Below are 71,910 nucleotides of genomic sequence, written 5' to 3'. Positions count from 1 at the left end.
GAGGGTGTTTGCTATGACCAGTGCGTTCTCTTGGCAAAACTCTGTTAGCCTTTGTCCTACTTCATTCCATACTCCAAGGCCAAACTTGCCTGTTACTCCAGGTGTTTCTTGACTTCCTACTTTTGCATTCCAGTCCCCTATAATGAAAAGGACATCTTTTTTGGGTGTTAGTTCTGAAAGGTCTTGTAGGTCTTCATAGAACTGTTCAGCTTCAGCTTCTTCAGCGTTAGTGGTCGGGGCATAGACTTGGATTACTGTGATATTGAATGGTTTGCCTTGGAAATGAACAGAGATCATTCTGTCGTTTTTGAGATTGTATTCAAGTACTGCATTTCAGACTCTTTTGTTAACTATGATGGCTAACCCATTCCTGAGTTAAATTCACCCATTTCTGTCCATTTTAATTCACTGATTCCTAAAATGTTGATGTTCACTCTTGCATCTCCTGTTTGACCACTTTCAATTTGCCTTGATTTATGGACCTAACATTCCAGGTTCCTATGAAATATTGCTATTTACAGCATTGGACATTGCTTCCATCACCAGTCACATCCACAGTTGGGTGTTGTTTTTACTTTGGCTCCATCCCTTCATTCTTTCTGATAACTCTAAATCAGCACCAACTGCCTGTGGGGCTTCTGGCCCTCCACCAAGATGGGGGGCATCCCAAAGGAGGAATCTTCAAACAGTGCCTCCTGTTCCTCTTTGTGACCTTGGCATGGTCTTTCCTGTCCTGGACCACAGCTTCCCCACTGGCAAAATGTGAGCGTTGAACCTGATGCTTAGAGGGATGGAAAGTGTTAGTCACTTTGAGCCCTTAACCTTGCTGGAATGTTCAGGGACTGAGGAAAGATGGGGAGGGGAGGATGAGCAGAGTGGGGTCATAGGTGAACCACAGCTCACAGATGGTCACGGGGAGACAGGCATCGTCCTAAGTGGCCCATGCAGATCTACTCAGTCGGTCCCCACACCAGCAACCTGAGATGGACACTATCCCCATTTCCTGAGATGGAAACTGAGGCACAGGGAGGTGTGTTGTGGCCAGAACACTGTCCTAGGAGATAGTGACAGATGTGGACCCTTGATTTCTTGGATGACCTTGTGTTAGTGGTTCAGTCATGTCTAATACTTTGCGACCCCATGGACTGTAGCCCACCAGGCTCCTCTGTCCATGAAGTTTTCTAGTCAAGAATACTGGAGTGGGTTGCCACTCCCTTCTCTAGGGGATCTTCCTGACCCAAGGATGAAACCCAGGATCTCCGGCCTTGCAGGCAGCTTCTTTACCGTCCGAGCCACCAGGGAAGCCTGGATGACCTTAGGGGTGGTCAAGGAAGGAAGTGGGGAAAATGGAAACAGAAATGATTGAGGCTTTCTGTGGCCAGGAGCTGCTGGTGTCCTAACATGCAGTCTTACATCCTCAGGATATTCCCCTGAGCCTTGTCACAGTCAAGGAACTGCTGCCCAGAGAGGTTTAGACACTTGCTTAATATCACACAGTAAGTTTGTGGCAAAAACAGGATTCAAGCCCAGGTCCTTCTGATTTTTTTTACCCCTCATAGGCTGCTTTGGGGGTTAGTTCATTCCCACCTGCTGAAGGAAGGCTGAGCTGATGGTGGGGTACATCTAGTGGCCAGCCACAAAGTGCTGTTGGCCAACAGCCAGAGAAGGATACCCGGGAAGAGGGGGCAGGGCAACCTTAGGCCCCCTGTGACTTGTGGTCAGAGGGTTCAGCTCAAGATTGGTCAGTGACAGTGAGAGTTTGATGTGTGAAGCAGGGAACCCAAAGTCAGTGCTTTGTGACAACCTAGAGCGATGGAGTGGAGAGGGATGTGGGAGGGGGATAAAAAGGGAGGGGACTCATGTTGATGTATGGCAAAAACCATCACAATATTGGTAAAGTAATTATCCTCCACTTAAAGAAAAAATAGACAGGGTAGTGAGAAGGCAGGGGCGGCTTGGAGACTCAGGGGGTCGAGCAACTCAGGGAAAGGGTGGACACAGAGTTTGCCTGCAGGATCAGCTCAGGGATGTGGGGCATGCTGGGAGGTGAGGCAGCAGGACCAGGGAGAAAGCTGGTGGGACTGGCAGGCAAACAGTCCTAGAAACTGGGGTTTCTAGGTCTTCCCAAGCAGTCTCCGGCTTCCCTTTGGCCTTGCCCACTTGACAATGCTACTCCCAGAGGCTAGAGGTAACCTTTAAACTCTCTCAGCTCTCAGCCCTCCAGGGCCCCCCTTACACTCAGAAGAAAAGCTGGAGCTCCAGGCATAGTCCACATGCCACTCATCATGTGCCCAACTGCCCCCCTAGACCACCCTGTGACCCTGTCCTCCTGCTTCCTCCCTCGCTCACCAAGCTCCAGACACACTGAGCTCCTGCTGTTGCTCATACAAGCTAAGCCCATTCTGGCTTCAGGGCCTTTGCCCTTGGCTGTCCCCTCTGCCAGGAACAGGGCTTCCCAAGTGGCTCAGTGGGTAAAGAATCCACCTGCAAGTGGATCCAGTGCAAAGGAGATGCAGGAGATGCTGGTTCAATCCCTGGGTCGGGAAGATCCCCTGGAGGAGGGCATGGCAACCCACTCCAGTATTCTTGCCTGGATGACTGAAGCGACTGAACCTGTATGCATTGCCAGGAACATGCTTCCCTCTGCTGTAACCAGGGCTTGTCCCTTCACTTCGTTCAGGTCTCTGCTCAGATGTCCCCTAAAATGTCACCCACCCCAGGATATCATTCTCTGCCCCACCCTGTTTTATTTTTCTGCAGAGCACTTATCAGCCCTGACATTATTTAGAAACGTATTTGTTTATCACTTGTCCCCTCCCCACCTTACACACTACAGCAGGAGCTCCACAAGGGGAGGGACGCAGACTGTTCTGTTCCCTGCTGTGTCCTCAGACAGGACAGCACCTGGCATGTAGTAAGCAAGTAACTGCCCAAGTTCAAATCCTGGCCTCTTCACTCTCTTGCGGTGTGACTGGATCCTTGTCCTCTGTAAGCTCACTGTGCCCCATGTGTAAAAGCGACCTAATAATCATGCCAGCTCACTTGGGGGTTGTGAAGTTACCAGAGTGGATGCAGCAAGGAGCCAACTATGGGGCCTGGCACTTAAGATACACTCCAGAGATGAGAGTTACTGCTACTGCTGTTGTTATAACAGTAGCAAGGAAGGGGTCTGCATGCAGTGATAGTGTCTATTCATTCATTGGTCCATGCCCTCCATAAACCCATATTGACACATCTGCTTTCAGATGCTGAGAACACAGTCAGGCCTGGAAAGGGTCACAGTAAAGTAGAGGGAAGACTCGGGGGATAAAGAATAAGGGACCATGTGTGGAGACAGAGATGGGCTCATTGGGGGAGACATAATGTTATGAAGGATCAATTTCACAGAGAAGGGTGTTTTGATGGCTGGGTCTTGAGGAGTGAGTAAGAGTTCGCCAGGCTGACAGGGAGGGAAGGCAGAGGGAAAGGCACTGCAAAAATGGGGAGGGGGTTTTTTCTTGCATGGTGTGTTCTTGGCTAATGTCTGTTACTCTGCATGGCTGGTGAAGGGTCAAGGGGTTTGGATCATGATCCAGGAACAGCACGGAGCCTGGGAAGAATTTCCAGCAGGAGGAACCCAGTCAATTTTATGCTGTGGAGGATCATTCCAGGGCAGAGTGGAGGGCAGGCTGGAGAGAAGGTGCTTGAGGGCAGAGAGACTGTCAGTGCACAGAGCTGGGGCATGAGGGGGTGGCAGTCAGCCAGAGGACCAGGGAGGAGCCCAGTGGTGAGGATGAGGCCCAGGTCAACTCAGAAGAAGCAGCCAGGCCAAGGGGCTTCACGTGGAAGTGTCTGAGTTGCAGAATTCAGCTCCTTCAACTCCCAGATAACATCAGATCCTCCGTTGTGGCCAGAGCTGGGATGACAGTGACTGTGAAGTCAGAGAGCCAAGATGCCCCTACAGTCAGCAGAATATCCCCCCTCACAGGCCACGGGAATGTCAGGAAGCAGTGTTCTATTGAGTGCAACCACTGCAGAGAAACCTGACAAGACTAGAGAAGTTTGCTCTTCCAGAAAGCCACAGGGAGACACATTTGTTTCCATGACACATTCATACTTTTCAAGAGACAATGTGGTTGTTTTCCTAATTTTGCTCTGGAAAGCAATGAGTGGAAGATTTCACCTGCTGTGACAGCCTCTCCCTCCCTCAGGCACTAAGCATTGGAAGAAGCTTCCAGGCCCAGCTCATGGGTGCCTGAAATTCCATCACTGGAGCGTCATTTCTTTGGCTTGCACTTTTGTCCTTTGTAAAAATGCAAATGCCTGCACTGCAAGAGGTATTCAACATAAATAACTTCTGTTCATTTACTCCACAAATATTTACCGAGTCCCTTCTCTAAACCAGGCAGGGGCTAGAGGCTGCAAATAGAGAAATTAATTAAGACTCAGTCCATACTTTCAAGGAACTCACAAGCTGTGTGTGTGTGTATCTATATTTGGGCAGGGCAGACATGGCAATCTAACTATAACAGTCTTGCAAATGATGTGATGGTGGTGGGTAAAAGATTCCGGGGAATCCACAGTACGCATGACCCAATTATGTGCTGCTCAAGGTTATGTGCTGTGTGCTGAGTGACTTCAGTCGTGTCCAACTCTTTGCGACTCTATGGACTGTAGCCCACCAGGCTCCTCTGTTCATGGGATTCTCCAGGCAAGAATACGGGAGTGGGTTGCAGTGCCCTCCTCCAGAGGATCATTCTGATTCAGGGATGAAACCTGCATCTCTTAAGTCTCCTGCATTGGCAGGTGGGTTCTTTACCACTAGTGCCACCTGGGAAGCCCACTCAGGGTTACACTAGGAATCTAACATGTCATGGAAGAAGAGAATTCCAGCTGGAGGGGTGTACAACCAAGGCAAATGGAAGGAGTCATGAACCAGGGTGGTGGGGTACTGGGGATTCCAAGCTTCTTAGCAGCCTGGAACACAAGATAGAACATGGAAGATGGGACTGGCGCAGCAGAGAGGGCTCCTCACTGATTGGATGAAATTACTCATCTCAGGTGGCAGGGCATCTGTCACAGTTCTTTGCTGCCGCCCCAGCTTCCATCTCACCTCCTCCCACCACGGCCACCACATTGTCTTCTGGGAAACTGCCACACTCAGCTCCAGAGGTGGGAACTGATTGGCTTAAGCCGTCGGCCCTTCATCCTGCCAGTACGTGATTGGCTCAAGGCGGGTCACAAGACCCAGCTCAGGCCAATGAGATGTAAAGTGTTTGCCAAGGAGTTGAGGGGATGGGTCTGGGGGAAGGATCTTCTTGTCTTCTCTGAGAGAATGCCCATAAGGCACTCATACTTTCATTTTGGCTCCAGGGAGTGAGGGTGAGAGGGACCAGGGTTGAAGGAAACAGCGAAGGAGAAAATGTCAGCGAAATGGAACTGGGCCGGACCAACATTTGAGGGTCTCAGTTTCCTGAGTCAGCAAATTTCCACAGTTGTTTAACTGGTTTTGGGGGGTTTCCCTCATAGATCAGTTCGTAAAGAATCTGCCTGCAATGCAGAAGACCTGGGTTCGATCCCTGGGTTGGGAAGATCCCCTGGAGAAGGGAAAGGCGACTCACTCCAGTATTCTGGCCTGGAGAATTCCATGAACTATACAGTCCATGGGGTCGCAAAGAGTCGGACACTCTTTGAAAGTCAGACTGAGCGACTTTTAAATCAAACCAAATTAGATCTTTCCAGATGTTTGCTGTTGTAAACAACACAATGATTCACATATAGACGCATATGCATATCACCTTTGCTCTTCTCGAGAAGGAAATGACAACCCACTCCAGTATTCTTGCCTGGAGAATCCCATGGACAGAGGAGCCTGGCGGGCTACAGTCTATGGGATCGCAAAGAGCTGGACATGACTGAGCGACTAACACTTTCACTTAACTGGTTTATTGCTACTTTCAAATGAAAATTTCCTAACCGGGGCAGGGCATTTCTGGAGGACAGAGTTGAGTAGGAGCAGCCAGGAGGTGCCTTGACCTGGGGTGGGATGCAGTGGTCAACTCCCTTCCCTTTTGGTTTCATCTCCATGCAAAGTTCTTATGAGTTGAGATCTTTCTTCAGAAAACACCCTCTGATCCTTACATTTGCCCTGGCTCCTGCATGGTAAGTCCTGGTGAGATGACTGGGTTCTATTCCAACCTAGCCCCCTACCTGACTGTGGATCCCAGGGCAGTTGCATCCCTTCTCTGGGCTTCTGTTTAACTCATCTACCAGCTCCCAGACTGAGCTCCCCAAGAGCAGATGTGGTGGGCAAGCCAGCCCTGTAGTCCCTGAGCCCAAGACAAGCCTAGCCTAGAACAGGTGTCTGTGGGGCTAATGACCAATCAGTGTGGGAGATGCACTTCCTGTTCTAACCTCCCAGGTCAGGGCAATGTGTGATGCTGATGTGAACACTTCCTATGTCAATTCCAAAAGCTTGGTGGAGACCTTAGCCCCATGCTAGGGCAGGAGAAAGAGATTGAGCATCCAGACGGTATGTTGGAGGTGTCAGCTTATGTGGAGCTTCTAGTACAACCACAGTTAGACTAGAGTCTAACGGGAGTCTTTTGCATTGCAGGCAGATTCTTGACCAACTGAGCTATCAAAATCACCCCAAAGCTCAGCCATTTACTTTCCAGCTGCATATGACATGGGTAGTTAAGCTCTGGGACTTTCTCCTCAACCTGCATATTGGTGTGTGCGTGTGTGTGTGTGTGTGTGTGTGTGTGTGTGTGTGTGTGTATGTGTATGTGTTGAGGCCAGGACAGAGGACAGTGGTCAAATGGACCCCTGCCAGAGGACAGACTCAAAGGATGGGGTGAACCAATGGGGGATACCCCAGAGCTGCTGCTCAGCTTTGGTGGTGTGGACCACACCTTAGAGTCCTTGGAGGGAGAGAGGACCCATGTCTATATTCATGGCAAAAGCAGAGAAGGCGTGTTGGGGGAGACCCCCTGGAGGTGGGTCAGGTTCCCGAGGACTGAACTTTCAATCTCATGCCTGTCTCCAGCCTTCCTAGGACTGGGGCTTCTCTCTTCAGGTCAGATAGAAAGAAGAGAAATACAGAGAGTGAGAGCCTGGGATGGGGCACACTGACCTTGAGAGGGTTATAAGGTTAGGGAAGAGTCATCACAAGACATCACTCACTCACTCGTTAATTCATTCATTAGTGTTTTTAATCCTGGGATTTGTAGTTACTAGTCAGGGAAATGGATAACATGTAATTACACAAAAGTAAAGATTACATCGAATTAGCTTATTTTATATTATATTATAATTAGGGTAACAAAGAGGGGTGTGATGAGGAGTCAATTGTAGATGATTAAAAGAAGTGCAACAGAGGTGGCTGAAGAGGTAGGGTTGGAGGAAGAGTTAACTGACACTCATCCTTGCCTGTATCCTAATCCTCACAATAACCCAGCAGGTCAGCAATCTAAACATGTCAATTAAGAGGCAGAGATTGTCAGGTTGGATCAAAATGGATACAACTACATGCCATCTACACAAGAAAAGCACTTTAAATACAAAGACATATAGGTTAAAAGTAAAAGGTTGGAAAAAGATGTACTGTGTAAGCATCAATCAAAAGAAACCTAAAGTGGCTATATATTAGCATCAGTGTATGTTTCAGAGAAAATGCTATGACTAGGGATAGAGAGATAATTCTATGATGACAAAGAAGCCAATTCATTAGGAAGACATCCAATCCCAAATGTTTATGAAACTAACAGAACTTCAAAATACATGAAACAAAAACTGATGGAACTACAAGGGAGATACATAAATTCAAATTATAGTAAGAGATTTCAATATTTCTCTTTCAAAATTAATAGAAAAGTACACAGAAAATCAGTAAGAATTTAGGTTTGAACAACACAATCAACCTGACCTAACAACAGAATACATATCCTTTCAAATGCATGTGGATCATTTACCTAGATCATAGTCGAGACCATAAAAATGTCTCAACGAGTTTAAAAGGATTCAAGCAATATAAGCATGCTCTCTGACTACAATATAGAATTGAATTAGAAATTAATAACTGTGAAAAGTCTCTAGAAAATCGCTATTTGGAAATGAAATAAAACATTTCTAAATAGCTTATAGGTCAAATAAGAAATCAAAAGAGGAATTAGAAAGTATTTTGAGCTGAATGGAAATTAAACACAACACAATGAAATTTGGGCATGTGTGCTCAGTTGCTTCAGTTATGTCCAACTCTTTGCGTCCTTATGGACTATAGCCCTGTCTGACTCTTTGCAACTTTATGGACTATATATATAGTCTGCCAGGCTCCTCTGTCCACGGAATTCTCCAGGCGAGAATACTGGAGTGGGTAGCCATTCCCTTCTCCAGGGGGTCTTCCTGACCCAGGGATCGAACAAGACTCCCCCTCATTGCAGGCAGATTCTTTACCATCTGAGCTACTAAGGAAGCCCCAATTAGGATCTTTATCATAACTAATGATAGAAAAGAGGAAAGGTCTCAAATCAATGGTCTCAGATTCAATCTTATAAATTAGGAAAAAAAAGATCAAATGAAATCCAGAGTAAACAAAAGAAAGAAAATGATTAAGATCAGAGTGGAAATCAATGAAATAAATAACTGAAAAATAAAAGCAAAAACCAACAAAACAAGAACCAGTTCTTTGGAGCAATCAGAAAAACTGATAAACCTCTAGCCAGACTGTATAAGGAATTAAAAAGACACAAAGTACAAAGATCAGAAATGAGAGAGGTGACAACAGTGCAGATTCTACAGATATTGAAAGGATAATAAAAGAATATTACGAACAACTTTATGACAATAATTTTACAGCTTAGAAGAAATGGATGAAGTGCTTAAAAGATATGAACCACCAAAGCTCACTCAAGAGGAAATATGTAACATAAATAGCTATACATCTATTAAATACGTTTGGTAGTCAAAAATATTTCCCAAAAGATAAATCCAGTTTCAGATGACTTCACTGGTTAATTCTATTGATCATTTAAGGAAGAATGATACAAATTCTATGCAAAGTTTTCCCCCAAAATGAAGGTAAGTGATTATTTCTCAATTCGTTCCTTCTGGTCAACAATTCTTTTGTAACATGATAAAGACGTAACAAAAAAACCTACAACCTGTATTTATTATGAAATTAAATGTAAAATTTCTAAGTAAAATTTTAATAAATAAAATCCAGCAATAATATGAAGAAGATAATATATTATGGCTAAATGAGCCTTATGCCAGCAGTGAAGAGTTGGTTTAACATTTGAAAGTCAATGTAATTCATCATATTAAGATGATAATTTATAATGAAAATTTAAAAAAAGAAAAATTATACTATTATCTTAAATGATACAGAGAAAGTATTTGACAAAATCCAAAATTAATTCCTGATGAAGAGTCTCTGTAAGCTAGGAATAGGAGTGAACTTCCTCAACCTAATAATAAGTATCTACCAAAACCCTATAGAACTGTCTTTTCAGAGAAAGATACCACTCTACTCCTAAAATCAGGAAGAAGGCAGATGTCTGCTCTTACCACTTCTATTCAACACTGAACTAGAAGTTCTGCTCAGTGGAATTACACACACAAAGTTAAGTCACTCAGTACGGAGAGAAACAAACTGCATTTATTCACATGTAATGTGATGTAAAGTAATGCTCAAAATTCTCCAAGCCAGGCTTCAGCAATACGTGAACCGTGAAATTCCTGATGTTCAAGCTGGTTTTAGAAAAGGCAGAGGAACCAGAGATCAAATTGCCAACATCCACTGGATCATGGAAAAAGGAAGAGAGTTCCAGAAAAGCATCTATTTCTGCTTTATTGACTATGCCAAAGCCTTTGACTGTGTGGATCACAATAAACTGTGGAAAATTCTGAAAGAGATGGGAATACCAGACCACCTGACCTGTCTCTTGAGAAATTTGTTATGCAGGCCAGGAAGCAACAGTTAGAACTGGACATGGAACAACAGACTGGTTCCAAATAGGAAAAGGAGTACGTCAAGGCTATATATTGTCACCCTGCTTATTTAACTTCTATGCAGAGTATATCATGAGAAACACTGGGTTGGAAGAAGCACAAGCTGGAATCAAGATTGCCAGGAGAAATATCAATAACCTCAGATATGCAGATGACACCACCCTTATGGCAGAAAGTGAAGAGGAACTCAAAAGCCTCTTGATGAAAGTAAAAGTGGACAGTGAAAAAGTTGGCTTAAAGCTCAACATTCAGAAAACTGAGATCATGGCATCTGGTCCCATCACTTCATGGGAAATAGATGGGGAAACAGTGGAAACAGTGTCAGACTTTATTTTTGGGGGCTCCAAAATCACTGCAGGTGGTGACTGCAGCCATGAAATTAAAAGACGCTTACTCCTTGGAAGGAAAGTTATGACCACCCTAGATAGCACATTCAAAAGCAGAGACATTACTTTGCCAACAAAGATCCGTCTAGTCAAGGCTATGGTTTTTCCTGTGGTCATGTATGGATGTGAGAGTTGGACTGTGAAGAAGGCTGAGCGCCGAAGAATTGATGTTTTTGAACTGTGGTATTGGAGAAGACTCTTGAGAGTCCCTTGGACTGCAAGGAGATCCAACCAGTCCATTCTGAAGGAGATCAGCCCTAGGATTTCTTTGGAAGGAATGATGCTGAAGCTGAAACTCCAGTACTTTGGCCACCTCATGCAAAGAGTTGACTCATTGGAAAAGACTCTGATGCTGGGAGGGATTGGGGGCAGGAGGAGAAGGGGACGACAGAGGATGAGATGGCTGGATGGCATCACTGAGTCGAGTGAGCTGAGTCAAGTCTAAGTGAGCTCTGGGAGTTGGAGATGGACAGGGAGGCCTGACGTGCTGTGATTCATGGGGTCACAAAGAGTCAGACATGACTGAGCGACTGAACTGAACTGAATTGAACTGAACTGAATGTGATCACTTATGTAGAAAACCTGATGGAATTTATAATTCAAAAAGGATATTAGAGTGAATAAATGAGCTCAGGATGGTTATAGGGTATAAGATCAATATGAAAGTACCAAGTATATTTCTATATACTAGCAACAAATAATCAGAAATAAAAATTAAAAAAACAATACTATTTACAATAGCATGAAAATATGAGATTCTTAGGAATGGATCTGATAAAATATTTGAAAGTCCTATACATGAAAAACTACAAAACACCAACACTTTCCCTCCAATTGTTCTATAGAGTCAATGCAATTCCAATCAGAAACCGAGCACCCTTTTTTTTTTTTTCAAATATTGACAGCCTTATTCTAATATCTATGTAAATAACCTAGAATACTGAAAACAATTCTTAAAGAGAACAGCAAAGTTGGAGAACTAACAATGCCTGATTTCATGGCCTATTATAAAGCTGTAATAATTAAGACACTGTGATACTGACATCAAGAATGATATATAGAACAATGGAACAGAAGAGAGTCCAGGAACAGACCCATACATACACAGACATTGATTTTTGGCAACTTCATTGAAAAACAATAGTTTTTTAAACAAATGATTCTAGGACAATTGGATATCCATATGCAAAAAAAAGTTGATCCATATTAAATGTAAAACCTGAAACTATAAAGTTTCAGAAGAAAGCATAGGAAAAAAAATATCATGTTGCTTAGGCAAAGATTTCTTCGATATAACATCAAAAACACAACTTTAAAAGGACCAAACTGATAAATCAGACTTCATCAAAACAAACAAAACAGCCTCCTCTTTGAAAGACACCTTTAAAGAGAACAAAAAGATAAGCCACAGATTGAAACAAAATATTTGCAATTCATATGTATGCTAAAAGATATATATCCATAATATATAAAGATGCTCAAACGTCAGGGTAAGAAAACAGTTTTAAGAAGGTCAAAAAAAATTGTTTTAAATACCTCATCCAAGCAGATGGCAAATAAGCACATGAAGTAGGTTCAACAGCAGTAGTCATTAGGAAAATGCATATTAAAACCACAGTGAGATGTTAAAATTCACCTGTTAGAGTGGTTAAGGATGAGAAAGACTGATCATATCTTGCCCTAAGAATTTTACATGATATCCTCTAGCAACTTATCAAGGCAGATTCTATTATTATTTTCTTTTTGACAAGTGAGAAAGTCCTAATGCTTACATTTTGAGACCTGGGAAAGTCTTGGGGAATCAACAGATCCAATGCCTACCCCGACGCACTTCCACTGCCACTTCTGTTTTATAGGTAAGGTAAGGGGCCCCCAGTAACAGTGGCTGCGCTGTGCTGTGCTCAGTCGTGTCCAACTTTTTGGACCCTTTGGACTGTAGCCCACCAGCCTCCTCTGTCCATGGGATTTTTCCGGTAAAAAATGCTGGAGTGAGTTGCCATTTCCTCCTCCAGTGGATCTTCCTAACCCAGGGATCAAACCTGCATCTTCTGTGTCTCCTACATTGCAGGCAGATTCTTTACCACTGAGCCATCAGGGAATCCCCATAGTGGCTGCCCAAACTCAAAATTGGTGACTTTATTGAGTTCTTATTGTTTCTTCCTATGTGGAAGTTTATGGATTTGAAAGAGCTGGAGCTCATTATGAAATGCTCCACCTGTTTATCCACTGGATGTGAAATGAAAGTTGTACATAATATATACATTTGTGTGTGGCCGTGTATGAATGTGGGAATATGTTGTATTGTATGGGTAATCATGTCAGTGTGTTCCTATATGTATGTTCTGGTGTACGCATATTTGTACTTATGTATCTACCACCCTTCTAAATTTCTAAGAAGCCACTCTGAGTCTTTTTCCAAAAGACTTTTTAGGATCTATAGTGGCAACTGTTAATTTCTCAACTTTTCAGCAGACCAATTTAATCCTGTTTCCCCATGTGGAGGGTAGATGAAGTTGCTTTTGTTCTTTTTCTCACTGATACAGCCACTCAAAAAGAAAATCATCGTCCTTGGAAAAAAGAGATTATTGTTATTCTCATGGACAAAGCTGTGGGCTTGGATGGTTTGAAGTAAATATCATCTCAGTGAAATGTAATTCTAGAGCAATATTCTCCTCCAAAGCCACAAAGCTAAAAATAGTCAGACACACAAGTGATGTCAACTCAAAATAGAGACCTGAAGTTCTCTTCTCCACCACTTTTTTACTTGACTAACACCTAGTCACATTGGGTTAAAGCTTATTCTCTCCAAGAAGACTTCTCTGATCCTCATATCCCCTTCCCGGTTTCAAAAACTTTTGGTGAGAACTCATCAGGCTTCCCTGGTGGTTCAGACAGTAAAGAATCTGCCTGCAATGTGGGAGACCGAAGTTCGATCCCTGGGTCAGGATGACCCCTCGGAGAAGGGAATGACTACACACTCCAGTATTCTTGCCAGGAGAATTCCATGGATAGAGGAGCCTGGTGGGCTAAAGTCCATGGGGTCATAGAGTTGGACACGACTGAACAACTAACACTTTCACACTTTTCACTCACTTTCATCTATTGAAATGTTAATCCTGTTACAGTACCATGGACAGAGGCCACCCCAGTGAAGAAGGGCTGAGGGGTGTCTGCATTGTACAGGACCAGGAAGGGTAGCTTGATATCTTCTGGCCAATGGTGTGAAGACGTGTGGGAAATGGGAAGCCAGGTCATGGCAGGTCATCTGGTCCAACTCATTGCATCTACTCAGCATGTTATCTGAACCACATGCACATTTACAAACGTCCAGAGAATGTCATCAAACCATGATGGGGAAAGCTATGGGGAAAGTCTAGAAAAACCTGAGTCTAGTCTCTGACTCCTTACCATGCCATGCTGCTTGCTCATACCATGCCCTTGGGCCAATCATTTTCCCCAGCTTGGCATTCTCAGTGTTTAATCTTGAAAGTGAGGGGCTGCACTTTACTATTTCTAAGGGCCCTTCTAGTAATGACTCCCATAATAAGGACTTTCCAACTTCATTGTGACAATACATGTGGGTTTCCTCCACGATTTTACAGATAGTCCTGCCTTCTAGCTTTGTAAGCCTCTTGTGGTTGTTGTTCAGTCACTAAGTCATGTCTGACACTTCTTGCAACCCCATGGACTGTAGCCCACTAGGCTTTCTCTGTCCATGGGATTTCCCAGGCAAGAATACTGTCGCAGGTTGGCAGTTTCATCTCCAGGGGATCTTCCCAACACAGAGATTGAACCCACACCCCCTGCATTGGCAGGTGTATTCTTTACCACTGAGCCACCAGGGAAGCCCTTGCAAGCCATAGTTCCTGGTTATATAGCATATACAGCCCTCAGCACTACAGGCAACCTCCCCTCTCATCCTTGATGTTCACATCCCTCTGTCCTGGACCATTCTGGCACCCAGTCCCACTGGGCAAGGCAAGTCAGGAACAGTCATGGATAAAGACTCAAATATGGTCCACTTAGACTGACGGCTGGAAATTTGATGTCAGACCAAACTGAATTTGGGTCTGGACTGCACTACTCACCCTCTGTGGAATTTGAGAAACATCATTTCATTTTCCGAGCCTCACATGATAGGATATTTGTCTGACTGAGTGAGTAGTCATTCACAGTCAGGCTGAGCCAGTAAATTCATCTTTCCCATTACTCTAACATTTGTACCCATTGTTTTGCAATTGTTCATGGGATAATGATTCACTCATAATTCTCCATTTAAGTCTCTTCTTGATTGATCTACTAGATGAAATTTGCCTTCAGCTTCTTATTACAATACTCATTACAGCCACCATTAGAACATGGATTCATAGCTGTTCTTCCAACTAATATAATTGCTGTTAGACCGATATGAATAATTTCTCCTATCATTACCATAATCAGAAGTTGTTCACTGCATTCCTTCACTTGTATGGTCTGGATCTCTGTGCTTGACCAGATTTCACTCAGCTTAGGCCAATCCATCTGCTCCTCTCCAAAAAGCACAGCCTTTTCTCTTCCAGTTGTCACAGTCAATTCTGTGTCTACTCCTTAGAGAATCCATCTCTGTAGATTTGCAGCAACTACCGCTGCTGCTATTGATGCTACTGCTAGAAATGACCTAGGCTAGGAGTGGTGCTAAGGAAGGTCCCAGCATCATCCCTGTGAGAGAGTTACCATTCTCACTGCCCATTTTATGGATGTGGAAACTGAGGTTTAGAAAGGTTGGGCCAATTTCCCTCAAACATTTGACTAATGAGGGATGGATCTAGCGTTTGATTTCAGGAGTTTCTGATCCTCGAGCCCAAACTTTTGGAATCTCTCACTACAAAAATGAGGCTTCCAAGGTGGTGCTAGTGGTAACGAACTCGCCTGCCAAAGCAGGAGATGCAAGACACATGGGTTCTATCCCTGGGTCAGGGAGATCCCCTGGAGGAGGGCATGGCAACTCACTGCAGTACTGTTGCCTGGAGAATCCCATGGATGGAGGAGCCTGATGGGCTACAGTCCTGGGGTCGCCAAGTTGGACATGACTGAAGTGATTTAGCATGCACGCACTGCAAAAGGAGCCTGTCCTGTTCCTGTCTCGTCCTACTTCCTCTGTATTCCTTTCCCACTATGCTCTTTGCTCATGAACTTCCTTTAGATAGAGAGCCTGAAATCTGTGATTCCTTCTAACCTTCTGTGACAGAGAAAATATCCCTTTACATAGGGAACGTTCCAGGGACTGTAAACCCTATAGCCCAGCCTGAGACCCTTCCTCTGAATCTAGACCTTCTTAATCTGGGAACTAATGTATTTCCTTCCCCTTTGCTCCTGCCAACAGCTCGGATGCATCACTTTGCTGCAGATGTATGAGGTATGGCATTCTGGCAGGATTTATTTCACACAACTGTGCTAAAGAGTTTCTGGATTTCAGACGATCCTCAAGCATTTGGGGAAGGAGAATATTATGCCCAGTTGAAAGACAGAAAACTGAGGCCAGAGTGACATATTTTTAAAAGTGAAAGAAACCTTGGAAATCGTCAACCTCCTCGTGCAGGTGAGGAAATAGATTAAGAAGGAAAGTGACTTGGCAAGGTGGCCAGCTCCAGATCTTAGGGCCCTGGATGGTCAGTCTCCATCAGTAAAACAGCCTGTGAACAGGTCCAGGGTTTTGTTTGTCCATTTGTTTGCCTTTTCAGCATAATTCTCACTTAGCCTGATCTTCAGAGAAACCATGAGTGGGACAGGAGTTGTGTGGATTCAGACGCAGAGTCCTGGGTCTGTCATCAATTCACTGTGTGTGGCACCTCAGTTTTCTCATCTGGAGAATGTTCTTCCCTGGACCAGGGTGCTGAGTTTGAGTCCCCAGGGTATTCTGGATGAGCTTACGACATCTCACCACATCCTGCCGTCAAAGGACATCAGAGCCAGATGTGGCCTTTGCAACTTAGCTGATCTCAGCTTGGCAGCTGCCATTTTAGTTCCCCATCAATGATTTAATTCCTCCTGCTGGAGACCCTGACCCATGCGTGTGGTCTCAATAAATTGATGTGCCAGAATTACCCTTTCTTAAGGCTGTTCTCGGCAGCTATGAATGGGCAGTTATCTGGGTGCTTTTGAATGAGCCCCGGAGTCCAGCTGAGACAAGTCTACCATGGCATTGTATTGTAAGAGCGTTTCACTCTGTTCTTTAACCTTGATTTAATTGAGGTTGGAACTTCATGCTGAGTCTGAGGACTTCCCCCAGCAGGAGGATGTCCAGGTCACATGGACCTGACTGTGTTACAGAGGGTGGCATGGGAGGGAATGGGACAGCACAGTGAGGGTCTCAGGGAGTGGTGGGCCATGCAGTGGACAGACCTTTGGCTGTGGTGGGAGAAGGCTGACTTCGCCATGGCCGTGCACATTGGCATAGATTGCTGGGGGAGACACCCAGCTTAGATGCCTAGAGATATTATGATTTGTTCATTCACTCATTTATTTACTTCTGCTCTCACTCACTCAAGAAATGTATATTGACCATCTCTTTGTCAGATGATAGGGGCACGCCCTCCGTTTTGTACAGGAGAAAGGCTTTGTCATGCTGCATATCTTGTCTTTATATACAGCAGGGCACTTAATGTCCTTGGGGAGGGGAAGGGAAGGAGGACATCTGCCTTAGAGTGGGTGCCCCAAACCAGACCTAGGACAGGCATTTGGGCTCTGGTGGTTGATTTGGGAGTGATTTCAGGGCACACAAGTGAGAGTGTAAAGAATGAAGCAGGGAAGAGAGTGAAACCAGCAACAAGGAGCATCATTGAGTGGGCGCACCTCTGTGAGCCACCAGGGCTCAGTCCCTCTGGGGCCCTCTGAGGAACCACACGGAGACACCTGAGAACCATCCTCGTGGTGGCTGATGGCTCTGGGGTCATTATCCACTGAGCCTCATCCTCACAGTGTGCACGGTGCTCCCAGGACGTGTTAAGTCCCCTTCACTTGGACTTTGTGATGTTGGAGAAAGCCCACAGGCAGAGAGGAAGTGAAGAGGGGCAGTCATTTGAGGCAGGAGGCTGTTAGTGTTCTGGGAGCCGCCCATGGATGCAGGATGACTCGGGATGGGCCAGGGGACATGAACTGAGGGGACAACAGCATCTGCTGCAACGTTTTAGGAGAGGAGACCCACCCAGTCTTACAGGGTTCTCATAGGTCCTAGGAAGTATTGGATACTGACAGATGGAGGAATCTTTGGAAGGTGAATAGAGAAGCTCAGATGTTAGACACTGTCATGATTTCTCCTCTTCAATCTCTTCATCTGCAAATAAGGAGGCCTAGAACCCAGACTCATCTGGGCTCCTGCCAAGCCGTCTTTGCGAGTCACTCTGAGAGGGGTGACTTGAATCAATGGCTGGGGTTTTCAGTGCCATTTTGGCAAGTTCTCAGAAAAATCTTTATCTTTGCACAGCAACCAGATGGTTCTCAACATAGATCTGAAAGAGGAGGAGGTGAGGAGAGAGGCCAGGATGAGAGGAACCAGAGGAAGCTCAGAGGGTGGGGGTGGGGAGGGGGAGCTTCAGAGGAGACTGTGTGACAGACAGACGCTGCGGGAAAGAGGCTGGAGCAGCAGGGATCTCTGAGCTCTGGGGATCAGGCACGGAACCCTGCTTCCAGATCTCTTCAAAAGCAAATGCATTCAGAGAACACATAATCACAGCCCCAGAAAGTGCAGGGGTCACTCTGAAATGAGAAGGAAGTCCCATTCCCCAGCAGCCTCCCTGTTTCACCCAAGAAGAGAGCTGCTTGGAGTGTAGGTGTGCTTCCCCATCCTTAAAAAGGCCTCTGGGCTCCTGCTGACTCAGCGGCCCCCCACACACCCAACACCACACGAGAACTCAACAGACAAGGAAGCACCCAGCAATGCCTTCTGTAAGCCTACTGTGCATGCTGGCCCTGTGCCAGGGGAAGTAACTGATGGTAGGGCTCAGGGAAACAGAGCCTGAGCTAGCGTGGGTGTGCAGGTGGCAGCCTGGTTCAGGTCCAGAAGGTGTTCAAGCAGCTGATGTGATCCACCCGCATGCTGGTGCATGTGTGAATGGTAAGTCACCTCAGTTATGTCCAACTCTTTGCAACCCTATGGACTGTAGCCTGCCAGGCTCCTCTGTCCAAGAGATTCTCCAGGCAAGAATACTGGAGTAGGTTGCCATGCTCTTCTCCAGGGGATCTTCCTAACCCAGGAATTGAATCTGCATCTCCTGAACCTCCTGCACTGTAGGCAGATTCTTTACCGCTGAGCCACTGGAGAAGCTCCAGATTGGCTGGTACTACAGTGGAATTTCCATGAGCCCTGCCTTAGCAACACTGTGACAGTCCTATGCCCAGTATATAGCAAGGAGGTAAACACAGCCAGACCTGCATCCTGAAGCATACCCATCCAGGCAAGCTGACCTCTAGTCAGACTGTAAGAAATGAATGAGAGTTCATTGTTGTTTAAACACTATATGGGGATAGCTTGTTACACAGCCATGGCTGACTGATACAAATGCCTAGCATATCTTAGGCATTGGGCTTAGCACAGGTATCCCGGAGGTGACAGGATTCACAAATTTCCTGCCCTTTTGGAGCTCATAGTCTGGTTGGGACACAGGCAATGAACAAACCTCCAATGGATTAGTCATAAAACCTAAAATGAGGGAAATATCCTGGGAAGTGCCCCAGAGAGGGATAAGGAGGCCAACTTTGGTGGTCGGGGAGAGTCACTGGAGGAGAGGACCTGTGTGCTGAGACCGCGTGATGAGAAGAAACTGAGGTAAAGAGCTGAGACGAATGTGTGCGGTAGAAGCATCAGCAGGGGCAAAGGTCCTGTGTACAGGGACTCACCAACCAGAGTCAGAAGAGGCATACAGATGACTGTAGGAACAACAATAATGAAAGCCAGTGTTCACCAAGCATGTGCTAGGAGCTGTTTTTAACCTTTTACTGAAATGATCTCATTTTATCTTAATGACATACCAAAGAAGAAGTAGGTGTGTTAGTTGGAATTCTTTGGGTTGAAAATTACAGAGACCCAACTCAAACTGGCTTCACAAAAGGGGAAATGGAGTGACTCATAGAGGTGGAAAAAGAGCACAAATAGCTTTAGGCAGAGCCGTATTCAGGAACTATACTCAGGTCAGTGGAGTCCCTCTCTCTCTTTCTCTGCCACTGCTCATTTGACTTCTTTTTCTGTGGGGCCCTCTCTCCCTCTGTGGCTGAACTTTCTCAAGAGGGAGCAGAGGAAGCAGATGTGAGAATCACAACTGTCAGCGGCTCCAAGCTCCCGTCATCCCACGTGGGGACTCTGGAGGGAAGAGAGAGCGCTCTCTCAGCATCCACACGTATAACCCTAAATCTCCTGCTCATTCCCCTACCCTATCATGGATTCGTCCAGTCTGGGCCTTTCACTCCACCTGCATACCTAGGTTGAGGACTGTGACAGATAATCCTATCAGCTTTGTGTGTGCTAGGATCTAGAATGTGGGTAGCAGTGATGAAAATGTCCCTAAAAATAGAGTAGAGGGGGTTCAGTTACCAGAAAAAAGGAGGAGATACTGAGTAGACACAAACAGTAGTTTTAAAATTATTTTTTTTATATGTGTATATATATATTTGTTTTTTATTATTATTCCAACTTAACAAGTAAGAAAGAGGAGTCTCAGAGAATAAATGATATTAGTTAGCAAGTGGTGAAAGTGAAGTCGCTCAGTCGTGTCCGACTCTTCGTGACCCTAAGGACTGTAGCCTGCCAGGCTCCTCCGTTCATGGGATTTTCCAGGCAAGAATACTGGAGTGGGATGCCATTTCCTTCTTCAGGGGATCTTCCCAACCCCGGGATCGAACTCGGGTCTCCCGCATTACAGGCAGACTCTTTACCGTCTGAGCCAGTGGCGAAACAAAACGTCAAATCTATCTCTGCCTGACTCAAAAGCCCCATACTTCTAAACATCAGGCGCTAAACCATTCAACCAGCCCCTAACCCTGAGACCTCAACAAACCTCAACTCATGATTCCAACCCAAACCGGAAGATTCTCAAAGCTCAGCTGCACAGGCGCCCGAAAGGCTCCAGAGTTTGCAAACCGAGTCTTCACGATGGCTTTAATGTGAAGCTGCTTTGCTTCCCTTTCCACGGGGTGTGAACACACGGCGGCAACAGGCTGTCTCTTGTTGTCTAAGCAGCGCTGAGAGTGAGTGTATCAAAGGGAATAGAGACCACGGTTGTTATTGCCAGAGGCGACATTAGCCAAGAGTTGGAAAATACATGAAGGGCACTGGAGCGTGATCTGTTTGTCATTTGAACATGCTTTTGAAACAGCAAAGCACGCAGCCCCCAACAGGCAGACACAATTGTAGTCTCTCTTCCTGCTCTTGGCTGTCCCCTGGGCTGCTTCCCAGCAGCGACATCCTCTTTTTACCTCTCCTGCCAGGCTCAATCTGTTAACTTTCATTTAAAGGGTGATTCATAGCCATACAGCTCATCAAATCTGGAAGGACCTTAGGGAGCCTCCAGTCCAACCTTGCTCATTTAACAGATGAGAAAACAGAGCCCTGGAGAGGCTGGGCACTGGTTCAAGTCAATAAGTAAACAATGGGGTATATTATATGCCAGGCTCTATGGTGAGCACGTCCATGGAGCTTATCACATTTAATCCTTCTGTGATAACCTGTGAAGTGTTACTGTCTCCCAGCTTACTTTCGGGGAAACTGATTCTCAGGTTAAGTACCTGCTCAAGCTCACATAACTTGTAAAGTAACAGAGTTGATTTTTAAACTTATCTGTTGTTGTTACATGGCTCAGTTGGTAAATCTTCTGCCTGCAATGCAGGAGACCTGGGTTCCATTCCTGGGTCGGGAAGATCCCCTGGGGGAGGAAATGGCAACCCACTCCAGTGTTCTTGCCTGGAGAACCCCATGGACAGAGGAGCCTGGCGGGCACAGTACATGGGGTCGCAAGAGTCAGACAGGACTTAGCGGCTAAAACACAAACACATACAACACATCAAAGCTCAAGCCATGAACCACCGTGCACACCATGTGTCTATCTGCAGTTTCTCTTCTCTCCAGCCCTGTCCTTCGTGTCCATTTTGACCTCTATTGACCCCTTGTCACCTGGCTTGCACTACCTGCCGTCATCAAAGGGAGGCTCCAGAGGAAAGTTGGTGGGTGCAAGGAGGGGTGCGTTGGGTGTTCTTCCTTTTTCCCTGGCATATCCGAAAGGCAGACTTTCCTGCTTCTTTGGTGTTTCTTTCCATGTGCACTGGCTTCTTCCCACCTTAAGTGGCTCTGGCAGCTGTGGGGTCAGTGATCACGGCAGTAGCAGCAGCATCACTGGCACCTCCAGAGCCAGCAGGAAGTGTGGCCCCCAGTTCTGCTAACAGTACCTTGTTCCTAGGGGTGGTAGCAACTTCCTGAAATTACTGACTTCTTGATTATCTCACCTTCAGTGTTTATTCATGCAGCTCTCTTAATACGGTGATAGGCAGTTCCCCAAATCAAATCTCTAAATTTGAAAATTTTCTGTGGCTTCCCCAAGTGGACCCTGGAGGTTACAGCACGTGTCCCCAGGAGTGACTGCAGGAAACAAACCATCAAGAATGGAACTTGGGGATAAATTAGGAGGTTAGGATTAACATTTACACACTACTGTGTATGAAATAGATAACCAACAAGGACCTACTGCATAGCACAGAAAATTATACTCAATATTTTAAATAACTTATATCAGGAAGAATACCAGATTGGGTAGCCATTCCCTTCTCCAGGGGACCTTCCTGACCCCAGATCAAACCCAGATCTCCAGAACTGCAGGCAGATTCTATATTGTTGGAGCTACCATGGAAGTCACCAAAGGAAAAGAATCTGGAAAAAAAAAAAATATATATATATATGTATAAACTGAATCACTGTTTGTATACCTGAAACTAATACGACATTGTAAATCGACTACACTTCAAACAAAGAATGGGACTTGGGTTTTGGCTGGCTGGTAAGTGGGGGTGACCTCATTATCAGTGAACAATGGAGCCCTGGGACTCCCTAGATGCAATGACATCAAAATTGCCTAAATAATAAAAAAAAAATGATCAAAGCTGCTTTAATGATGTGGTTGTGTGCAATACAGTGCCAACTGAAGGCAAAACTTTGTCAACCCCATGGCTGCTAATTTGACCATCATGGTAATATCGATGACTATTTACAAAGGTCATAGGATGTGATGATTACTTATGACTAATGCCTGTTTCAGACAGTAAAGTGTCTGCCTGCAGTGCGGGTTCGATCCCTGGGTTGGGAAGATCCCCTGGAGAAGGAAATGGCAACCCACTCCAGTACTCTTGCCTGGAAAATTCCATGGACTGATGAGCTTGGTGGGTTACAGTCCATGGGGTCACAAAGAGTAGGACACAACTGAGTGACTTCACTTTCACTTTCAATGCCTGTTTCAAATAGTTTACAGAAAGAAATTCAGGAGCTCAGAGTTTTAAACTATCAGCCCAATGCATGATTACAGAACTGTGTCATGACTCTCAGGATCCCTTATCTTTGGTAGCCACGGGACAGATATGGCTGAAAATCTGATGCCAAACTCACTCACATGAGTTCCAGAATCACCATCTAAGCTGAACCCAGGGCTTTATGTGAAAGCTTTATGTCAGTTCTCGTATGTGAAAGTTAAGGCATTTGCTGGGTTAGTAGAGGGACCCTGAGAATGGGCATGAGAGCTCAGATGAATCAAAATGTCTTTTTCTTCTGCATTTCTCTGAGACTCCCTTTGTCATCAGAAGCAGTTGTCCTTCCCTGGTCTAAGGAAACTAACATTCATTTCTTGAAGATCTTATAATAATAAAAACTTAGAGGTGGTAATTCCAATTACAACCCCATTCACCTTGCCTTATTGGCCTGTGTAGAAAGCAGTCATATCTTAGAAAATGATTGTGGATTATCATAAAATGAATCAGAGAGTGAAGCCAATTGCAGCTGTGGTTGAGATCAACACTACCCCTGGCCCTGTGGAAAATAAACATCATTTCAGGCACTGTTTACAGTTATTGAGCTGGCAAATGCTTTCCTTCTCTATAGTAATTTGCAATGAGTTAACTTTATCCTGGAAGGCATGTCAATACACCTTAGCTTGAAGTAGGGCTCTCTTGGCTCTCCTGATTTGCCATAATCTAGTCTAAGGCGCCTTGGTCATTTTACTATCTCATGAAGCATCACCCTGATTCATCAGTTTGATGACAGCATGCTGACTGGAAGTGTTAATCAGGAGGTAGAAGTAAGATAAGTGCCTTCCTGTGGTGCATGCATGTCAGATGGGTGGGAAATGGAAATAAACCCCATGAGTAATCAGTGGCTTGTTACTTTGGTCAATGAGTCCAGCAGTATAGACAACTGGGGGATAGATCATCCATAATGAAAAAAGTCTCTGTGCCTTGCACCACCTACCTCCAATCAAAATTACCAGATAGCATGTAAAGCTGCCAGTTTTGAGTAGAGCCCAGAGCAAGAAAAGCATCCACAGCAGGTCCAGGCCGCAGTGGGAAATGCTTTGCCACCAGACCTTTTGACCCAAGGGATCTGATGGTCACCAGAGTTTATGTGACAAACACGGATGCTGTAGCAAGTCTGGCTAGTGCTAGTAGGGATTCAGAGTGAAGAGCCTTACTTATCCGAAGTATAAACAATCCCTCTTCTGCAGAGTGTCCCCTATTTGACAAGTATTCTCTGGTTTGCTTTGGGGCCCCAGGGGAGACTGAACACCTAACTGTGGAAAAAGTGATTGCATCTGAGTGCTTATGACAAACAGGTCAGAAGGATGGCCTTATACAAAAGAGATCCATCTTCAAATGAAAGGAGTCTGTGCAAGTTTAAGTTCAAGAGAATTTCAAGGACACAAATAAGTTATGCAAGCGAGTGATTCATCCCACGGCATGTACTCCTAATGATTTCTTAGTTTTCCCTCAACTCACATGGGTGGTCTCAGGGGAGGTTCCCCAAGATAGGGTAGAAATAGCAGAAAACACTTGAGCTTGGCTTACACGTGGTTCTTCATGCTATGCTGGTACCAGTGGAAATGAAATGAAATGTGGTAGCACTAGTCCTTCTTGGGATTAGTAGGGGACACTCTGCAGGAGAGGGCATCCCTGGAGGGCAGAGATGAAGGGGCAGTCTGTCAGGGAACAGAACGTCAAGTAACACCTTTGTCTGCTCACTTGGCTTGAGGGGAGAGATGGCCAGAGGCAAATATTTCCCTTAGTTCATGGGCTGGGTCCAAAACATGACATGGTGACTAGGAAAATCATAAGATGGGAGTGCTGGTGACAAGGAGATTTGGGGAAAAGATAGGCTTTGAGGTCTCTTGGGATGGCAGGGTGTACAAGAGAAGCTCTGCAGAAGACACCATAAATAATCAGTCGAAAAGAGATCCATCCTGTGCATGTGAGCTGGCCTGTGTCCCTGGACGCTCAAGTGCTTGTGATGCTCCCGGGCATCATTGCCATGGTGACAAGAATAGATACTATGCATGGTCTTAACAACATGAGCTTTCTCTTACCCAAGCCTAATCTAGACATAGCCACTAATGAGTGCCCAATATTTCAATATGAGTCTAACACTGAGCCCTTAATATGGCAACATTTCCTGGGATGACCAAGTAGCCACTTGGTGACAGGTTGGTTACTTTATATCCCTTCCATCAGGAGGGGGCAGGCATTATCTTTGAGGAATACACCCTAATATTTCTATCAGTTCCTCTAACTATGGATCTACAGAATATCTCACTATTATCATGATGTCTCATGTAACACTGCTTCTACCTAAAGAACAGATTTTCTAGAACGAGATATGGACAAGGGGCTCATGCCTGTGAAATTCACAGTATGCCTCACATTTCTGTAAAGGAGCTACAGTGAGTGAATGGGAGAATGGCCCACTGATGACTCAATACAGGGCTGCCCAGGAAAGAGCATCCTGCAAAGTCTATGTGGGTCCTACAGGATGGGGTACCCATACGTGGCCTGTCCGTCTCTTAGCCAGGACTCTGGGTCCAGGAATCAAGGAGTAGAAGCAGGAATGTTTGTTTGCTCCCACTATTATACCTAAGAACTCACAAAAATTTTGATTTCTGTGCTCTGATGATTAAAATATAGTACTTCCCAAGAAGAGATGGTTTCACCAGGGAATGCCACCATAGCTCCTTTGAACCAGGAGCTGAGAAGGCCACTCGGTCAACCTGGTTTCTTCATTTTCCTGAAACACCAGGTAAAGAAGAGGGTTCTGAACTGGTTGGGGGATTGGTCCTGATTATCAAGATTAAACTGGCTGCAGGCAGCAAAAGGGGGCATAAACCTAGGGGTTTCTCTGGCTGTGTCTAGCAGTGAAATGTAGTAGAAGACTACATATCAACCCCATAAAGGCAGACCCACAAGAAACTTAAACCATTTATGAAAAGAGTTTTAAATTACCCATGTGTTAAATAGAACTGACCAAGCAGGAAAAGGGTGGTAGGAGAAAAGAGTTGTAAATATTAACTACAGCCTGTTGATCAGTTATGATGGTAGCAGTTATGAATATTTTATTTTATTTCTTGATATTTATGTATATTAGCAATTTACTATAGATGGGATGCTTGTGTTTCCTCAACATTCACATGCTGAAACCTGATCCCCAGTGTGATGGGATTAGGGGGTTGGACTTTGGGAGGTGATTTAGGTCATGAGGATGGAACCCTCATAAATGAGATTAGTGTCCTTATAAAAGGAGAAGAGCTCCCGTGCCCCTTATACCATGTGAGGGCACGGAGAAGACAATCATGTATGAATTAGGAAGTGGTCTTCACTAGACACGGAATCTGCTGGTGCCTTGATTCTTGGACTTCTCTGCTTCTAGAATTGTGATGAATAAACTTCTTTTGTTTTTAAGACACCCCACCTAGGGTAATTTCGTTACAGCAGATCAAAAAGATTAAGATATCATTTGTTTTTTGCCATTCTTTTTTTCTGCTATTTTATATTAGAGAGTCCCTTGGTTTGCAAGATCAAACCAGTCAATCCTAAAGGAAATTAACCCTGAATATTCATTGGAAGGATTGATGCTGAAGCTTAAGCTCCAATCCTTTGGCTACCTGATGCAAAGATCTGGCTCACTGGAAAAGACCCTGATGCTGGGAAATATTGAAGGCAGGAGGAGAAGGGGGAAACAGAGGACAAGATGGTTGGATGGCATCACCGACTCGATGGATGTGAGTTTGAGCAAAGTCCTGGAGATGGTGAAGGACAGGGAAGCTTGGCGTGCTGCAGTTCACAGGGTCGCAAAGAGTTGGACATGACTGAGCAACTGAACAACAACAAGGATTTAGATCATTGTAGTTTTTCCATAAACTGAATATCCAGGTGAGACTGTGATAAAGTCGGAAGAATTCTCAAAACCCAGAGTTGAAGAAAGCTGCTGATGGAGCTTAGTGTCTTCCTTCTCCAGAAAAGAACAGAGGATATGTTCCCTTATAGGAGAGTTAACCATGCTGGGTGGAAGCATGAAGCTGTAGTAGTTGTTCATGGATGTGGGTGGAAGGGTGAGCATGGGTGCTGAGTGGTCAAGGAATGACAAACAGAATATCTTGGTGTTTACCATCAACTCTATTCCCATTCTTTCCTCTCTCCAGATTGGAGGGATGGACTTTGGAAACTACATTGCCCATCATCCTTTGCTAGCAGCCTTCCTGTTACATCATTCAGTGGGAGGTGTCAACGGAGAGGGGCAGGTGGAAGGAGGAGGGAGGCCATTGCTCTTCCACTCTCTTTCTGGAGGTTTCCCTGCAGTGGAGGGTGACTATGGACTCAACAGATGTGTTCCAGCAGACTTATGGTAAATTAATTCATTCGCTCAACACGTACTCACTGAGATACAGCACTGAATGGAACACAATTTCCGCCTGTAAGGAGCTCACAGTTTAGAGAAAGATTAGAAAACTATAGTCCACCAGCCAAGTCAGGCCTGCCCACGTTATGCATGGGCTGCAAGCTGAGAGTCATTTTTAAAGTTGTAAGTTATTGACCAAAAAAAAAAAAAATCAACAGAAGAATATTTTGTAACACATGAGAACTACATGGTTTATATTTTAGTGTCTATAAATAAAGGGTTTTTTTTTTTTTTTTTTTTTTTTTTGAGCACAGCCAGGCTAGCAGAGCTGAGAAATTGCAAGAAAGATAAGACTATTTAAAGCCTAAGTTATTTGCTGTCTGGTCTGCTATCAAAAAAGTTTGCCTATCCCTGACGCAGAGGGTAAGACAGAGTGAGGCAGGGAGTGAGGTGAGAGCCCCTGGAGCCTGTACTGTGCCCTGCTGGAGGGTAGAGGAAGGCAAGACCACTTCTGGTGGGAAGGAACAGCTTCCAGGCAGAGGAGACAGCTCCACAAAGGCCTAGAGCCATGAACCCCCACGGCTAGTCTGAGATGGTTGTTTAGTGTGGAGTGAGAGGTGAGGGAGAGCTGAAAAAGCCAGACTGGAAAGGAACTTCAGTACCCAAAGGTAGGGGTGAGACTCATGCCCGGAGTAGCAGAGAGACATTGCTCCATGGAATAGAGGATATTTAGGGCAGGGGACTTTGGCTACAGAATGAAGGAATTGCCGGGTGATGTGACAAATAGCAGGAGAGCACTTAGAAGCTGTGTGACCTTGGACAGGCCCTTAACCTCTCTGAGCCTTCCTCATCAGTCTGCTGAGGATCACAATACCCTCCTCTGAGAGCTGTTGGGAGGACTAGAAGAGCTGATCTACATCATGTATTAAGGTGTTTGGTTCCCAGTGGTTGTGGAGAGCGAGGCCATTACTATTAAAGTAATGAGAAAGGTTCTGCAGGGGCAGACCTGCCACCCCAGCTGTGTGCTCCTTGCGGGTCAGCATGCTGGCTGATCAATTCATGAATCCTGAAAAATGGACAGAGCAGGAGAGTTAGTTCCTGGGGACCAAAGAAGGAAAGATCAAAGGCTGATTTGCATGACTGTCCTGGACCCCAGGAGAGACCCAGGGATGGAAGTTGCTGAGAGAAGGAAACTTACACCCTCAAAGGACTTGTCATATTGCCTTCAGACAGTAGGGCTGACAAGGGACCCCAGTTTTCTCCACCTGTCACTGCTGGCTCTGGGACCTTGTGAGGATGTCCTCTGGAACATCAGGGGGTTAGAGTGGAGGACTACTCTTTTACTAGAAGCTTCTTAGGCATCCTTCACAGGCCACGGATCCAACTCCTAGGAGCCAGGAGTCCTGTCTCACCAACGGAACCATGAACACCCCTGTCCTGGCCTTCACAGCTCTCATTCCTCTGCCTCCACACTACCCAGTGGCCTGGACCTGACCCCACTTGGAGGGAAGCCTGCCAGACAGTGCCCACTGGGCAACCTGGCCATGTAGTGTGACCCTGCAGGTTCATAAAAGCCATGGTTCCAGGACTGGGTGTGTGGGAGAGAGACCCTGGGGAAGCCAGAGCCACGGCAGCCGGCAGGAATGAGTGACCATCCCCCATCTGGAGGTGAGACCACATTTTCAAACTTCAGAGCTGGAAAGGGCAGCAGGGCCCCAGCCCCAGGCAACCACTTTATGCGTGTACCCAAAGAAGTCAGTGTCGGAGCCAGGACTAGAGCTCAGGGCTCAGGACCCCCCATCCGGGGCTCTTTCCCCTGGACTCCTCCCCTAGACTCTCCATCCATCTGGGGCGCCTTCCCAGACTCCCCATCCATCCAGGGCTCCTCCTCTGGACTCCCCATCCATCCAGGGCTCCTCCTCTGGACTCCCCATCCACCCGGGGCTCCTCCCCTGGACTCCCGATCCATCCGGGGCTCCTCCCATCCATCCGGGGCTCCTCCCCCGGGCTCCCCATCCAGGACTCCCCCCTCCCCAGACTCCCCATCCAACCAGAGCTCCTCCCCTGGACTCCCCATCCATCTGGGGTGCCTTCCCAGACTCCCCATCCATCCAGGGCTCCTCCTCTGGACTCCCCATCCACCTGGGGTCCTCCCCTGGACTCCCCATCCATCCAGGGCTCCTCCTCCGGACTCCCCATCCACCCGGGGCTCCTCCCCTGGACTCCCCATCCATCCGGGGCTCCTCCCCTGGACTCCCCATCCAACCAGAGCTCCTCCCCTGGACTCCTCATCCATCTGGGGCTCCTCCCCTGGACTCCCCATCCAGCCTCCTTTCCTTGACTCCGCATCCGGGGCTCCTCTCCTGGACTCCCCATCCAGCCTCCTCTCCTGGACTCCACATCCGGGGCTCCTCTCCTGGACTCCACATCCAGGGCTCCTCTCCTGGACTCCCCATCCAGCCTCCTCTCCTGAACTCCACATCCGGGTCCTCTCCTGGACTCCCCAACCATCTGGGGTTCCTCCCCCGGACTCCCCATCCAGCCTCCTCTCCTGGACTCCCCATCCAGCCTCCTCTCCTTGACTTCGCATCCGGGGCTCCTCTCCTGGACTCCACATCCAGCCTCCTCTCCTGGACTCCGCATCCAGGGCTCCTCTCCTGGACTCCCCATCCAGCCTCCTCTCCTGGACTCCACATCCGGGGCTCCTCTCCTGGACTCCCCAACCATCTGGGGTTCCTCTCCCGGACTCCCCATCCAGCCTCCTCTCCTGGACTCCACATCCAGGGCTCCTCTCCTGGACTCCCCATCCAGCCTCCTCTCCTGGACTCCACATCCGGGTCCTCTCCTGGACTCCCCAACCATCTGGGGTTCCTCTCCCGGACTCCCCATCCAGCCTCCTCTCCTGGACTCCACATCCAGGGCTCCTCTCCTGGACTCCCCATCCAGCCTCCTCTCCTGGACTCCACATCCGGGTCCTCTCCTGGACTCCCAAACCATCTGGGGTTCCTCCCCCGGACTCCCCATCCAGCCTCCTCTCCTGGACTCCCCATCCAGCCTCCTCTCCTTGACTTCGCATCCGGGGCTCCTCTCCTGGACTCCACATCCAGCCTCCTTTCCTGGACTCCCCATCCAGCCTCCTCTCCTGGACTCTGCATCCAGGGCTCCTCTCCCGGACTCTACATCCAGGGCTTCTCTCCTGGACTCCCCATCCGGGGTTCCTCCCACCACGCCTCCCTTTCCCCCATCTGTCACTGCTCTCAGGCAGGTGTAGGCACAGCCCCAGATGGCATCTTCCATCTTGGGCAGGTATGTGTCTCAGTCATGGTGTGATGTCTGGTTCTTATTTAAATGAACAGCGTGGGGAGGACAGAATTATAACCCAGGAGAGATGAGAATGTCTTGTGAGCTGAGGTGTAGCCACCCCACCCCTAGACTCCCCTGTCAGTTCTGAAGCCAAACTCAAGGGCAATTAGATTTTACATATTTTCACTTTTCTACTTCAATAAATATTGCCTGTGAAAACCAATTGGCATTTTCTCTACTTAATGCATAATAACTAGTCTTATAAATCTAAATTATCCCTATAAATCTAAATTAAAGGCCCAGGTTTAAATGAATTGAGGACATGTAATTAATAAAGTGCTAGCATTATCACCATTACTAATCTGTTTACTTCAAGCCAAACTTTCGTTTTCAAAGGAATTTTTCTTTGCTCTGTGGTGGTGGGAGGAAGGAGGAGCCACGGGGGCCCTGGGCAATTTCCAGGCTTCTACAGCAGCCGTTGTTTGCCTCGTTTGTTAGGATGGCCTGCCGGGGTCATCTTGGGATAAGAATCATTTGGACTGTACTCTGGCTCCCGGTCCCCAGACTGGACCACTTTAAGAGACGAATGGTGCTCTAGTTAAGGGGCCTCCGGGTGGCCTCACTGTCCCCGCTCCAAGACTGGTGATTGGCCATCGCATCCTCACCCCCCCATCTAACAATAAGTAAACCTTACCTCTTCAGGCTGTCCCCAGCTTTTCCTCCAAGCACAGTCCCTCCCTTCTTCCCAGCTGTGCCCATCACAGTCCAGGGAACCATTTGTCTAGTCCAAATTAATGCAAGAGCCCTTGCCTTTCTCTGGTCCTGGCTCCATCCTCCCAACTGCCCCCGCACTCCATGCAGCAGCACTGGGATCCTTCTAAATGCACATCCCACCAAGTCTTCCCACGGCTTCCTGCCCCCCAGAGTTCCTCACTGCATTCAAGGTCAAGGCCAAACTCCTCCACATAGCTCCCAAGGTCCCTTGGGGTCCAGCCCCTGCTGCCTCCCCCATCTTCTCTTTTCATAGTCACTCCCAACTCCCACTGCTTCCCTGGACCATGCTGACCCACCTGCCTTCCCCCCAGCTCTGCCTTTCACCTGACGTGGCTCAGCCTCCAGACCCACCCTTCAGAGAGAGGATCCCTGCTCCTCTCCTCCCTGGAAGAACAAGCAGGTGAGTTCCGTGACCCAAATCCCCAGGAGTCATTTGGGGCCCTGGGTTTTGCTCTTTTTTTTTTTTTAATAACTTAAAGATTATTACAAAAAGGAAGCATTTGAACCTCCAGCCATGGGATGGGAAAAGATCCTTGGTCCACAAATGAGAAGAGGCTTCAGTCTCCATTCCACAGCAAGCTCTTGTGTTCCCCATTTGGGGCTTCTTCTTTCTCTTCTGCAATGGGGACTATGAGCTTGGCACTGTAGGGGGTCCACCTCACTCTAAGTCTCCCACGTGGTACCAGGGAGACCTCGTCATCTCTAGACCACCACAAAGCCTGTGCTTGAAAGATGGTAGCCCCCACTAGCTATTGAGCACCTGCTGTTTGCCAGGACCAGAGCTAAATGTTTACCAACCACTGTTCCCATCAGCTTCCAGGAGAGTCCTGCCCACACATGTCCCTACTACCCCATTTCCAGATGAGGGATGTGAGGCTTAGACAGAGACCCAGAGTCACCAGCTGGATGTTTAAACCAGGATATTTAAACTCTGGAGCCCAAGCTTCTCCCACATTCACCAACTGTGAGACTTTGGGCAAGGGGGCGTCAGCTTCCCCATCTGTAAAATGGGAATGCTACAGTAGCACTTTCTTCCCTCAAAGGGCTGATGTGAAGCTTAAAACAGATCAAGTGTGAGATCCAGAGCCTAGCACTGGGCACACAGCAAGTACTCAATAAATGCTACCTATTATCATGCTCAGCTTTTCTGAGAAGCCCTGATTTGTGTAGCAGAGATGGAAGCTGGAAGAATGGGTCCTCTTGGCTCCTCCCAGTTCTCACATGACACGTTCCATATCCCAAACCCTGTGTCATTTGCTTTCACTAACGTGGAACGCACTTGGCAAGCTTAAGCCTGGACTAGTGTCTGATTCAGCAAGTGAGATGAGGACCCTTCTCCCAGAAGCTACTTTGAGAAAAGTCTCAGCTGATGAGTTTGTACAACTCTGAATATTCATTGGAAGGACTGATGCTGAAGCTGAAGCTCCAACACTTTGGCCACCTGATGCCAAGAACCGACCCATGGGAAAAGACCTGATGCTGGGAAAGACTGGGGGCAAGAGGAGAAGGGGGGCCTGAAGTAAGGGAGGGGCAGGAGAGAATGAGATGGTTAGATAGTGACTCAATGGACGTGAATTTGAGCAAACTAAGGGAGATAGTGGAGGACAGAAGAGTCTGGTGTGCTATAGTCCATGGGGTTGCAAAGAGTCAGACGTGATTTAGCAATTGACTAACAACAACCCCTTAACCTACTGTGGGCACTGGTGTTGATCTGATCCAAGGAAGTCCTCCCCGTTACCTGGCATTTGCTCTGCTCCCTGGTTATTCATTGACACACACCTGCTCTGCACTGGGCGCCGTAGAAGGCAGGGAAGACGAAGTAGAGCCTGAATTCTGAGCTTAGTCTCTAGTCTTGCAAACAAACGTGCATTGAGAACATGGCATTCCACAAAGGATGGACCATGATATTCCAAAGGGGGAAATGTGTGTGACTGATTCAGGCCAGCAGGTCGGGCCCTTTCCCACCCCGCTCTCCCCTGCAAGAGGAGCCGGCCAGGTAGGCAGGTGACAAGAGACAGAGCGAGATGCTGTTGATTAAGGAAAGATCCTGTCCCTGCTGACTGTCTAGAAATGCCCCGAATCTGTCACTACAGTCCCTCCTGCTCCTCTCTCCACCTGGATTCTTCCAGAAAGACCTGCAGGTGAACGTGGCTGATTCCTCCCCAGGGCATCTGTAGGTCTTGGCTCCTGGGGCCAGTTTGGCAAAGGCATGAAGACCAGGGAGGGACAGCTGGCATTTAGGCCAACAGGGATGGGAGATGCGCAGGATGAAGGTTGAGCCACACTATGCTGGAATGTGGCCAGCAGGGTGTGGCCCCTCCTTCTCATCGCTGTGGGGTCCAGATTGTTAGATGTTCTAATTAACAGCACTGAGAATTAAACTTTATCCCCTGACACGAGCTCACTCCCCTGAGAGCGTTCCGGCTCAAATACTGATTAAATATGAAACGGTTCCATCTTCTGAGCAGAAGTCAGGGAAGCACAAGCCAGAGATGGAAGCTGTAATTAGTAGCTGATTATGCTGTGTGAGTTATTAAAAGATAAAATAAAATGAAAACCAACATCCTTCAAATAAAAACAATTAACAACGCCCACAGTTATTTCTGCCCTAGTTAAAGGGACACGGACTTGTTATTCCTCATACCTTCCTGTTTTTTATAGATCCAGTATTCATCCAGGTTATTTCCTAAGCACCTACTATATGCCATGGATACTGGGGGCGGGGTGGGAAATAAACGAATCAGGCAAGGTGCTGGCCTCTTGGGGGGTCACAGTCCATAGTGGGGCATCAGCTTTCAAAGAAAAGTCCTAACAGATGTGTGGCCATACCTGGAGATGCAGCAAAGCATGCCATGTACATGAAGCAATGTGGGAGGATCATGCAGGGGGCTAACTCAGATGGGGGTGGGGGGTTAGGAGCTGACAACTGAGTTGAGACCTGAAGGAGCTGGTTACCTGAAGAGTGGGGGGTGGGGGAAGTAATCTACAGAGAGGAAACAGCATGTGCAAAGGCCCTGGAGTGGGAAGGAGGGTGTCAGAGGGAAGAAGGAAGGGCACTGGGGCAGAGTGTGATGAGGAGGAAGACTGAGGAGGGGGAGGAGGAGGAGGGAGCAGCCAGAACCCGCGGGGCTCACCGCCTTACCTGGAAGGTTAGAGAACTCAAGGTTCTCTAAGCAGCACCGAAGGATTTGTAGTAAGGGAGGGGCCTGATCAGTTTGAAGATTTAAGAAGCTGCTCCTCCAGTTCCTCCTTGGAGGCTGGAGGGGGAGCAGGGGCTCAGGGGGGAGGAGAAGGGAGTTGTCCAGGCAGGAGTCAATGGTGGTTTGGACCAGAGTAGTGAGGAGGGGATGCAAAGCGGGGGTCGGGGGTCCAGGGGGTGGTTTGGAGGGTGAATCGCCCCATCTTGGGGGTGATGGGTGTGGAGGTGAGAGAGTTGTCATTAGAGCACACAGGTTTCTGACTTGCGTGAGAAGCCAGGAGATGGAACTGCCATAGGCTGAGTGAGAAGGTGGACAAGGAGCAGCCCGGAGGGTGGAGATGAGGCCAGGGTGGTACGAGGTGTGTGTGGTTCCTGAGCGTTGCAGAGAAAGAGGTGAGAGGTGGCAGCTGGGTGTCTGGAGAGCCCCACCAGAGACACCCCTCCATCAAGGGATCTCAGTGTGTGCCTCCTGGGGAGAGAGGACGGATGGGGGTGCGGGGGAGAAAGGACCAGGACTGAGAGACCATCCTCATCCTTCCATCCTTCCCAGGTCCAGCCCGAGGCCTCGGGGTGGGCAGGAAGGGCACCTGGTTGTTCCCAGAGCCCCCCAGGGGAGGCTGAGGTGGGAACCTGGCTGCAGGGAGGTCCTAGAGAGGTTGGGGTTTGTGTTTCAGGACCTTCCCACCCTCCCGCTTTGTGGCTCTGACCTCCCCCTCACCGCCACTCCCGTTACCCACTGCCGGCTCTTGCTCCCAGCTTATTACATTCTCCCAGGCAGGGGCACGGAGGCCCAGAGCTAAGGTGGAGAGGCCGCCAGCTCCCTGCCACTGTAGGCTGCAGTTCTCTGCAGTCATCACTGCCTTCCCCCAGGAGCTAAACCACCCCCACATCTCCCTCCTGCCCACTCCCCAAGATGCTCCTTGGGTATTATGTTCTTCTCCTCCCTGGGCAGGAAGGGCCCTGTCTATTGGCTCAATATGATCCGTTACACTTGTTTATAAGCTTTCTAGTTTTTGAACCTGAACATTCCCATCAAATCACTGGTCTCTGCTCTTCCTTTTCAAAGCTTTTCAAAGCCAAAAAAAAAAAAGACACACAGAAAGGCTTGTTTTTACTGTTGTGCCATCAGAGTCCCATTTTCCATCTGTCTATCAGCCCCCTCACTCAGGCAGCAAGTTCTTGTCCATGCGTGTCCTGTGCTGAGACCTGCACTTGGAGATGGGCTGACCCACAGCCTGGCCTGGGCCTGCTCCCGTCAGTGCTCAGCCACGCGTGAGTCGGTGAGTCTGTGTGTCTGAGGGTGGGGGCTGGATGGCAGCAGGCATGGAAAGTGATGATCGCAGATCAGTGTGATCAGCACAGCTTAATCACCATTCATTTCTGATGCAGCAGACATTTTGATCACCTATGATGCACAGGCGGTTTTAGGCACTGGGAGTACAGCTGTAAACAAAAGGATTCAAAGCATTGCTGCCCCCATGGAATCCCTGGTCTACTGGGGAGACAGATGATAAACCAGCACGTCGTCTTTCAGGTTGTGGTATGTGCTATGAAGGGAAGGAGAACAGCAAAAGGGGTGGGGAGGGGTAGGAAGCCCAGGGAAAATTGCTGAGGAGGTGACATTTGAGCAGAGGCGTGAAGGACGTGAGAATGTGACTTGTGTGACTGTCTGAGACTTACGAGCAGAGGGAACAGCAAATGCAAGGGCCCTGGGGGTGCAAACACACTTGGGATAATCTGAGTAACAGCAGGCTCTGCCTGACAGAGGAGATGCAGGGAGACTTGGCTGGACAGAGAAAACCCCATCCCTGTGTGGGAGAGGGTGCTGGAGTGTTCAGGGAGGGCTCCCTGGAGGAGCCACCCTTCTGAGACTTGAAGAATGAGCAGAGGTGGCCACCTGGTACATCCCACCTCTTTATTGTTTGGAGTCCCAGTTAGAGATTAAGTTCCATGAGGGCAGAGATTTCTGTCTGTTGTGTTCACTGCTTTATCAGCAACACCTAGAGTGAAGTCCTAGACATAGTAGAGACTCAATAAATATTTGTTGGATGAATAAGTGAATGAATGAATGAACAGCTTTAAAAGTAGACCATGAGGCAGACTTTATCCTCAGGGAAGGGCTTTTGACGGGGGAGTGACTTCGAGGGGTTTGATTTAAAAAGATCTTCTGTCCACATTGAAGGAGACTAGAGGCGGAGAGACAGAGGAGGTTGAGCTGCCCCGGAGTGTGAGCTGATGGGTCTGGACCAGAGCAGAGCATTGGGGAGGCCAGATGGGCTGGGACATGGAGACCTCAGGAGGTTTTTGTGTTTGCTTAGCTGTGGGGAGTATGGAGCTGTGGGCGCTGGGGGCAAATACCCGATTTGCTGGTGTTGGGGGCTGATTGAGAAGACAGAACAGGCCGAAGGGACCTGCAGTTATCCAGGTTACACAGTGTAACAGTCACACAGCAGTGACTAACAGGAGGAGAGTGAACTAGAAAAGGGAGCTGGGGATGAATGGTGGGTGGCGGTACTGTGGACTTTTCTGCAGAGGGATATTAGATGTAGAAGTGATGCTGATCCAGGAACACAAGCGAGGGGAAGAGGTCTGATTGCTGATGTGCTGAGGGGTGAATCCTGGGGCCAGGTCACACAGAAGCAGGGTGGGGTGGACCTGGGAGAGCCACCAAATAAAAGCGGGAATCCCCCCGTATGGGGGACATGGCACTGGGTTCACACGCAGGGCCCATAACTGAGCCCAGAGGCTGTGGCCAGACCAGACCACTTCCCTTCCCTCCCTGGCACTGTGTCCACTGTCACATATGAGAGGCCTGGGGGGCAAGGAGGGCTTCTCAGATGGCTCCCAAATCCCAGGCTGGGACCCCACTATCCTCAGGGGTATGGCCCTGCTCTCCCTGCCCCCCAGGGCCTGAGGAGGGAGTGGGCCAAAGCCAGCTCCTTGCCTTCCTTTCTGGTACCTCTTCAGTCTCCAAGAGTTGCAGCATGTTTAATGTCTATAAGCGCTCCTCCTCAGCTTGCAGAGAGACCCTGCTCTGATGGTAAAAGGCATCAAAGTTAAAACTTCTGCCCTTGTTGCCTTGAGAGCAGGGCTGTCTGCAAAAGCTGATCCCCACAGCCTCAACTCTGACCCAGAAGAGAGTGAAGGAGCAGCCGCCCGGCTTCCCTAAGAGAAATAGGGGCTGAGCCCAGGGCGGCGCCCTGAGCAGTGCATACAGGCGCTTCCGGAGGGGCTGACTTTGGGGTGGGTGTGAGCTGGTTCCTGCCTCTTCCCGCCCTGTGCATCTTGGAGACAGGCGCTGGCCCCCTCTGAGCACCGGATCCTCACATGCACACAAGGATGCTGGGAGTGCTGAGGGTGAGGCTGGGCAGCTCTGAGCACGGGGCCTGGTGCATTGTGGGAGCCCTGTCCATGGCAGCCGCTCCTGAGATGCACTGACTCTCCTTCTTAGTCACCGAAGCACCTTGTCTCCCAGGTCTGGTGCCCACAGGGGGAGTTTCTTTCTGCAGAAGAACCGATCACAAGTCAGGGCCCCTGGGTATCCTGTTGATACTATGACCGCTTTGCTAGCTGGCTTCATCATCCCCACACTACAGATGACAAAACTGAGCTGGAAAAAAGGGGAAGAGGTTTGTGCAAGGTTTGTCTGCTGCTTTCAAAGCTGGAGCCTCACCAGGACCGTGTCAGGATCCACCACTCCCCTTGGAGGGATCAGTAGGAACCAGTGGGCAGGAACCAGGGCAGGGTCAGTCCAGAATGGAAGTGGGCTGAGCCCAGGGAGGACGAGGCCTCTGCCAGCTGCCACCTCAGGAGTCAAAACTCCTGCTGGCAGGTTTCCTCTTAGACCCCATCCACCCCTCCAGCGTCCAGGGCCCCCGGTGCACAGGCTTAAACCTGGGTCCTGCCTGGGAGTCCTACTCTGACATCTCAGCGGAGGATAGTGCATTCAGCTTCACAGGCTGAGAAAAAAGCAGAAACGTCAGCATCCCTGATTTGCTTCAGAAACAAGTGGGGGTGAAGGATGCCTGGATTTAGTCACCCCCTCACCTGGTCATTGATTTCACAGCCCATGACGCCCACTGGGGCCTAGTTGTGACAGCCTCCCAGCTGCTCACCTGGGATAAAGGCACCTTCTCTCCCCAGGGGTGGGGTGGAGTGAGGATGGGACCCAGCTGCATCCAAAGGGCTCTGGTTGCCATGGAAACAGATGGCTGGGGAAGGCAGGCCCTGAAGCAGAGGCCCTCGGCCAGGCTCCAGCCTCTAGAGTTGGGTCCACCGAGCCCAGGTGGGGTTCCATCACAGTTCCCACTGCACGGATGGAGTTGCCCCCTCCCCACTTCAGGACCCCGGGGTAGGTCACCCAGCCTCCTGGAACAGCTGCATCTGCCCCCAGGTCCTGCCAGCAGAGGTGAGAGGAGCAAAGGCTGAGTCTGAGCCTTTGGGGTCAGAGACAGCAGCTGCCAGGACTGGACACAGGCTGCCTGGGGGCATGGGAGCAGGGCACACCCAGGACTCTGGGCTTACAAAGGTCCCCAGAGGCCTTGGGCTCAGCTTTCTCCTTTTCTGGATGGGCGAGCTGAGGTCTTGAGGGTGCAGGGCACTCACAGTCCCCCAGCATCAGCACCGACTCCCTGAGGATGCTTCTTCCCAACAGGCACAGCCCCTGACACTGGCCAAGCCTCTGGTGCCTCTGCCATCCTCTGCCTCCCCCAGCAGGTGGATTCTGGATTAGACATGTCATGTGGGCACTGAGCAGCAGCTGATCAGAAACCCAACTGTCTTGCAGGCCCACTGGGCACAGAACTCAAGTCTGGAACCTCCCCTGATGACTGAGGCTGGTCCTGGATCCTCTGGCTGCTGGTCTGCTCTGTCCAAATTGATCATCTGGAACCATGGCTCCCAGCCACCTTCCTCGGCCCTGGCTGGGATCTGCAACCACTGACTACCTTGGTCACCTTGGATGTCCTTCTGCCCACAACACACACTCCATTATGGTGTTAGAACCCCCCTTTTCCCTGACCCTGTCTCTCTCAAACCTATTTAGTTCATCAGTTCACATGATTTTTATGGGGTGGTCTAGGCACAGCCAAGCAGGACCTCCCATTTTCCAGATGCAGTGATTGGATCAGCGATGTAACACATGACGCCAGCTGGTTCAGTCAGTTACTTCTGAGATTATTGCTACAATGGTGAGGAGAGAGGCCCTCTAGGTCTTTGCAGGGGAATAAATCAGCTAGGGATGGAGCCTAGAGGATCACAATAGAGAGATGCTGGGCATCTGAATCCCTGTGGCATCAGGTGAGCACTGCATCCAGCTGCAACTTCTAGAATCTTCCATTATAAGCCAGTAAGACAAGAATGGCTCTCTCGCTCTCTCTCCCTCTATGATATACACACACACACACACACACACACACACAGACACACACACACACACCCTTTAAAGAGGCACTTGGCACATAATAGGGTGCTCAGCAAACACTTCCTAAGAACATGAGTGGCACATCCCACTGGGAGCAGCAGGGCATTTAAGTGAGTTCCTAACAGCATCTGCTGAGTCACTGTGTGGGGAGACACAGGTGACCCCTCACACGTGTCTCACACGTCCCATCCCCAGAGCTGCGCCCCCCAGCCTCCAAGTCTGTCACAGCACAGGCAGGTCTAACTTCTCAGTGGTACATCTCCCATCACAGCAAAATACACGTAGGAGCTTCGGAGATGTGTGTTTACTGTTGCCTTCTAGAACACCCTTGCAGTCTATAAACACACCACGCCTGACCTTTTCTCATGTCCCAGCATGAGCGAATCACAGACTCCCCCATAAACTAGAAACCATCAGGGGGGCCTGGATGAGATTTGGGTGCCTTTAGAACACGTGTTCCCACCAGGGATGCACCCTTAAGTCACGTGAGGGGATCCTAAAACTGACCCATGTCTGCCCTGCCCCCACCAGGCTGTGATTAGTCTTGAGTGACACCAGGCTCCTCTTCAGATGACTCAAATGCTGAGCCATGACTAGGAACTATCAGTTACCGCGGTACCATAGCTCATCCCTGGAAAGCCTGGATCAGACTTCGTAACTCAAACTCCATCCCTCTTCTCTCTAAGGTCCTCTGGGGAGCAGCAGAACCCAAAGGAGCAGCTACAGATGAAAATCAAAGAGCAGTCCTGCAGTGGCTTTATGCTGTGGCAACTGATTAATTAAGGACCAGGCTTCCCCAGTTCTCTTCCCCACATAATTCCAAGTTAGCACTGGCCACAGGATACTCTAGTGTATCGGAGGCAGGAGAGATGCAGCAGTCATGTTTTACCATTTGTTGGCTCACTGCATGGATGAGGGCACCTTCTGCATGTACAATTCCGCCAGCTCCCCCCTGTGCCCACACATCCCTTCCTGCACCTTCCCGAGTCCTGGACCAAGGGCTCCCGTAGCCTTGAGGTTGGAGATGCCAGCTTTTTCTTCATGTTTTACTGCAGCAGCGTGGCTGGAGCAGAGAGACCTCCAAGGCATCCGGTGTGTGGATTCTAGTCCATCCTTGGGAGGTCCATTTGCCCTCACTCCCACCCATGGTGGGCTTCCCTCCCTGACTTCCCTTCCAATTGACCTACAGCAGGTTCAGGCTCAGCATGAGGTGGAGAGGCAGCAAACAGCCTTCGAAGGTGAATGCATGAGGTCTGCTGCTGCTGCTGCTGTTAAGTCGCCTCAGTCGTGTCTGACTCTGTGAGACCCAATAGACAGCAGCCCACGAGGCTCCTCCATCCATGGGATTTTCCAGGCAAGAACACTGGAGTGGGTTGCCATTGCCTTCTCCGACATGAGGTCTAGCCCTCTTAAAATAAAAATGAACTCGAATTAAATAAAACACATCTTTTTTCCCTAATGGAGTATTTCTGCTTCTGCTTGAACCTTGATGGATAAGCATTTTATTCATAACTGCATAAATACCTGATGTGCCTGCCTCCACTTTGGGAGGCTCTGGAGGAGAGGGGGAATTGAGACCCATCCATGGCCTCAATTCAGTTCAGTCACTCAGTCGTGTCCGACTCTTTTCGACCCCATGAACCGCAGCACGCCAGGCCTCCCTGTCCATCACCAACTCCTGGAGTTTACTCAAACTCATGTCCATTAAGTCGGTGATGCCATTCAGCTATCTCATCCTCTGTCATCCCCTTCTCCTCCAGCCTTCAGTCTTTGCCAGCATCAGCGTCTTTTCCAATGAGGCAGTCCTTTGCATCAGATGACAAAAGTATTGGAGTTTCAGCTTCAACATCAGTCCTTGCAATGAATATTCAGGACTGATTTCTTTAAGGATGGACTGGTTGGATCTCTTTGCAGTCCCAGGGACTCTCAAGAGTCTTCTCCAACACCACAGAAAGGCTAAGGATGTCAGCACAGTTGTGCCCAACCCTTTGCAGCCCCATGGACTGTAGCCTCTGTCCATGGGATTTTCCAGGCAAGAGTACTGGAGTAGGTTGCCATTTCCTTCTGCAGGGAATCTTCCCAACCCAGGGATCAAACCCGGATCTCCTACACTGTAGGCAGATGCTTTCCCATCTGAGCCACCAGGGAAGACACGCTGGCCTACTTGCTCTCAGACTCAGCTCTTCTCCCTTTTCCTGCTCTACATCGCAGGGAGTGACCCTTCCCAGGCGCTGCGGCCCTCTGGCCTCCTGATGGATGAAGCTGAAGGAGATATGAGTGGAAGAGTGGAGGTGGGGAGACCAGGGCATTCTGCTCCCTCTCTCTCTGCTTCAGGAGCCATTCTCAGCAGCACCTGCCTTTCCCCTGGGATCCAGCTCCCACTGGACAGCTCCTCCCGCTGTGGTTCCAGAATTCCCTGAATAGCCCCACCATGGCTCTGGCTCTCACCTGGTAACCTCAGATTCTGGGCTCTGGTACCTCTCAGTCCCAAGGTACCGCCTGCTCCCAGGCATACACCGTACATCAGTTCAGTTCCATCATCTCCTGCCTGGTACCTCGGCTCTTCCAGCACCTGAGCCACCAGTTCCCTGCTTTGAATTCTTTATCTGCATCCCTATAGTGGATGCTCTTTTGCTGAATGCACCATGATAGGCACAGGTTGTTTTTGCTGTTCAGTTGCTAAGTCGTGTGTGACTCTGTGACCCCATGGACCACAGCACGCTAGGCTTCCCTGTCCCTTACTATCTCCCAGAGTTTGTTCATGTCTATTGAGTTGATGATGCCATCCAACCATCTCATTCTCTGTTGCCCTCTTCTTCTCCTGCCTTCAGTCTTTCCCAGCATGAGGGCCTTTTCCAGTGAGTTGACTCTTCACATCAGGTGGCCAAGGTAGTGGAGCTTCAGCTTCAGCATCAGTCCTTCCAATGAATAGTCAAAGTTGATTTCCTTTAAGATTGACTGGTTGAATCTCCTTGCTGTCCAAGGGACTCTTAAGAGTCTTCTCCAGCACCACAATTTGAAAACATCAGTTCTTTGGTGCTCAGGCTTCTCTATAGTCCAACTCTCATATCCATACATGACTACTGGAAAAACCATAGCTTTAACTAGACAGACCTTTGTTGACAAAGTCATGTCTCTGCTTTTTAATATGCTATCTAGGTTCATCACAGTTCTTCGGCCAAGGAGCAAGTGGCTTTTCATTTCATGGCTGCAGTCACCATCTGCAGTGATTTTGGAACACAAGAAAATAAAATCTGACACTGTTTCTACATTTTCCCTATCTATTTGCCATGAAGTGATAGGACTGGATGCCATGATCTTCATTTTTTGTATGTTGAGTTTTAAGCCAGCTTTTTCACTCTCCTCTTTCACCTTCATCAAGAGGCTCTTTAGTTCCTCTTCACTTTCTGCCATTCAGGCCTGGAGATCAAAGGGAAGCTTGCATGAGACCTGCCCTGGCCTCACCATGGCTGGGTTTACAGAGCTGACTGTCTCCTGGCTGCAGGCAGGGGCAGACAAGGGGTGGAAGGAGAGAGATTCCAAGGTCATCACCTTTCATGCACTGACCCTGCCCACTAGTGAGCATGGCCCAATCAGTGTCCTGCCTCTGACCAATCAAAGTCACACTTTCTTCCTAGGGGAGCACTGAGGGGTATCAGAAGGACACCAGAGGTGAGTCTGTCAGAGGACAAAGGTCAGAAGTTTTCTCCCAACAATGATCATGAGTCAGACGGTGATAACTGCTAAGCTGCTGCTGCTGCTAAGTCCCTTCAGTCGTGTCCGACTCTGTGCGACCCATAACTGCTATATTAGTAATTTAAACAAAGTGCACAGGAAACACCAAGCAGGTCATTGTTTATTGATTCCAATTGGAAGGTGAACTAAGCCTCAGGCAAGCTCTGCTTGCAACCTAGAAGATAAGACTTCGATGGGAAGACGTGGGGTTCAGTGGGGGGTGAGAGGAAGAGCAATGGTGCAGAGGGTTCAGGAGCTTGGCCGGGTCTCGTAGGTCTAGAACCCAAGATCCAAGGCTGGCTTTAATCAAAGTGGACCCCAGGATAGAAAGGCTGGTGGACATAGAGACAGGCGATTTAAAGCTAAGTGAGGAACAGAGAGAACATCCCTCGCCCATCACACAGTGTGGGACTGGGACCTGCGCCACTGATGGTACGTGGGTTCAGAGCATGATTCTTTGAAGTGCACAGCCTCAGATTACTAATAAGCTTCGGCAAGTTGAATAATGCAATCGTAATTCTCAAAGCCAGAGAATCTTAAGGAATCTTATCATCTTAGGATAATTGAATTATTGGATCTTACAATCTTGGGTTTGTATAATTACAGCAGCTGTGAATCTTAGCTCTCCCAGGATGTCATAACCCAGCCTCTCCCAACTCTGCGCCACTGCTGGTAATGATAATACACATTCTGTGCTCAGTGCTTTGCCCACATTATTTCGTTTAGTCTCCACAATAACTCTGGGAAGTGGAAATCTATTTGCCTACATTTTCAGATGAAGAAACCAAGGCTCCATGAGCATAAGTCATTGCTGAGGGTTGGACACCTTGTAATCAACACAATCAAGACTCCAGCCAGATCTCTTGGCTCAAAGCCCATGCCCCCAGACTCTCTACTGGTTTGCCTCCCTCGAGGCCTCTCTGCTGAGTGCCCACCCTTCCTCTGTGCACACCTCCAGTGATGGGGAGCTCATTACCCCTCCCCAGGGCTGCCCATCCATCCTGGTGGTGGACACGTCTCTCCTGTTGTCCCTAAATCTGCCCTTGGAGACCCCACAGGAGAAGATAACCTTCACCTGGGACTCCTGTAGGGAGGGGAGCAGCTGCCCGAGGTGGGATAGCCCTCATACAGGAGCAGGGGGTCTCGGGTTAGAGGAGCCCCAGCTGCAGCCCCTCCCTGTGATGGAGAGGAGGGGGGTTCATCCTGAGGGAGGGAATCAGCCTAGACGTTGGCAGCAGGAGCTCTCAGACGAGTGAAGACGAGCCCAGAGCACTGGGCGCTGCGGTGGGGGGTGGACTGTGATACAGAACAGCTCCCCAGCAGTCAGAGCACGGGGCCCAAAAAGACCGGATCCTAAGTGCTGTGCCTTCAATTTCTTGGCTCTTCTCCCTGAAAACCTAGTCGGCAAAACCTGCCTTTGAGCCATTCATCCTCCCAGATGGCTTTTTATCTGGAGTTGTTTGCTAACTGGGAGAAGAAAAAGGAGGGGTGGGAGAGTGGGTGGAGCCATTGTAGCCCCCAAGCCGCAGGGGAGGAGATGCAATGGGAACAGAACACTGTCTGCTCGGGATTGGGCTTTTCCAGATAGAGAGCCCCACCCCCAGGTTCAGCCAGGCCCACAATGGGCCAGAGTCCCAATTATAACTGCTGAGGCTTTTTGAGTTTCATTGTCCTGATCTGGGTACTTCAGATGTGCATGCTAAGTCAGTTCAGTTGTGTCTAACTCTTTGCAATCCCGCACCCCCTGCCCCTGGACTTAGCCCTCCAGGTTCCTCTGTCCATGGGATTCTCCAGGCAAGAATATCGGATTGGGTTGCCATTTCCTCCTCTAGGGGATCTTCCCTGCCTAGGGATTGAACCCACCTCTCTTATGCTTCCTCCTTTGGCAGGCAGTTTCTTTATCACTAGAGCCACCTGGGAAGCTACATTCCCCCAATAAATCCATGCAACAAACTTAAGGCCAACCAGTCTTATTGATGGAGAAACAGAGGCCCTGAAGGGGCAGGAATTTGGACAAGGTCACAGAACAAGCCACTGCATGAAAAAACAGCCCTTGCTATCCGCGAGTCTGAGATGGATTCCATTTCCATCTTTGCATTGTGTGGTCACTTTGTTTCCCCTCCCCCTCTCTTTCTCTCTCACAGAGAGCGCCCAGCCCCTCCTGTCCAGCTGGGCTTCAATGACTCAGGAGTCATTTTCTCTGCCAAGTGGGGCATCAGACTGCAGCAGATGGGCCTTTGGTCACTGATGCTCCTGTGGCTGGAGATCTTAGAGGCCCCTCTTCCTGGTCACAGCAGTCCACACAGTCGGCCTTGCAGTTCTACGGCCTTCCATGGAGGTCTGGAAAACAGCACCTCTCTGGTCCCCCAGGGCCTTCCTTCCTGCTGGGAGACTCAGATTTGCAACACAAAGCACAGTTCCAGTTGCTTTATTTGATCTCGGGGTATAACCGATGCTCACTGCCCTCCTCCGCTGAACTTTCTGAAGTCCCTTCACTCTCAGCTGTCACCCTGCGCCTAGTACGATAGTAAACATTTTCCTGGGACAGAGCCGGGGGATCACTGAACCCTTGCTAATTATTCTCAAGCCAGGAGGACGACACGTGTCCGTTCACAGTGGCAGTGGGGTTACCAGGGGTCAGCTGGGCTCCACGTGCCCACCCCTGCCCCACCTCCCCTGATCTTATGGTGACTCTTTTTGTCTGCAGGCTCCAAATTGCTCTGAAAGCAGCCATAACCTGCAGTTCAGTGGAACCCTTGCTGTGTGTCCTCTTTGAGGACCAGGGCCTGAAATCTGCAGCGTCTAGAGAAGCAGCTCTGTAAGCAAATTCTGGTGTCTGTCCTATGGATGTGAGCTATTTGCGATCCTCTTCTTTAACAGGAATGGAAAGCAACACATCCCCTAAACCCAGGTTACTACTCCAGATCTCACTGGCTTCACACAAAGGCCCCATAGGTCCCTTCCCTTCTGGCTTAGATGGTAAAGAATCTGCCTGCAATGCAGGAGACCTGGGTTGGGAAGATCCACTAGAGAAGGGTATGGCAGCCCACTCCAGTATTCTTGCCTGGAAAATTCCATGGACAGAGGAGCCTGGCAGGCTAAAGGCCTTGGGGTTGCAGAGTCAGACACGACTGAGCTACTAAGCCACTGTAGGTCCAGCTGGCTCTCACAGGCAGCCGTCTTCCACACAGAGATCAGGTGATGCAGGCTGCCACCGTGGCCCCGTGGTTAAAACACAGACTTGATCTGTGATGTCTGGGGCAGGGAGGAACAGTCCTGGAGCATCTCGACTGGAAATGAAGTGCTCTGACCCAGGGGTGCCAAACGTCACCTACTTCCAACCCACTCAAGAGATCTGGTCACACAAGCCTGAATGACTTCAAGGGGCAGGGGGTGGGCCCTTTCTTCCCAGGAGGAGAGAAAACCACGTCTGGGTGAGTGAGGTCCCTCCCCGCTGCTGTAGGCTTTCGGGCTGTTACCCGGAGATGGGAGGCAGAACCTCTCACTCCTGGCACTTCCATCTGCAGGTGCCAGTCTAACACTGACCTGAGCACTTCCGCTCACCCTTACAGTAACCCATCAGGTGGGCGTGGCTATTCCAACTTCATAGGTGGGAACCTGAGGCATTGTGAGATTCAGTACTTTGAAACTCAGTGATCTGGCGCCAGAGTCTGTATTCTTCATCACTTTTCTGTGATTATCCTTGCTGGAATGCTGGCATATCACCAGCAACCCCGTTTTACAGGAGAGACGGTTGAGGCAGTTTCTTGGTGATAAAAGCAACGAGGAGAAAGAAATGTAAGTTATGGAGTAAAGGAGAAGGGGGAAGTGTGTGTGTGTGAGTGTGTGTGTATTTAAACAATATGCTGGTAGTCTAGGCTTCAACACATATTTGCTAGACATCTACCTGGTGTCAGGTCCCTTTCAGGCACTGGATGGGCTGGAGGGAGGGATACAGCTATGGGACTATTGCCACAGGTGGGTAAGTGGAGACCTAGAAAAGGAGAGGGGCTGGGCCATGTACCCAGTCAGTGAGGCAGGAGGACCAGCTCACTTGCTGTCCAAGCTGCCCTTCCAGGCTGTTTCTGTCCTTGTTGTAAGGCTTCAGGGACACCTGGGAATGTGATGTGATGATCATGTAGCTGGGAAGCAGGCGGCACAGGCCAGGACTGTGGGTGCCAGGAGGGGCACTCTAGTAGGCTGCCCGGGGGCATCCATCAGGACAACTTTTCAGGAAGGTGATTGGGTAATCAAGACCCTGAGCCAGAGAAATACGGCTGCTCTGGATGCCGTGATTCCGCAGTAGGAATCTGTCCTGAGGATGCAGTCAGGGACTCAGCACACGGGGCCCAGAATGTTCATCATAGCCTGATGTGCATAAGAGAAAAGCCTGAAATCCTCCAAGTGCCTGGCAGGCGAGGATGGTGGGATAAATTATGGTGCATCTCAATGAGGTACAATTGCGAAGCTATTAACATCATGCTTTTGAGGAATTTTCAGTGATGTGAGAAAATGCTGATGATGTATGGTGAGTTTATAAAGAAAAAAAAAAACCTGAATAGCTGAATAAATTGTATGATCCCAATTACATAAAATTCAATATGTGCAGAATGAAAGATAAGAAGGATGGGAAAGAGGAGGGTAGGAAGGGGGAGCAGAGAGAAGAGGAGGAGGGGGAGGAAGAGGAGCAAAGGGGAAGAGGAAGGAGAAGATGATGGAGAAGGTAGGGGGGGCGCCTCCTGTGGTCCAGCATTGGCTGGGTACCACGTGTACACTTTGTTTCCCAGCATCGCTGCTGGGTGGTGCTGTCTATTTCATTTTACAGAGAGGAGAGTGAGGGCAGAGAGGCTAAGTGACATGGCCAATGTCACGAACCTAAGACACAGAGCCTGGATTTGAAGTCACGTCTGGCTGACCTGGCCTTCCCCAGTGGCTCAGTGGTAAAGAATCTGTCTGCAACACAGGAGACACAGGAGATGAGAGTTCGATCCCTGGGTCAGGAAGATCCCGTGGAGGAGGAAACGGCAACCCACTCCAGTATTCTTGCCTGGAGAATCCCATGAGCAGAGAAGCCTGGCGGGCTCCAGTGCAGGGGGTGGCAAAGAGGCAAGATAGGACTGAAGTGACTGAGCATGCCCGCACTGGCTGACTCAAGCCCTGAATATTTGCTAAGCTGGGGGAGCTGAGGCAGGGCGGAGGCTAGGGTATTTAGTCTCAGGGTTCAGGGTTACTAGTTGGTTGTGAAAGGAGAACCAAGCTTAATAGGGTTTGGTGGTTGCAGATCCTGTCTCCTCTCTGAGGCTGGTACCATCATCAGCTCCATTTTACAGATAAGAAGGTTGAGGCAGTGTCTCAGTGTTTGAGGCAAATTGTGAAGGTGGTGTTTGGAGCCAGGTCTGTAACCTCTGTAACCTGTGCTCCTGTCTCTAGTTCGAGCTGCCAGGATCCCACACATCTCCTTCTGGGGCGAGGACCCGCCCCAACTGGTGGCCTCATGAAGTGGTCCCCTCCTACAGGAAACCCCGATGACTCCACTTGCCTGGATCTGCCCCATTAAGAGTCCTTAGCGTTCATTCATGTGTCTCCCTAAAGTGGAGCTGCTTTGTCAGGGACGGATGGCTGAGAGACTGCCTGGAAACCCAGCCTGTAGCTCAGCAGAGTGCTTCTGCACTGGACATCTCACCCAATATCCAATATCCAAGAATGGCAGACAGAAGGCACCTTTATTCAAGGACTCCTCAAATGCAGGCTCTTCCCCAGTTCACTCCACTTCCACTCTCCCTGCCCAGCCAGAGGCTCCTGGGGAAACTACCTCTCTGTCTGCTCACTGGCTCACAAATGACGACCCGTGATGAGTCCCCCATGTCCCCAAGTGCTCCCTGGGCTTTATCCCCTCTGCCTCCTCTCGTCCACTGCTTGTGCTGATGGATCAGAATGTTTTTATTTGAAATCTGTTGCGGCAGTTTGAGCAGGTGAGTGAGGCTCCTGGGAAGCAGGGAAATGAACACTGGCCCCATCCCTGAGCTCTCCCCTCTCTGTCTCCTCCTCTCTGCTCCTGAGGGACTCAGGCAGGAGGCTTTGTTGGGGGCCATGATGCACTTTGGCCATTGGACTCCCAGCCGGTTCTGATACAGTCCATCCTGTGTGCATTCACAGGGGGATGGTGAGGATGCTGGGAGAATTTAGCTAACTCTGTGCATGTATTGTGTGTAATCCTTTACAACAGGGGTCCCCAACCTCCGGGATTTAATGCCTAATGATCTGAGGTGGAGCCGATGTAATAATCATAGAAATAAAGTGCACGATAAATGTAATGCCCTTGAATCATCCTGAAACCATCCCCCTCCCTGATCTGTGGGAAAAATCGTCTTCCACAAAATCAGTTCCTGGTACCAAAAAAAGGTTGGGGAACTGCTGCTTTACAAAGCACTTTTTTTTTTTTTTCCTATCCCTTCTCTGCCCACAGAAGCTGAAGGAATTATCAGTCCTGCTTTACAGATGACAGAGCTGGGACAGAGAGGCAAGCAGTTTGCTCTCAGAATTTCCAACTAGTTGGTACTGGCAGGTAGACTTGAACTCAGGATTGACTGATAGGGAATCACTGTCTCCTCAGAGTGGGGTCCCGAATCTTGGGAGCTGGAGGAGTGAGGTCACAGGTATGGATGCCAGAGGCCCCAGTACAATCATGATCCCTCCAGATCAATACTTGAGTCTCCTCCATCCCAGTCTCCTTCAGGGGGCTCCCAGCTTCCTTCCAAACACCCCAAATCACAGAGCAAAGTCTCCCTCCTCCCAAGGCTGCCAACCAAGAGCAGCTTTTCTACTGAAGTTCTTTTTTCCAATGAGCTGAAGTTCACCTCTTCATTCATTGGTCAAGCATATTGATGCAGACTATCTGCCAGGGTCCAGGCCCAGGGAGACTGCAGCGAGCAGGCAGACATGCCTCCATGGACCTGAATTTGCTCCAAGAAATATACACAGATGAGGAAAGAGCCAGGGGCCACTTCTTGCCACCACTGGGGACCGTCCACTCTTTTGGCTGATCCACGGCTGTTCGGGAGGAGGCACCCCCTAGGTTCCCCTGGGCTGCTCTGAGGTGTCTGCTCAACCTCAGGCTCCCTGAGTGTCAGAGCATCTCCGCCTTCGGATGGTGAGGTCTCCCAGCTCCCTCCATGGCCATGTGTTTGGCTTCCTGCTGCAGCCACCATAAAAGGCAGAGTCTACAAAGCCAATCTGATCTCTGCCTTGCCTCCCCTTCACCAAAAAGTTAATTGATTTTGCAATTAAAAAATGCAGAGAATGGGCGGTACAATCAATTTTACGAAAACTTGCTCAGTAATGAAGTGTTTACTTCCAAATGGAGCACTTTCTCCGCATATCAATCTGGGCCTCTCACACGGTGTGAACACAAAACTCTCCTGCCTTACTTCTCAGGCTCTCATGCATTTCCCACACTGGGTCCTGGAAGAACTTTGAGGCATCATTTAATTCTGGCTCCCTGGCTCTCTTTTAAGGGCAAATATAATTTTCTCTGTCTTATAGAAGAAGAGACTGAGGGTCAGGGAGGTCGAGGTGCACAGTGAGGCGGGACAGAGGAGAGTCCAATCACAGGCTTCTCCAGCTCTGGCTTCACTGCTTTGCCTGTCCTACTGCACAGTAGAAACCAGAAAAGTGTGAACTCAGAGAGCAGGAGCCCTTTCTCCAAACAAAGCAGCCTGACATATTTAGTGCCCACCTATGCCAGTTTCGCACTGGGTCCTCAACTTACATCACCACATGCATCCCTCACAACAGCCTTCCAAGGGGGTGTCATGTTCCAGTTTTACAAATGAGGAAACTGAGGATCAGAGAAGTTCAGTAACCTGCCTGAGCCTGCACAGCGCAGACCTCCTGGCCAACCTTTGGGGCAGGTATATGACAAATGGAGGTGGGAGGTCAGTTCTATATGTACTTGTGGGAAGAGCACAGGCTTTGGCAGGCATCCATCCATTCATCCATCCATTAAAACCATTCATTAATTTGGTCATTCAGTAGACAGGTATTGATTGAGCGTCTATGTGACAAGGTACATTCCCAGGTGGCACAGTGGTAAAGAATCTGCCTGCTAATGCAGGAGATGCAAGAGACATGGGTTTGATCCCTGGGTTGGGAAGATTCCCCCGGAGGAGGAAATGGCAGCACACTCTTGCCAGGACAATTTCCTAGACAAAGGAGCCTGCCGGGCTACAGTCCATGGGGATGCAAAGAATTGGACATGACTGAGTACACACACACACACACACACACACACACACACACGTGTGTGTGTGTGACGTAAGAAATCTGTGCTAGGATTCAGTGTTGAGCAAAGCAGACCAGACCCACCCCCATGGGGTTCACAGGCTGGGAAATGGGGAGAGACAAACTCAATGAATCATCATGAAAGTAAATGTAAAATATGGCAGGACTGACAAGACGACACCAGTGGAGCCATGAGAGCCTGTGATAAGAGCTCTGATCTGGTCACAGAGAAGGATGTGACACTGGAGTAATATCAGAGGCTTGGAAGCCACTTGTTGGAACCTCATGGAGTGAGCTTGCCTGTGCGCTGGGTATCTGGGCAAGCTGATGATTGCAATCCTGGAAATCCTAAAATTCTGTAATCTAACATGAGGTTCAAATTCTGTGATTCTGACCCAATATTTTCAATCTATTAAAGAAAAAAGTTTAAGACTTGAGAATCTAAGGTCCTGGGATTCTGACTCAAGTTTTGACATTTGGAATCTATTAAGTAAAGTCCTGGGAATTGAAGACTCTGGGGCCTGAGAGACTGTCAGTCAGGTCCTTGGAGGCTGAGATTCCTGCATTCAGGCCTTTGCTGCTGGAGAAGCACCTGCCAAGATCTTTTATCGACCGGACATGAGCTTTCTCTGGCTCACAGACTTGATGCCTATGCAGCTCTTTGTGGCATGGAGAATGCAAATTTATCCTGCAGTCCTGGCATCAGCTGGTTGCTTTATCTGCACGTTCCAGTTTCCAGAATAAATATTAGAAGACAAGTCTGCAGAGATTTTCTGTGTGTACATGAGTTAATTCCTCCAGCCAGGGGCTCGTCCAGACACGGATTTTAACACAGGGCACTGTTCTCACACTCAGCGCTGGTGACTGTGCAGCACTGAGCCCAGCAGGGGGACGGGGCCTCTGTGTGCTGAGGCTTCAGGCCCGGGGGGACGAGGCAGGAGGGAGGGCAGCCACAGTGGGTCTGGGCCATGTGTGTGGATGGGGCTGTTCTTCACGAGCATCTGGGGGTCTGCACATGAACCCCTGGGTCTGGGCTCACCCAGGGCTGGTATCAGAGGATGCTCCAGTGGGGTGGGAGGGAGGGGGAAGCACCCACCACGGGTCAGACACTGCATTGACCCCGGCTGGGCTCCAAAGTGAGACAGGGCAGAGCTTACCAGCTCAGTCCTGTGACCTCTTCCCAATCCTCTTGGATTCAGTTTCTTCGGGGACCAAGGGTCTGACCCTCCCAGTCTGCCCGGTGGTTCAGAGGGTCAGAGGAAACTCCCAGGAGTAAGCCAGGTCATGAGCATCAATCCTACAATCCTGCTCTCATCACATTGGTGGGGGTGGGCGCTGCTCCAGCGCTTCACACAGGCTCCCTGCATCTTCAGCTGGGGGTGGCGGGGTTGGGGGGCGCTGTCATCACCCCACTTCACAGATGAGGAAACCAAGACACAGGGAGGTAAGTGACTTGCCTGATATCAGACTGCTGCTCTAAGAACCTGTGAACAGATGTAGAAACATTTAAGGTTTTCTAGCAGCCCTCCTAGCCGGGTGTCCAGGGAGCAGCCACACTTCAGCCTGTCGCGAGGGCCTGTCCATTGTCCTGCTGTGACGGATGCTCAGGTTGTAGCCAGAAGACAGTGAGATGCAGGTGATGCCCCCAGGCCTTTGCTCCTGCTGCGACCTCTTTACCCCAGTTTATCTGGGAAACTCCCACCCTCAAGGTTTTTTCATTCCCTGAGGTCACAAGCCTGGCAGCAGGAAGCAGGCCGGAGGCTCTGAGCCTGCTCCAGGCTGCCAGGACCTCCCCTTGGGGCAAATGGAGGAGCGGTTCCCTCTGGGGGCTGTAAGGTGCCCCTCCCCTCACCCACATCTGTCCCTCCTTCCTTCCTGCAGCCCCGAGACGCCTCCTTTGTCACAAACCCCAGCACAGCCGCTTAGTCTTGTCAGTTAACTCTGAACGGATCACAGGAGCCTTACCTGAGATTTACGAGGACACGCTTAGGCACCAGGTGATTAACTCAAACCAACAGGATATGCACGTGGAGTGTGTTAACCGACAAGCCTGGCCGGAGGCCTTTCAATCCCTGTACGTCCCCTCGGAGACTCAGCGGTGGCCGGCGGCCCAGTTCCTATCGATTAGCAAGCTGTTAAACATTTATGACAAGTTGGAATTAATTGGCCGCAGTGAGGGGTGAGTTTGACTTGGTCTGAGGTTCCGTGGCCCCAGCGAGGCAAACCTGGGAGGGGAAAGCTCTGTAAGGGAAGCACCAGCCACTGACACTGGAGCCGCTGTCCCTCCGGGCTCTCCCGGGGGCTGTCCTGGCCGGGTTCAGGCTGCCATCCTCTCTCACCCGAACCCTGGCCCCAGCTTCTGGTCTCACAGGCTCTGACCCTCCATTCTGCCCCAGTGGCAGACTGTCCCCTGTCTTTACTCACAGAGACTCAGAGACCAGGAGAGGCTTGGCCTGACCTGGGAGACAGTCAGATGGAAGAGCCAGGCAGAGCTGAGGAGAAAGAGATGGAAATGAGCAAGGTGGGGGTGTAGGGGGCAGGGAGGAACTGGCCCCCAGAGACGGGTGGGCCTCATCCGCCCACTTTGGGGCTGTGTGCTCCTCAGTGTGTTCAGAGGCCCGGAGGCGAGATGCAATATGATGGGAACAGGGAATAGCACATGGACCAGAGCGGCTACAGGGTGGTGACCAGGGGAACGAGTCCTGGATGAAGCCAGAGAGACAGGCTCCAGCCACACAGGGTCCTGAAGGCCTGGGTGCTCTACATATCAGGGATGGAGGTGGTCACTGAGGGGAGATGACAAAAGACAAGGTCTTGGGAGGAATTTGGGACAATTCTTGTGGGAAACAATGGGGATGGGTCCAGCCTACCTAGCAAGGACATGGTCGGTAAACCTGTCACCAGGCCCAGGCCTCAGATGCGCCCTCACAGGTAAGGGCTCCAGACACACCAGAATCACATGTTTTGGAAGTTTTGGGGACAAGCCTCTGCTCTCAGGACCTGCTGAGCCATATATCCATGAGAAGCAGTCTTTAAGAAATGACAGTCTGAATTATGTGGGGCAAACCCACAAACTCTGATGTCCTGGGGTGGGGCTTTGCTGCTGGCATTGGTAAGTGCCTCGGGGGTTCTCTATCCTGACTACTCAGCCATGGAGAGATCAAGAAAGCAGGACCCCAATAGCATGGGCACCGGCAGCACGCTCTATTATCCAGAGGGCAGGGGCAGAGAGCAAACGCGCTCGTGCTTCCCAACACAGAGCCAGGGCAGCATGTATGTGACCAGCCACACGGCTGCGCAGATGCCTGAAGATTTAAACGGTTCCCAAACGGGGTTCAGGGGAACGCTAGTTCAGGCTAGTGACAGTGGATGCTCTGAGAACAAAGGTTGATTACATGGTCAAAGAAGTTGGAAGAACATTATAATCACACACATTTGTGGGCTGAAGTCTAGATGTCCTGCAGACAGTGAAGACACTTCAAAAGGAGCAACCAAGATGTACTCCCAATCCTTTCATAAAAGAAGTTTGCTCCGTCTCTCAAAAAAACTAAGAATGACACAATTTCATGGTGAAAGATAGGCCTTTTCCAAAAGAAAAATTGGCAGTCTTATACTGATGGACTACCTTAACCTGATTTTTTTCATCTCACTGAGTTCAGTTCAGTTCAGTCGTGTCTGACTCTTTGCGACCCCGTGAACTGCAGCACGCCAGGCCTCCCTGTCCATCACCAACTCCCGGTGTCCACCCAAACCCATGTCCATTAAGTCAGTGATGCTATCCAACCATCTCATCCTCTATCGTCCCCTTCTCCTCCTGCCCTCAATCTTTCCCAGCATCAGGGTCTTTTCAAATGAGTCAGCTCTTCGCATCAGGTGGCCAAAGTATTGGAGTTTCAGCTTCAAAATCAGTCCTACCAAGGACACCCAGGACTGATCTCCCAGAGGCTGTGACAATTTCAGCCCAGGCTGCCCTGACACAGGTTCAAGTCTGTGCACTGGCTCCGTCAGAACTGGGGGACCCTCTGCCATTGTTCCCTCCAGAGTCCGAGGGGACCCAGTGTGAGACATTTACTCCATGGGTTTAATGTCACCCTCTCTACACAGGTCCACCCAGACCTACCCCTCCACCACATGTGCTGGGCTTGGAGTTCTGGCCCCACCAGGCACAAGCCTTGGATCCATGTGGCAAAGGCAGAGTGAAAGAACATCAACTGTGGGTCAAGAAAGCGAGTCCTGGTCTCTGTTTCATCAGTGACCCTGAGCAGGTCACATCCCCACCTTGGGCCTCAGTTTCCCCAACTGTCCCAGGAAAGGTTGAACTGAGTGAACTCTTGGTTCCTGCCTCCTCTGCTGGCTCAACGGTCGATAGTTCTGGGCAGTGAGGCCTTGCTTAGATCTGCGTAGGAAAGCAACATGCAACCTAACATAATGGTCTCTCCTTGGAAGATGAGAAAGAACAGACTCTGGGCTGATTATGAACTGTGAACCCCAGAAACAGAATCCGAAAGACACAGCTTCATGCCAGTCAGCGCTGGCCTGGTACAGAGACCGCTGTTTCCCACTGTGAGTGGAGCAGGCTGAAGCCCCACGCCAAACAGAGGTGCCCTCCTCAGAGATGCGGGTTTTAGGATTAGCTAGGCCAGCAAGAAGGAGAGAAGCCCCTCCTGGAAGACAGAGCCCTGGGCGAGATGGGCCAGCCAGAAGGGGACTGACATCTGATGACAAGAGAGAGGACGTGAAAACGAGCAGAGTGTCTTCACCACCACCATCATCAGAATAATAGCTAAGAATTGTCATGAGCCTGCTATGTGCCCACCCACTTCTCAGAGCTCTGTAAGCAGCAAGCCCAGGGCCCAGCACACGTGAGTGTCCACGAGTCTGGGCTGATTAATCCAGCGGCCACCAGTGAGGTCGATTTTTGGTCTGTTTGAAACCATATCTCATGCTTCTGGTATCTGAGACCAATTGATGGGATACTACTAAGAGTGAAATTGGAAGAGAAAGTGGTTTACCAGGGGGGAAGAATGGGGATCAGGGATAGCTTGGGAGTTTGGGATCAGCATGTACACACTGTTGTACTGAAAATGAATAACCCACAGGGAACCACTGTAGAGCACAAGGAAGTCTGCTCAATATTATGTACGGCCTAAGTGGGATATTCATTGGAAGGACTGATGCTGAAACTCCAATACTTTGGCCACCTGATGCGAAGAACTGAGTCATTGGAAAAGACCCTGATGCTTGGAAAGATTAAAGACAGGAGGAGAAGAGGACGACAGAGGATGAGATGTTTGGATGGCATCACTGACTCGATGGACATGAGTTTGAGTAAGTTCTGGGAATTGATGATGGACAGGGAAGCCTGGCGTGCTGCAGTCCATGGGGTGGCAAAGAGTCAGACATGACTGAGTGACTGAACTCAGACTGAGCGACTGAACTGCACTGAAATGGGAAAATAATTTGAAAAAGAATAGATACAGGTATATATATATGACTGAATCACTTTGTTATTCACCTGCAACTAATATAACATTGTTAATCAACTATACTCCAGTATAAAATAAAAAAATGTTTTGTTTTGTTTTTTTTAAAGAAGAAAAAGTGGACAGCTCCCTGGAATTACAAAGCTCTAGTTTGATGCCTCTTGAGAAATCTGTATGCAGGTCAGGAAGCAACAGTTAGAACTGGACATGAAACAACAGACTGGTTCCAAATAGGAAAAGGAGTACGTCAAGGCTGTATATTGTCACCCTGCTTATTTAACTTCTATGCAGGGTGCATCATGAGAAATGCTGGACTGGATGAAGCACAAGCTGGAATCAAGATTGCTGGGAGAAATATCAATAACCTCAGATATGCAGATGACAACACCCTTATGGCAGAAAGTGAAGAGGAACTCAAAAGCCTCTTAACGGAAGTGAAAGTGAAGAGTGAAAAAGTTGGCTTAAAGCTCAACATTCAGAAAACGAAGATCATGGCATTCAGTCCCATCACTTCATGGGAAATAGATGGGGAAACAGTGGAAACTGTGCCAGACTTTATTTTGGGGGGCTCCAAAATCACTGCAGGTGGTGACTGCAGCCATGAAATTAAAAGACACTTACTCCTTGGAAGGAAAGTTATGACCAACCTAGAGAGCATATTCAAAAGCAGAGACATTACTTTGCCAACAAAGGTTCGTCTAGTCAAGGCTATGGTTTTTCCTGTGGTCATGTATGGATGTGAGAATTGGACTGTGAAGAAGGCTAAGCGCCGAAGAATTGATGCTTTTGAACTGTGGTGTTGGAGAAGACTCTTGAGAGTCCCTTGGACTGCAAGGAGATCCAACCAGTCCATTCTGAAGGAGATCAGCCCTGGGATTTCTCTGGAAGGAATGATGCTGAAGCTGAAACTCCAGTACTTTGGCCACCTCATGAGAAGAGTTGACTCACTGGAAAAGACTCTGATGCTGGGAGGGATTGGGGGCAGGAGGAGAAGGGGATGACAGAGGATGAGATGGATGGCATCACCGACTCAATGGACTTGAGTTTGCGTGAACTCCGGGAATTGGTGATGGACAGGGAGGCCTGGCGTGCTGCGATTCATGAGGTCGAAAAGAGTCGGACATGACTCGAAAAGAGTCGGACCGACTCGAAAAGAGTCGGACATGACTGAACTGTAACTGAAACTGCGTTTGAGTCAGGAAGTACAGTTGCCATCCTTGAAAACCTCATCACTCCTTGAAGGAGGCTTCCCTGGAAACAAGGAACAGCACACAACCACCCCTGTTCTTGCTGCTCCCGTTCTTCATGGAGGAGATGGAGTCCCAGAGAAGGCAAGTAATTTGCCCAAGATCACAGAGCAAGTCCAAACTCCAGACTTCTGCCACTAAGGTCCTTCCTCCACCCCATTCGGCCCCTCAGAGCATGGGGGAGGAGTTAGGAAATGAGGCCAGAGTAGACTGGAGGCCTCCAGGAAGGCTTCCTGGAGGAGGGGGAGCCCAAGGTGAGCCCTGAAGGACAAACTGAAGAGCATGCAGGGAGAGAGGAGCAGCCTGCAGCTTGCTGCTCCCCGCTCTCTAGGCCTCTGGGCCTGGGATTCTCCATGAGAAAATTTGAGCTCTTCCTTGAGCAGATGCCCCAGAACCTCTCCCCAGAGCAGGTGGTGCTGCGTCCTGGGCTGTGTTGGAGGCCGCCCCCAGGTAAGGAGTGGTAAGCAAGGCGGAGCAGGAACTCCTGGGAACATTCACTAGGTGTCTGTCCCAGGTGATCGTGAATGGGAGTGATGGTGGCAGTGACCTTGCCCATCTGCTCTGAGAGGACAGTGGTCTCACTAGTGTCTGATGAGGCCGTTAGACCACATTCCATCAGCCAAGCAGGCCCACCAGACCCAGTTCCCCAAAAGTATCTTGTAAGCCTGAGAACTTCATTTCACTGCCTGCAGCCTTTGTGAAGGTAAGAGTCTCCCCATTATGTCCACAATCACTTCCCTTCCTGTTGCTGCCTCCAGAGCCCATGCTGTTAGCCCAGCTCCCCATAATAATGCTGCAGAAGCAAAACACCACTCATGGGGCATGAAAACAAGCATCAGCTCAGCTGCTCTGCAGGCTATCCTCCATGTGCGAGTGAAGAAGCCACATGGCTGTGTGCTGCCTGGAGACACTTCAGTTCTCTGCAGGCCAGCTTTCCAGACCAGCCCCCGGATGCCGAGTCAGCAATTCTTTAAAATCTCAGGTTCCCTCTCCCTTCTGCTCACCCTCCCTCCCTTCCTCTGACAGATGTTTATTGATACCAATTAATGTGCAGATTCTGAAGTAGATGCCAGGCTACGGGGACGAGTGACAGATTCCAGCCCTTGGTGGATGGCTTGTCTTGGTACAAGCACCAATAGAAGGAGACCCGGTCGTGATAATAGATTTTTACTTATGCAGCATATTTGTTGAGCACCTGCTTGGTGATAGCCAGTGTATTAGAAGAACTGACAAATAAGCAAAACCGCCTGGTCCCTACCCCCTGGAACTCGTAGTCTAGAGGGGAGAGACACATTGATCTTGAATCACACAATTAAATATATAGGGATATGGGATACAAAGAAGAGGCTCTTGGGGGACTTTGAGAGCATGCAGCTATGCTGGAGGGTCAGGGGAGACTGGAGAAGTCTTTCCTGAGGATGAGATGCTTGAGCTGGGGTCTGAGCAATGAACAGGAATTATCTGTCACAGGAAGGGCACCTGCAAAGGTACTGTGGCTAGAGGGCTCTTGTGACCAGAAAGAGTTTCTAAGACTGTATGGTTGAAGACAGGGAGTGTGTGAGGGGCTAGGGGGGCAGGGAGCCTGGAGAAGGGCATAGACCAGACCCTGTAAGACATCAAATTCCACATTAAGAATCTGAGTCTTCATCTTAACAACAGTAGAGAATTTTGCAGTGCTTTAAGTGGTAGTGCTGTAAAGGAGACTGTGGTGTTTTTGTTTAGTTGCTAAGTAGTGTCTGACTTTTTGAGACCCCATACACTGTAACCCTCCAGGCTCCTCTGTCCATGGGGTTTCCCAGGCAAGAATACTGGAGCGGGTTGCCGTTTTCCTTCTCCAGGGGATCTTCCTGAATCAGGGATCAAACCCATGTCTCCTGCATTGGCAGGTGGATTCTTTACCACTGAGCCACCTGAGAAACCCAAGGGAGAGGGCTGGCCAGAAAGTCCCAGGATCTCCTCCCGGCTGGTTCCCCAGCATGTCACATCCAAGGCCAACCCAAGGGTCCCTTTGCTGAGGCTCTTAAGTCCATCTTCTAACATGCTGTGAAGACTGGACACTGCAAGACACCCAGCAGGATGGCAATACTGGAAGGGAGGGAACAGGGAAGGGAGGGAGGGAGGGGAAGAGGGGGAGGGGAGGGAGAAGGGGGAGAGGGGGAGAGGGAGAGGGGAGGGAGGGAAAAGCCAAGGGTCTTGCTTCCTAAGCACAGAGTGAGGACGGGAGGCAGAGGAGAAAATTGGAAATTAATAGGTTGTGAGAAGTGAGGAAAGCAGAAAAGATGAAATATTTAAAATGGTCACGCTGTGACCTGTAACATTTTGCTTAATCAAGTACAAATTGCTCTGTGCCTCGGGTGGATGTGAGAACCGGTCGAGTTGGCGTCTCAGAAGAGCTTTCTGCAGTGAAACATTTTTTTACGAGGGTCATTTCACACTAAGCTGGGTATAAACTGCTGTCAGGGGCAGAAGAAATCCCAGGCCCTAGGCTTGAAAGAGAGCAGACACCCCGACACGAGGCCGGGCTGGGGTGTCTGGTCCCATCCCACTGAGGCGGTGGGTTTGGGCTGAGGCTCGAAGCAGAGGGACCCTGCCACGCCCTCCTCACAGCTGGGTGCCCAGTGCCCTGATCTCTGGGACCCCCCTCCCTCCCATCCAAGGGTGAGGGCTGGCCAGAAAGTCCAAGGATCTCCTCCCGGCTGGTTCCCCAGCATGTCACATCCAAGGCCAACCCCAGGGTCCCTTTGCTGAGGTTCTTGGTAGACTTGGAGCCCTCCATACTTGCGTCACTCTCGGCTACCCTGACTGCCTGCTGTCGGCTTCCTCATCTATAAAGCAGGAATGTTTCATTCATTCAACAAAGATTATTTGGGTGTCTGGAGTGTGTCAGGCAGTGTCCTAGGCCTGGAGACAGAGTACTGGGGACAGATAGGGCCCCTGCTTCCATGGCATTCATCTAGTGGGCAATCTTTCTGTGTCCTGGACTTGGGAGCATCAGGGTGATGGACCATGTGGCCCAGAACACAGGGTCTGTGCACTGTCAGAGCTCAGAACTGTCTGTGGAGTGAAGGTCAACAGCAGAGAGACAGGACGGGGCTCTAACTTACCTCCTGCCCCTCACTCCTCACCCCAGCCCTGTTGCTCCTCCATAGACATAGGAAACAGAGGCTCAGAGAGGTCACGTGCATTGTCCAATGACACACAGCTAACTTGAGAGTATCCAGGTTTCCTGGCCACATGCTCTTCCCATAACCCTCGGTTATGTTTGTGAGCCATCTGCAGCCCTTGGGGTCATATCCCTGGGGGTCGGAGAGGCCTCCATTCCACAGGATCTTGGGACTCATGCAAGCTCTTTCTCCTCCCCGGTCCTGACCCCTCTCTGCTCCATGAGGGTGGGTTGATCCTGGATGGGACCCTCCTGGCTGTGTGACTTGGCCCTTTCCATCTACTTCCCCAGGGCCACAGTCCCTTTCCTATAAAATAAGCAATGAAAGTCCCCAGCACCTGAGGTTGTTATGAGGATAGAGTGAAGTAATTGGCATAAAGCTGGGGACACTTGCCAGCAAGCTGTTCTCTCCCAGGAAACTCCTCCCACCCAGGCACTTTCCAAACCCCTCCCCACCATGACCTTTCTAAATCTGGCTTTTGATGTCTTATCACCTTGTTGATTTCCTTCACAACAGTATTCAGGCAAGGTGACAATTTTATTTATTTAATCTTGTTTTTTTGGCTGCTTTCCTGACTGCTTCTGGTACCTCCTGCCAATCTCATTCACAGCAGTGTCTCAGTCCTCAGCACAGACCCTGGTACCCAGAGGAGCCTGCTAAGTCGAGCTGGATGGAAGGCTGGGTGAGGAATCGGACTGATTATATCCATCAGAATGGATGACGTAACACATAACCCCAACTCCTAGATATTGCTGTTTATTTTCTAAGTCTTGTTAGACTTTTTGTGACCCCATGGACTACGGCACGTCAGGCTCCTGTGTCTTACACTGTCTCCTAGAGTTTGCTCAGATTCATGTCCATTGAGTCGGTGATGCTATCTAATCATCTCTTCCTCTGGCGCCCTCTTCTCCTTTGGCCTTCAATCTTTCCCAGCATCAGGGCCTTCTCCAATGAGTTGGCTTTTCACATCAAGTGGTAGTTTCACTCAATAAGAGCTGGTGTCTCTTCTGCACAAAGTCCAAGGAAGGGCCCCTGGTTGGGGTACTCTCTGGATAGACACATCTCCCAGCAATGGTGAGGGATTCAGGCTCTTCCCGTCCTGGGGGCTGCCACCTGACCACCCACTGTCTCTCTGGCCTTGTGTTCCAGTTTCCTCACTTTGCCACAAAGGCTGACCTGTCCATAGCTGGCTCTGCCGAGGGTTCTACACTTAAAGCGTCTCTACCTGTGTTAGGATCCTGGCTTGGCCCTTCTGTGGCCTTAGAAAATCCACGTAATCTGGCTTCTGCTCCCTGAACCGTCATGATTTCTCTTGCTGTTCCCTCTGCCTGGAGCACTCTTTTCTTCTCTCTTTGCCCAGCCTCAGTCCTCCTCTTCCTTTGATCTCAGCATAGAACTTCTTCTGGGAAAACTTCTCAGACTCTCCCCAACCCCAGTTGATGTTAGTTTCCCCTGGTCCCTGAGCCCCACTAACAGGAATTGTCCCATATCGTTCTCATTCATGGCTGTGTCTGCCCCCTGCCCTGGCTTCCTCAGTGCAGGGCTGACTCTATAGAGTCCCAACCACATCCCCAGTGCCGCTCAGATGCTCCATCAAGAGAGAAGGAGCAGAAGAATGAAGCAAGGAAATTCCCCCAGTCTCAGTGTCCTCCTTTGAAAAATGGGTTTACCAACTCCTCCCTCACAGGGCGGCTTCAAGGATCTCTCAGGGGAACATGATAGGTTGTTTGCAGAGATGCCTGTGCCATTCCCTGTGCTGCCTCTGGATCCTGGTCCCCTGCAATGTGACGTTTCATGTGAGTTGACATCTCCTCCTACTGAGACGTTGAGTCCTTTCCCCCCATCCCTTAAATCCAGTATGATCTTATGACTCACTCTGGCCAAGAGCATATGCAAAAACAGCTTCGTACCACTTCAGCACATAGATCTCAAGGTACAGTGTACTTCTCCCTCTGGGCCCCGTGACCTTCACGAGAGGAAAGTCAGGCCTGGCCACGTGGACCAGAGCCACATCAGTCCATGAGCAACAGCTCAATGCTCCAGCCTCAGGAGGCAGCCCTCCAGCAAAACTAGCAACCCATTCCCATGCTGATCACCCCCTGATGGCTCACACTACGTGGTCCTGGACCAGCCAGGCTCAGCTGATCCCCAGACTCACGGGCAAAACCAGTGCTCCTTGTTTGAAGCCTCAACACACTGGAGAGGTGTTTCTCATAACAGCTCAGTGATCGAACAGGCACAATGCCTCAACGTGGCTGCCTTTCAGTGAGTGTCACTCCCTTCACTTTTTCCCACAAGAGGCGACAGGAAAAAAAAAAAAAAAAATCAATCACGAGTGTTCCAGTGCCCTGCCCATAATAGAATGGGAATGGAGTTGTGAGCTTGATCTGGGTGGAATTGCTGTCATCTCAGGATGGATGAGGGGTGGGAGAGTGCCCTGTACTCCCAGTACCAGGGAGTCAGAGGAGGTGGGGCTGAAGCCCCTTCTCTGTGTAGAGACACTTGGAGAAGATAAAGGAAACCTGACTTATCAGTCGCATCCGCAATGTTGGCAGCAGGCGAAGATGCATTTTTAACAATTCAAGCTTGCAGACTCTCACGATTTATCTCAATAAACGCCAGGGTGGCTCTTTTTCTCGCCCTGTTCTCTGACTACGAAATGTTCCGGGAGTGGTGCAGCAAGAAGATGAAGGGTCGACTGGCAGGGAAAACTCATATTTAGATATTTTGATAAAGTAGCATCAGCCGTGCTTCATGCTGAGCTGAGCAGACTAACGGGGCTGAGACAGGCCAGGGTGAGCTGAGAGAGGCTGAGGTGGGTGGGAATGGTGGCTTGCAAAGCTCTGGGGGTGTGGAAGATGGGGGAGGGGAAGGGACCAACCCCACCCTTGGCCCTGGTGCAAGGGGCTCCGGCCCCGAGTCCTATACTGGAGAGCCTTGCTCCAGTCATGCCCTGGCTGAGGACCACCCCACAGGTCCTCAACCACACAGGGATTCTGCAGGGTTCAGAAGAGGTTCCCACACAGAGCCTGCACCTCCTCTCCTGTGCCTGCTCTGTCTGCCCACGTGCCCAGAGTTCGCACCCCACATGCCCCATGCCACATTTCATCCTGTGCGAGGCCCCCCCTGGACCCCTCCCCAGCCCACTGTGCCTCTGTGAGCACCGCTGGTCCATGAGGGGCCAAGGGGCAGCTGTTGGGAGAGGGTGGGAGGGATGGATGATTCTTGGCCTTGCAGGCCACAACATCCCATGCAAGTCAGGCCCCCTGAGGGCAGAGCAGGGGGCAGGGATGCGGTCTCCATACCTACTCTCACAGTAAGTGAGAGGGCGGAGTCCTTTCCCACCCACCGTCCCTGACAGCGTCCTTCTGCACTCTGGGTGGGCAGCATGACACCTGCCCTGTAGATTGAGAACGTGGGGCTCAACAGGCGAAGCACCAGACTGAACTCACACTCAGCTGACGACAGGGCAGAGTCAGGATCAGAACCCCCTCTGTCTACACCTGGGCCTGGCAGGTGGCAGGGGGCAGTTTGACACAAGGATTTGGAACAGGACTGCTTGAGTGCATCCGGTCTCCTCCCCTGGTTGAGGGTGACCTCACACCATTACTCATCCTCTTGGTGCCTCAGGCTCCTCCCCTGCACCTTGCACAATGCTTCAGGTTCACATTCACAGTCCGCCTCAGTCAACTGAGCAGTTATAACAAAATGCCATAGGCTGGGTGGCTTAGATCCCAGACATTTATTTCTCACAGATCCAGATGTTGGGAAGTCCAAGATCAAGGTGCCAGCAGGCTCGGTTCTTGGTGGCTTGCAGACTGCCACCATCTGGCTGTGTCTGCACATGACCTCTTCTTTGTGTGAACAAGGAGAGTTCTGGTCACTCTTGTCCTTCTTATAAGCTGAGCGATCCCATTCTGGGGGTTCCATCCTCATGACTTCACCTGAACCTAATTCCCTCCCCAAGGCCCCCCACCTCCTAATACCATCCCATCTGGGATTAGGTCTTCAATGTACGAATTTGGGGGAGACACAAATATTCAGGTCATAACATAATCCCTTACCCCCAAATTCCCAAATCCCCAACATTCCCCAAAGAGGGTTTTTCCACTAACTAGGCCACCAGGGAACTCCCTAGGGTACTTTTCCTTTTTTTAAAGCTTCAAATGTTGATTGTCATCAGTGGGTCTCTCAACTCCTAAAGCTGCTAGGTTTTTTGATGGTTAAGCCCCCTCTAGCCAGAGGGCGCTGAGCTGGCAGAGTCCTGGTGAGCAGATCCCAGACCCCAGTCTCCCACTGTGTGGAGCATCAGACTAGGTGTCAAAGCTAATCTGATGGTAACTTGACTGAAACTGACATGAGGTTATTTACAGTCTACATTTAAGCCACCAGGCTTCCCTTGTGGCTCAGCTGGTAAAGAATCTGCCTGCAATGTGGGAGACTTGGGTTTGATCCCTAGGTTGGGAAGATCCCCTGGAGAAGGGAAAGGCTACCTGCTCCAGTATTCTGGCCTAGAAAATTCCATGGACTGTATAGTCCATGGGATTGCAAAGAGTTGGACACGACTGAGCAACTTTCACATTCACTTTTCACTTTCACTTTAAGCCACCAGACACTGGGGACAAATCTGCAGGTTTGATCACTGTGGTCTGCCCTGGGTCAGGTAAAGATTACAAGCCCCACAGTTGCTGCCTCAGAGGTTGCTCTGAGGCTTACAAGATAAATGATGCAATTTCTGTAACAAATGAATTGGGAGAAAAAAATGAAGAGCACATGAAGGAGAAACTATTGATTAAAAGAGACATAAAGGGCTTATCAACCAATCATGCTAGGCCAACTTGATTTGAATCCAGAGTCAAACAAACAAACAAACTGTGAAACAAAGACAAAAAGGAAAAGAGTGAAACATTTGGAAAAATTGAATATTATCTGGACATTTGACAGAATTAAGGATTTATAGTTCATTTGGATGCATTTAATAATAGCATACTGGTTATATTAAAAATTAAAATAAGCAGTGAAAGTGAAGTGAAAGTCACTCAGTCGTGTCCAACTCTTTGTAACCACATGGACTATACAGTCCATGGAATTCTCTAGGCCAGAATACTGGAATGGGTAGCTTTTCCCTTCTTTAGGAGATTGTCCTAAGCCAGGGATTGAACCCAGGTCTCCTGCACTGCAGGTGGATTCTTTACCAACTGAGCCACAAGGGAAGCCCAGGAGTTCTGGAGTGGGTTGCCTATCCCTTCTCCAGCAGATCTTCCCAACCCAGGAATTGAATGAGCGCTAGGATGGCAAAATAGCTTTGTGTCCCGAAGACGGCAAATGAATTGAAACCACCAACTTATGTGTCAGTCTTCAGCTGGTAGGGAACACGACTTTATTTCTCCTTCTCTCTGTGACAAACCAGCTGCCTGGCGCTAAGTGAGAACTCAATGAGTGTTCACTTAGTGGTGACTTACTGAGAACCAGTGATTCCTTCAGGGGACACTCCACCGGGGGCCACGCCACACAATGGCAGGTTGGGGTCCAGGATCTGGTGAGCAGGACTAATCAGCTCAGTGCCTTCAGCTAGAGGTGGCTTCACCACCAAAGAAACTTGCGGCTTCAGGAGTTACAAGTGACCCACTGATGAGAATTGACATGTGATGCTTTTTTGAAAAGTACACTAAGGAGTTCCCTGGTGGGCTAGTGATTAGGATTCCAAGCCTTCACTGCCTGGTTCAAAGAACTGAGATTCCCCCAAGCAGCATGGTGTGGCGAGAAAAAAAAAAAAAAGTAAAAATAAAAAAAAAGGACACTCAACATTGTTGCCTAAGGACTCCTTGGATGTAAAAAGGGTGAAGCTGGCCAAAATAGTTAGCAACTCCTTCCATCAGCAAGTGGAGTCTATACCTCAGAACCTGGCCTGCATGTTTGCCTTGACCCACAGAACGCGGCCAGTTCTTATGCGAGGTGGAAAAGACAGAGAGGAAATGGCCGCAGCAGGTTTGAACCACAACCACCCTTGTTCTGCAGTCACAGAACGACGAACAGTCACTTAGGAGATGGCAGATGTTCCTGACGAGCCCTCAGACCTCGGCGAAATGATTTCCAGGCTGAAGGGTGAACGCATCCATTGGTGTCTCATCTGTGACAAACTCAAGGAGGCAGAGATGGGCTGAAGGGAGACTGTTCATTTTCAGGCTAAAGTTTGAGAAAATACAGAGCTGCCAGGCCTCACTGGATTGGAAAATAATACAGTCTCTTATCTCCAGTCTCCCCAACCTGTAAATGATTTCCAGTGAAACAAGTCTTGTTACCAAAGACTGAATCTAGGCTGAGGATGTAAGGTCTTTTAAGATCAAAGATTGTAGGCAATAACTCACATACCCTCTCAGCTAGAGAAGAGATTTTCTAAGAAGCTCAAGAATACAATCTCAAAGCAGGAGCAGCCTTTGTATAGAAAGGCATGTCTTAAGAAGAGTCTTGCGTGGGCCTCTTGTTGGAGGTCACGATGTTCAGTTGTGAGGGCACTCAAATGTCTGGAAACCCCAAAGGTTACAGAACATGTTGTACCTGCAAAAGGGATTTCAATCTGGACCAAAGGGGCTGGGCCTCTGACAGTCCAGTTGGGAAGTGAGCTGAGAAATGCCCTTGGTTGCAAACACAGGTTGCTTCTTACTGAAAAGGAGGATCCAGAGGCTGGAGGCAGGAGCATGATGGCAAGTCAAGACCCTGGACAACATCATCCTAGGAAACCATTCCCCACGGTAGACAGGGACCAATCAAAGACCATCCCTGATTTTACAGAACTGGACAGTATTTCACTTCAGTTCAGTTCAGTTCAGTAGCACAGTCATGTCTGACTTTTTGCAATCCCATGGACTGCAGCACATCAGTCTTCCCTGTCCATCACCAACTCCCAGAACTTACTCAAACTCATGTTCAACGAGTCGGTGATGCCATCCAACCATCTCATCCTCTGTCATCCCCTTCTCCTGCTTTCAACCTTTCCCATCATCAGGGTCTTTTCAAATGAATCAGCTCTTCTCATCAGGTGGCCAAAGTTTTGGAAAAGTTCAGCTTCAGCATCAGTCCTTCCAATGAATATTCAGGACTGATTTCCTTTAGGATTGACTGGTTGTATCTCCTTGCAGTCAAAGGGACTCTCAAGAGGCTACTCCAACACCACAGTTCAAAAGCATCAATTCTTCGGCACTCAGCTTTCTTTATAGTCCAACTCTCACATCCATACATGTCTATTGGAAAAACCATAGCTTTGACTAGACAGACCTTTGTCGGCAAAGTAATGTTTCTGCTTTTTAATATGCTATCTAGGTTGGTCATAGTTTTTCTTCCAAGGAGCAAGCATCTTTTAATTTCATGGCTGCAGTCACCATCTGCAGTGATTTTGGAGCCCAAGAAAGTGAAGTCTCTCACTGTTTCCATTGTTTCCCCATCTATTTGCCATGAAGTGAGGGGACCGGATGCCTTGATCTTAGTTTTTTGAATGTCGAGTTTTTAAGCCAACTTTTTCACTCTCCTCTTTCACTTTCATCAAGAGGCTTTTTAGTTCCTCTTCACGTTCTGCCATAAGGGTGGTGTCATCTGCATATCTGAGGTTATTGATATTTCTCCCGGCAATCTTGATTCCAGCTTGTGCTTCATCCAGCCTGGCATTTCACATGATGTATTCTGCACATCAGTTAAATAAGCAGAGTGACAATATACAGCCTTGATGTACTCCTTTCCTGATTTGGAACCAGTCTGTTGTTCCATGTCCGGGTCTAACTGTGGCTTCTTGACCTGCATACAGATTTCTCAGGAGACAGGTAAGGTGATCTGGTATTCTCATCTCTTTAAGAATTCTCCTGAAAGTTTCCTGAAAAAGAATTTCCCTGTTGGGACAATATTTACTTGCCAGGACGTTAGGGTTGCATGGACCGGTGCCTGCCACTCTGTTCTTCCCCTCTTTTGATGGGAGGGTTCATCACATTTACCCCATCTCTGCCTCACAGTTCTACTAATATGATCTGTGTGGCGAGGGGAGAAGGTGAAATAAACTGTCATTTTTGCTCCTGGGTCTTTTGATCAAGACAGCCATCCTCAGAGAGCCTCAGCCACATACAGCCTGTTTTGATTATGAGATCCAGGGCATCCTGACGTAATGCTATAATTAGATGACATTTGGGAGTGCCCGGGGGGAGACTGTTTCACATGTTGGAGTTATGTAATTAATTATGGCCAGAGGGATGATGGTGCCAACTAGCAAAAAAAGCCACAATACTTTGTGGTTCTTCGCATACCATCTCCCAGCATGAGTGAGTTTGTCACATCACTTTCCTTCCCAGACTCTTCTCTAAAGGTATGACTGTGTCAACTCACTTTATCCTCATAGCATCCCATGACGGTGTGAGTCTGTGAAGCTCAGTCTCTTCAGTCGTGTCTGACCCTTTGCGACCCTATGGACTGTAGCCCTCCAGATCCTCTGTCCATGGGATTCTCCAGGCAAGAATACTGGACTGGGTTGCCATGCTCTCCTCCAGGGGAGCTTCTGGACCCAGGGATCGAACCTGCATCTCTTAAGTCTCTTGCGTTGGTAAGTGGGTTCTTTATCACTGGCACCACTGACAGTGGGGATCATCTTTGGTCCCATTTCACAGATGAGGAAGCTGAAGGACAAGAGACGGAGTGTTTCCCCCAGATCACACACTTGGTAAATAATTGTCAGGCCAAGACTCACACCCAGCCACGCTGCCCCACAGCCTGCACACCTCCCACCCGACCCAGCACTTCCCAACCCTGCTGACCTGAATGGTTCCCACACCAGCAGATATATCGCTCCTCTGGGCCTGGGGCTTGGGGCAGCCAGACACCTGAGCTCACAGTTCTGCACAAGGGGGTGTTGTCCCCTCCCCTAGGGTGGCGGGTCAAGACTGCCGTCATCCAGGCTGGCCCTGCGGGTGGATTGGAAGACTTTTGAGTGTGGCTCTGCTCAGTGCTGTGTGTCCTTTTGTCATCACTGTTAGTGTGACTGGAGTTGTTATTGTGATCATTGCCATGGGCTGTGAGCCTCTCAGGACATCAGCACAATTCCAGGAAAGCACTCATCTTCTGGGAGGACTTAGGACTCAGTCACACGCCCCTGCTGGACCTCTCATCTAGAGAAGTGGCCTGGGCCCTGTCTGAGCCTTTCAGTCCAGTCCAGAAGGGGGCCTTGCAGCCTGCTTTGTGCCCAAGGCTCCCCTGAACCTTCAAGGGCTGACATCCTTCTCGTTGTCACAACAGGCCTAGCTCTGACCCCATTGGGTACAAATACATGAGAGAATGGGGTATAGGTTACCAAGACTTGATAAAATGAGGTCATCACACCCCCTGATCCTGCATCCCTCTCCTGGGCTCCTAGGGACACTGACTCCCTCCACATCCTCCAGGGGAGGCCGCACTCAGGCCCACATCCCTGGGAGCCTGTGCTCTGAGCTGGGGATGGAAGGGGGCAAAGAGAAAGGGTCTCCATGCCCCTGACTCAGAGCAGAGCAGGAAGCCCTTGCCATGGCGTGGATTCTGTGCTTTAGGAAAACTTCCTATAAAGCCAAACAGCCTGTCATAGAAACAACAGCTTGGTTTCAAATTTCTCTGATGCTCAATTTAAATGCAGCCATTGTCCAAAGGCCTCCAGTGTTCAGAGAAACAATGAAACAATATGGCTTCTGCCTTGTTCACACATGGAATTATGCTCCCTCTGGGACCCTGGGAGTGTTGTCCATGTTTATTTGCAAACCAGAGGAGTCTCAGCTGTTATGAGAGAGAAGAGGCTGCCATCTGAGGACAGCTGGATGGGCCTGGGCTGCTGAGGGGTCAGGACCAGGAAGGTCTTTAGACCATGGGATTGTCTAGCAGGTAAGATGATCAACCGTCTCAGTTTACCTGGTACTATAGAGGTGTCACTAACCTAGAGTCAAACATTCTGTAGCATGAGGCTAAGTGGGCCTTAGGAAGCATTACTATGAACAAAGCTAGCAGAGGTGACGGAATTCCAGCTGAGCTATTTCAAATCCTA

The 71,910-nt window shown here is 49.3% G+C and overlaps 1 long non-coding RNA gene across 1 annotated transcript; it reads left to right on the top strand.

Moving 5' to 3' along the window:
- Nucleotides 1-31,597: 31,597 nt before the first annotated feature.
- Nucleotides 31,598-41,418, top strand: LOC147377554 (uncharacterized). The gene is made up of 2 exons (XR_015150627.1): nt 31,598-31,738; nt 39,324-41,418. It is a non-coding gene; the product is annotated as an uncharacterized LOC147377554 (long non-coding RNA).
- The last annotated feature ends 30,492 nt before the right edge of the window (nt 41,419-71,910 follow it).

The sequence above is a fragment of the Bos grunniens genome, chromosome 2, assembly GCF_055505025.1.
Source record: "Bos grunniens cultivar Pamir isolate PY7600 chromosome 2, Bosgru_T2T1.0, whole genome shotgun sequence".
In the NCBI taxonomy this organism is placed as follows: Eukaryota; Metazoa; Chordata; class Mammalia; order Artiodactyla; family Bovidae; genus Bos; species Bos grunniens.
Note: the sequence above shows the minus strand (reverse complement) of the source record. Positions and strands in the feature narration are given on the sequence as shown.